The sequence below is a fragment of the Myotis brandtii genome, unplaced genomic scaffold, assembly GCF_000412655.1.
Source record: "Myotis brandtii unplaced genomic scaffold, ASM41265v1 scaffold49, whole genome shotgun sequence".
In the NCBI taxonomy this organism is placed as follows: domain Eukaryota; kingdom Metazoa; phylum Chordata; class Mammalia; order Chiroptera; family Vespertilionidae; genus Myotis; species Myotis brandtii.
Genome location: NW_005368707.1, coordinates 2,106,437 through 2,157,765, shown reverse-complemented (window position 1 = coordinate 2,157,765; position 51,329 = coordinate 2,106,437). Strand labels below are relative to the sequence as shown.

At 42.0% G+C, this 51,329-nt stretch overlaps 1 protein-coding gene and 1 pseudogene across 5 annotated transcripts; one reads left to right on the top strand and one right to left on the bottom strand.

Moving 5' to 3' along the window:
* Positions 1-910: 910 nt before the first annotated feature.
* Positions 911-42,950, top strand: KIAA1462 (KIAA1462 ortholog). Of its 5 annotated transcripts, none has more exons than XM_014548007.1 (4): positions 911-928; positions 16,862-17,188; positions 32,037-35,758; positions 42,433-42,950. In XM_014548007.1, exons 2-4 carry the CDS (start codon positions 16,920-16,922, stop codon positions 42,465-42,467), a joined length of 4,026 nt encoding a protein of 1,341 aa, XP_014403493.1. In that variant the 5' UTR covers positions 911-928; positions 16,862-16,919; the 3' UTR covers positions 42,468-42,950. The 5 variants fall into 5 exon arrangements, with proteins under 5 accessions (XP_014403493.1, XP_014403492.1, XP_014403491.1 ...); XM_014548006.1 differs by lacking the exon at positions 911-928 and adding an exon at positions 978-998; XM_014548005.1 differs by lacking the exon at positions 911-928 and adding an exon at positions 7,228-7,314.
* Positions 42,951-50,152: 7,202 nt separating this feature from the next.
* On the bottom strand, positions 50,153-50,646 carry LOC102247294 (annotated as a pseudogene).
* Between the last annotated feature and the right edge of the window lie 683 nt (positions 50,647-51,329).

The window sequence follows — 51,329 nt, the reverse complement described above, 5'->3', positions numbered from 1 at the left end:
CAAGATCACTGTCAAGTCACCCCGGAATGCCAGGGTTTCCCTAGGCGACTGGACTGCAGTGAGGCTGGGCACGTGCAGCTGAAAGCGCCGCTCCTGCTCCTTGTCACTGGCAATAGCAGCTGGGCGCCTCGGATTCTTCTGGGGGTTTGAAAAAGAAGCTGCTTTTACTACTGAAAAAAATAAATAAATAAAAACGGGAACTTTATGCTAGCGCAACCTGGACATGCCCTGGTCTTGCTCATCCAACCTCTCCAGGAGCAGAGGACTTTGGGGAATTAGCTTAGACAGATCGCCTCCCCGCTCCCCCCCCCCACACACACACACACACACACACACACACACAGCCACCCACGCTCCCACCCCTGCATCCCCTCCCCTTAACCCCCAGGCCCGCATTTCCTTCCTCTGGTCTTGGAGAGGAAGATGAAGGAGTGTGGACCACATAATTCGGACATTTCCCCCGCAGCTTCATGTTTTCCTTTTTCTTTTTGTCTTTTCAGATTTGCAGATATCCCAAGGGTTAGGGGTGAGGGTTGGAAGATGATTCTTGATAGGGAAAGGGAGTGGGAAATGGGAAAAGACAGCCAGAAATTTTCTTGACAGAAAGGGCAGACTCAATAGTCTAAACTTCTAAACTCAATGGTCACAGGCTGTGCAAGTAAAACAAGAAAATGATGCCTTATGCCAGAGAGTTTTTGAATTTAAGAGACTAGATTAAGAACACCCAACAACACAAGGTTGAGTAAAGGTTTTTATTTGTTTGTTTTGTTAATCCTCATCCAAGTATATTTTTTTTCATTGATTTTTAGAGAGAGTGGAAAGGGAGGGGGAAAGAGAAACATGGATGTGAGGATGCGAGAGAGACACATTGATTGATTGCCTCCCCCACGGGCCACAATCCTGCCCGGGGATCCAGCCTGCAACTGAGGTATGTGCCCTGGACTGTAATTGAACCCTGAGGGCCCATGTTCTAACCACTGAGCAAAGCTGGCTAGGACGTGAGTAAACTTGTTTTTGGTTTTTTTGTTTGTTTGGCAAATCACACTCAGATTCTATTTCATGGGACTTCTGCTGGTTTTCATGTGAAATTGGGAGTTCAGTAAATTCATTTAGTTTTCCATGATGTACAATGAGTTTGGACTTTCTATTTACCTTGATATTAGGTGTCTAATTCTTAGCCATCACTGAACAAGCTTCCCAGAGGTCCCTAAATGTTACTCTGGGCAGGCAGCATGTAGCAAACTGTTTCACTCTGGTTGGAGTGGGTGAGCAAATATTTGTTGAACAGAGGCCTTAATCTGCTGGGTCTTTCTCCCGCCAAACATCACCCTCTGTTGTGGAGACTGGAAGGTCAGGACCTTGGCAAGCCCAAGAGATTTAGGGGGATTCAGTGGGTGGAAGAAGCCTGTGCCAGAAAAGAAAGAATTTTGTCTTTCCACCTCCTTGGAACATAACTTAAAATGCCTGAGTGTTCACATGATTAGTTTGACAATCTAATCAGAGTAATCTAATAACCCAAGTGAGTGGTCACAGATTCCAGAGGAAGATGGTAGCTATAAAATGTAACTGGGCAGGGGTGATACCATAAAGAGAATAAGTAAAGACCAATTTTTCAGTAAAACAACAACAAAAGCAAATAGGAAAAGATCCTTGGAGTCTGATTTTTTAAATGCAATTTAAAATTTAAAAATAAGTCCGAGAAATACTACCAGTAAAGGAAGCCCAGGAGTGTGTGGTTCTGCCAAGTTCTCCTTGTCCTTGCTGGGAGAGCCCTCTAGTTTGGGAGGACAGCAAACACCAACCGTGTTGCCGGAGTCCCGAGTTTCTCTCTTCATGAGCTTGGTGGGACTCCACGCCAGTTAATCTGCAGACTGTAGAACAGTTCAGAACACATAGTGTAAAGTTGAAACAATTGTTCTGTTGTGATTTTTATTTTGATAAGCAAGGGGTGTATCTCTGAAATCCTCCAGGCCTATTGCTGAACCCACTCCTGTGGTTTATTTGCTTTTTTAAACAGATGTCTTTTACCTTTTGAATGGGGAAGGGTTAGATCACTCATTAAAACCTTGTTATTGTGCTTCATTTCAAGGGCCTGCTGACTTGAGGAATGCTAAGGGACACCCACTTGCCAAGGACAGCAGCCCAGGGAAGCTAGATCAGTCTCCAATGCTTTAAACACTAAGTGTCATTTAAAAAATATGGGAACTGCTCCGGTACTAAAACCTCCATTATCTTAGTTTGATTTTGTGGTATTTTATTTAAAATTTGAATTACTACCCTTACTTCCTTTAAATATATTTTCCAAAATTTTTATATAGATAACAGAGTTGGAAACAGCCTGTCCACACTGGCAAAGACGACCACTAAATATCTTTGTAGTTTGCTGCTTATTGGTTATCTCGCGATAGCTCACCTCTTAAGCTAGTTTCTTATCTATGTAAATGAAAGAATTTAGATACTATTATAAAGAGACACCAAGATGTATTTCAAAGAGGGGAAGAAAAAGAAAGACAGAGCCCTAGCTGGTTTGGCTTAGTGGATAGAGCATCCGCCTGTGGACTAAAGGGACCCATGTTCGATTTCGGTTAAGGGCACATGCCCGGGCTGTGTGCTTGATCCCTAGTAGGGGGGCATGTAGAAGGCAGCCGATCAATGATTCTCTATCATCATTGATGTTTCTCTCTCTCCCTCTTCTTTCCTCTCTGAAATCAATACAAATATACTTTAAAAAAGAAAAGAAAATAAGACAGAGACAGAGAGCATGCAAGAAACTGTATGTATAGGTAGAAGACTTGGAGAAGTAGAAACGAGTTATTGCTGGTTATCTCAGTGGGGTTATTGGAAACTTACTTTTGCTTAAACTCTAAATTATGTAGTGTTTACTTTTAGAATAACTTTAAATGACTCTTGTAATTACAAAATCAACAAAAATATAAGAGTTATATAAAATCATTTAAACTTTAAGATTTTTATAAAACCTTGGCTCTTTTATTCTAAAGATATTTGAAAACAAAACTAGTGTGTTATAAGTTTAATAGACTGTTTTAGGAATCTTTATATGTGGAGTGTGACATATTTGATGATAATGGAATTAAATTCTAACCTATTAAGTTTCACATTATTTTATCAAGTAGCCAAAAATTTTAGAAGATTTAAAAAATCTTATATAATTTCAATTCGGTTCTTAATGACTGCTAATCTTTCAGAAATGTTAATGGAGGTACTTGGGGTCTCAAGAAAATGTGATGAGGTCCTCAAAGCATAATAGTGTGACGGAATTTAAAGGTAAAAGAGAGGACAGGAGTGTGTGTGTGTGTGTGTGTGTGTGTGTGTGTGTGTGTGTTCACACAAGTTGTGGGGGAAAAGACAGAAAAGTCAGAGGAGATAATATTTGTGAAAAAAATGAAGTGAATAATAAGTGAATGATATTTTCTTCTCTTTATTTATCAATGCCTTAACACCGACCCAACCCAACAAGATTGGATTCCAGGGTATTTTTTTTTTATCTTAGACCAAAGATTTTTCTTTCTCTTGTTTTTTTGTCACCGTATAGAAACAGGTCAGTGATGGTTGCCTTATTATAATTATTACTTCACAGATTAAATATGCTTTTTTGTCTTAGGAGATTTTTAACAACTTGAGGGCCCTAGCAAAGCTGGCCATCACACTATGTGGTTTGGTAACGACATTGTGTGAGAACTTACTCTCCCAGAACTTAAACTGGAACTGTTGAATTTTTTATCTCTTAAGACTGAAAGGAGAAACGACAATCCTATTGCTCATTATAAAGTACATAGTTCTACCATTTTTTTAAAAAAAAGCTATAGAAAGCGTTAAAAATTCACCTATCAGTTAAGCAACATGCTCCATTCCAGTTCATTTTATATCTTGACTATTTACCTCTTGTTTAAAGAAAGTACTTTGTTATATATTAATCAGAACATAGACCAAAAAGTTGTCAGTTGAAGAAATATTTTCAGTGAACTGTCAACAATTTGAGTGACTAATTACATCTTAAGTATGGAATGTCAGTGAATACAGTAAAGTTTTAGGTTCTCTAGAGGAGCAACAATGTCTAATCAAGACCTTTAGAGTGCTATTTGTAATTTTGTATTAGATTTTATCAGCAAAATATGTAATTTTAGGCTTGCTGGAAACAGGTTAAGAATCTTTGTAGCAGATAAGACACATGCACCATATACTAGGCCCTTAGAACCTTATGTGATTTAACCATTTATTCTTTTCTTGTTTTATTCTCATTGAGTCATCCAAACATGTAATATACTTTCAAAGATAGTTTCTTAATCCTACCTAAGCAACACCTTGTTTTAATTTTCTGTTGATGACATAATATTAAGTTAAAGTATATGAAAGTGCCAACATTTGACCATTTTCTCCTGCAAAATGGTATTTCATAAGGTTCATTTCATGGCAGAACCTCATAAAGTACATTTTATGACAGAACATTATTAAAAAACTTATAAAATACAATAAAATATAAATAAGGACATTAAAAAAACACACCACAATCCAATACCACTGTTGGTATTTTTGGTATTTTTCATTTCAGTGTTTTTCTCCCCTTTACATATGTATATAAATGAAATTTGTATTACACTGAACCTAGGGGTTTGTATCCTGTCTTTATTATTTAACTTGATACCATAGACATTTCCCTGTGCCATTATATATCTGAAAACATAATTTTATATGTGTGTATACATATTATAGTCTATCATGTGGATATACCAGAATTTTGATCCATCCCTTAAATAGACATTTAATGTAATATTTTACTATCATAATTAACATTTGGATAAATATCCTTATAAAACTTTGTGTATATCTCTGATTATTTCATTAGGATGGATCCTAAGTAGTGAGATTCATCCGTAGTGTTTCAAATTTTTAAAGATTTTATAACATATTAATTACTTTTTAAAAAATTTAAATTCTTTATTGTTGAAAGTATTACATATGTCTCCTCCCCCCCCCCATTGACCTCTCCCTGGCAGCTCCCCAACCCAGCATGTGTCCCCACCTTGTACTGTCTGTGTCCTTTGGTTATGCTTATATGGATGCATACAAATCCTTTGGTTGATCTCTTAACCACCTCCCACTTCCACCCTCCCCTGCCTTTCCTCTGAGATTCAACAGTCTGTTCGATGCTTTTATGTCTCTGGATCTATTTTAGTTCATCAGTTTATGTTGTTCATTATATTCCACAAATGAGTGAGATCATGTGATATTTATCTTTCTCTGACTGGCTTATTTGGTTAGTATAATGCTCTCCAGGTTCATCCATGCTGTTGCAAATGGTAAGAGTTCTCTCTTTTTTATAGCGGAATAGTATTCCATTGTGAAGATGTACCACAGTTTTTTGCATATATCCTTTCTGATTGGTGTTTCTGGTTTCTTGGGATATATTCCTAGAAGTGGGATTACTGGGTCAAGTGGGAGTTCCATTCTCAACTTTTTGAGGAAACTCCATACTGTCTTCCACAGTGGCTACACCAGTCTGCATTCCCACCAGCAGTGCAGGAGGGTTCCTTTTCCTCCACATCCTCACCAGCACTTGTCTTTTGTTGATTTGTTGATGATAGCCCTTCTAACAGGTGTGAGATGGTATCTCATTGTTGTTTTGATTTGCATCTCTTGGATGATTAATGACTGAGCATGTTTTCATATGTCTCTGGGCCTTCTCTAAGTCCTCTTTCGAAAAGTGTCTATTTAGATCCTTTGCCCATTTTTTGAGTGGATCGTTTATCTTCCTTTTGTTAAGTTGTATGAGTTCTCTGTGAATTTTGGAGATTAAACCCTTACCTGAAATAGCATTGGCAAATATGTTCTCCCAGGCAGTGGACTTTCTTCTTGTTTTGTTGATGGTTTCTTTTGCTGTGCAGAAGCCTTTTATTTTAATGTGTCCCATTTGTTTATTTTCTCCTTAGTCTCCCTTACCCTAGGAGCTGTGTCTATAAAGACATTGCTATGACATATGTCGGCTATTTTGCTGCCTATGGAGTCTTATAGGATTTTTATGGTTTCCCGTCTTACCGTTTGAGTCCTTTATCCGTTTTGAGTTTATTTTTGTGTATGGTGTAAGTTGGTGATGTAGTTTCATTTTTTTTGCAGGTAGCTGTCCAGTTTTCCCAACACCATTTATTGAAGAGAGTGTATTGCCTCCATTCTATGCTCTTGCTTCCTTTGTCAAATATTAATTGAGCATTATGGCTTTGGTTAATTTCTGGGTTCTCTGTTCTGTTCCATTGGTCTATAAGTCTGTTCTTGTGCCAGTACCAGGCATTTTTGAGAACAGTGGCTTTGTGATACAGCTTGATCTCTGGTATTGTGATCCTTCACCTTTTTTTTCTTCTTTCTTAGGATTGCTGCAACTATTCAGGGTCTTTTTTTATTCCATATAAATTTTTGGAGAGTTTGTTCTAGGTCTGTGAAATATGCTGTTGGTCATATTAATCACTTTTAAGAAAGGAAATTCCCATTTACATATGACCCTCCACATTTATATACCCACAGAAGGAGAAACCTCATAGCTCACTATGCCCTCACCAACAACCAATACTGTTTTTAAAAAATAATAATTGGCCCTAACCAGTTTGGTGTAGTGGATAGAGCGTCGGCCTGTGGACTGAAGGGTCCCGGGTTCGATTCTGGTCAAGGGCATGTTCCTTGGTTGCGGGCACATCCCCAGGAGGGGGTGTGCAAGAGGCAGCTGATAGATGTTTCTCTCTCACTGATGTCTCTCTCTATCCTCTCCCTTCCTCTCTGTAAAAAATCAATAAAATATATTTTTAAAAAAATAATAATTGGTTAGTGAATAATGACATTCTTGTTTAATTTACATATCTTTGATTATAGGTGAGGGTGAACATTTGTTTCATATTTTTAATGGGGTATTTGTTTCTTTATTAATTTTCATTTCGTGATCTAGGCAAATTTTTAAAAGGAAGACAAATTCTGGTTGATTTAATAAGGTTATTCATATTTTGTTTCATTCCACTGTCCAGGGGAGACTTATAACGGTAAATATGAGAGTAAAATATTTTAACTTTTGCAAATGGAAAGGGAGGAAGAAATAGTACCATTTGCAAGTCTCAACCTCTAATGATTAGAATGCCCATAATCGAAATAACACAACCTAGACCATGACATCCACAAGGAAGGGTGTTGACGGGTCTTATGTATTTTTATGTTCTCCAGTACAGAGCCCAGTGACTGGCACTTCCAGTGTGGAACAAGAATAAGTGTGCAACAACTGCGCTCTGGAACTTCTGGGATGGAGAATTGCTAGATGGTGTGCGTACTCCCTGGCCTCCTTCCATCCCCCAGTACCCATCTCCTGTTCTCAGTGTGTGGCCATTTAGCTCTGCTCTCTTGGTTGGCCTCTGTATGGGAGCTAACGAGGCCAAGGTCAGAGGTTCTATCTTCATATGACCTATTTAGCTTTGTTTGTGTCATGGCCACAATCTGTATTCTTTTCACTGTGGCCAGCTGACATAGAAATGCATGCTGTTCATCACAAGGGAGAACAGGCTAGAAGGGGGCAGATTTCTAGAGTTAGAAGGACCCTGAAGAACCTTTCATTCAACCTTCTTATTTTTTTCCCCCCAGGGGAAGAGACTGAAGTTCAAACAGGTCCTTCCCTTTTCTCTTGTGAAGTGTCTCAGGGTCAATTCAAAATAACAGATATGTATTGAGCAACATGAAGACATAGAAATTTATCCCTACAGTGAGTGGGTGGGCAACTGAACTCTATGCTTAAATGCTGATGGATTGTTAACACTTTCCTAAATCCCTTCTATGTGAATATAAATGTTACGGCTAATATTTAAAGAACTTAGCAATCTATCACAATAAGATTACTTTAAATAGTCTCATTCAGGTCTTTGGAAGGGACAAGTAATCTGATGAAGATCCATTTGAAAATGATTTTGGGAAAGAAAATTTTGTGGGAATTGGTTGGTTAAATGAAAATCAAATTACTTGTCATCTTCTCCGGCCAATAATTATTTCTGACTTCTATATTTCTCCTAATGAAAAGACCATTATCTTACTCACCAAGACTCAAATTCATTTTACTTCTTCCCTTAATAATTACTCTTCTTATTTCTTTATTTCTTAACCATCTCCTGCCACTCCTACACATTACAATAGAAGGGATTTGTAACTTCTTGTCTACACATCTATTCTTGGTCTGGCCACTTCAGTCCACTTTCTTGCTACATTCTTTGTGGAGCAGCCTTACCCTTGCTTGCCCAAACCCTTTGTGGTTTTCCATTATCTGCTCAAATAAAGTCCAAATTCTATTAATGATGTAAATAAGAGTGGCTATTTCTATATAGATAATTTTTTTCTTTTAGAATTCATTTTTTTCTGAAAGTTACTCCTCTTTCATTTAGCAGAGATATCATTTGTCTGGTTTTTCAGATTCACATAATAGGTTTTATGATGGCTCCATGTTACTGACAAGGACCCTGAAAATTCAAATGATGGGAGAGGTCTGCTTAAGGTCCTGAAGCAATTGCATGGCATATTTGTGAATTACGTGTATTCAGAAATTAATACTAGTATTGCCATTAAGGCATTACAGTCAAGTGAGGCATCGACCCTGTGCATGTGTGTGCACGCACGTGTGTGTGTGTGTGTGTGTGTGTGTGTGTGTGTGTTTGGTGTGTATAAGGAAAGAAGTATCTAGAAGAGCCATTCTAATCCCAGAGAATAAAGGAGATTTTTTTCTTTTTAAATATACAGTTTTTCAATTTAATGTCACCATGCTTTCTATCTTTTCTTGTTTATGCATTATTTGGTAAAGTGGGAACTTTTGTTGCTATATAGAAAGATGAGCCTAAAATAGTAGCATGGGTTCTGAAGCTAGCTGACCCTTACTTGATCTTGTATCTGTACTTATAAGCGGTGTAACCTTGGACTCACATATGGGACTTTCATAGGTATATCCAGAAGTATGCTGGAGTATAAGATGAAATAAAGTGTTCCAAGCAACTAACAGAGCATCTAGCACATTGCAGATGTTCAATGAATGGTTGATGTTATTGTCTTCCATATGTGCTGCTATTTTGAGCTTATAGAGCAGTCACTTTCTGCTTTGTATGTAGAGAGTTTATTGGTACAGGGGAGGATAAATTAACCATGAATTGGAAGATATTCTTGATGAATTTGTTATGCATTGACCAGAGAGTATTTTGAGCATTTTACCACCTATCACAAGTATCTTCAGGGGGGCAAAAGTAATAGAATATAAACCTACTGATGTTATAAATCAATCAGAAAATCTACCAGAGGCAAACTTGGCTGTTTAGCACTGTTATTCCTCCACCTCATCTCCTTCAAACCACTAGAATTAGAGACTGCATGTAATAAGCATTTCTCTTTGGGTGTCATCTCATGAATTTAATTTAATTAAACCAGTCTCATAGAGTTAAAAAAGAGAATTGTGGGTTGAGCTCTGTCTTCCCACCCAGCTCAGTGTTACTTGTTTTTTGTTTCATTCACTATTTCTTCAATTATGCTATAAGTTTCCAAGCGTGTAAGTAGCATTTTAATAACAAAATAGAAAAAAAAGTTTGCATTTATCTTATCCTTTTGTGTGTGCATTGTATACTCAGCACAGAATCTTTCTTCCATAAAAAGAGAATTTTTATAAATCCAGTGTTTCTTCTTTATGTAGCAGTTGACCCTTGAAACTATGGAGGTTAGGAGTGTTAGGGGTGTTGAAAATCCAGGTATAAGCCCTAGCTGGTTTGGCTCAGTGGATAGAGCATCAGCCTGCGGACTGAAGGGTTCCAGGTTCAATTCCGGTCAAAGGCACATGCCCAGTTGCAGGCTCGATCCCCAGTAGGGGGCGTGCAGGAGGCAGCCTATCAATGATTCTCTGTCATCATTGATGTTTCTATCTCTCTCTCCCTCACCCTTTCTCTCTGAAATCAATAAAAATATATTTTGAAAAAAAGAAAGAAAGAAAAAAAAAGAAAATCCAGGTATAACTTTGTATCCCCCCAAAGATTTTACTAATAGCCTACTGTTTACTGGAAGCTTTACTGATAACATAAACAGTCAATTAAGACATAGTTGGTATGTTATCCTATATAATAAAGAGCTAATATGCTAATTAGGCCAGACAGCAGAACGACCTTCTGGAACGACCAGTGGGTGGGGGGCGGGGCTGCAAGGCAACCGGGGCCTCCACCCTTTGCAGGGCGATCAATGGGGCAGGGGGGAGGGGCTCTGCAATCGATCACCCCACAGAGGGTGGCGGCAGTTGGGGCTGTGAGGGCTGAGCCCCTTGCATGAATTTCATGCATTGGGCCTCTAGTATGTATTATATATTGTATTCTTACAATAAAGTAATCTAGAGAAAAGACAATGTTATTAAGAAAGTCATAAGGAAGATAAAAATATATTTACAGTACTTATTGGAAAAAAATACACATATAAGTGGGCCTGCAAAGTTCAAACCCATGTTGTTCAAGGGTCAACTGTACGGTCCTAAAAAGTTTGTTTCAACCAAATGTTTGTTTTGCTCAACCCAAGTTGTACAACCAAGCAAGACATTTTCTGAGTGGGTGGCTGGGCCTAGCTCTGATTTATTTCTAGTTAAATCAAGTAATACCACAAATTCCATTAGAGATTACTATCCTAATATCCTAAAACTTCTAGAAGCCCCATAGGTTTCCTTGGAATAAGTGGCAGCCCATCTATTTTACACATGAGAAAACTGAGGCTTGGAAGTTAAGTAAATTGACAAAGGCCACTTATGAAATGAAAGCCAGGATGGAAACCTAGGTCATTTTGACATCAAAGTGCTAGCTTTTTCTTCTTACTGTGCTCTGCCACCCTCTCTACATTTGTGTAGGACAGCAGTTTTTAACCGGTGCACCATGGCAAGCACACTGATGTGTCTGCCACAAGGAATTTTCAAACATGCAGTACCTGACTCTTTTCCCTTAGATTGTCAAATAAAAAAATGACAACAGCCAACACAACAATAGCCATCTGGTATGAATGAATCAAAATTATACCTACTTTTTTATTATCCGATCGGCAAAAAATAGAATTTATTTTTTGGTGTGCTGCAGAATTTTAGTAATTAGTTTATGTGTTTCATGACATAAAAAAGATTGAAAATCACTGATGTAGGAGAAAGTCTGCAATCACCTTCCACTGAGATGAGAAGAAACAGCTGAACACACGCTACCCAGAGAACTAGATCCATTAGCATAAGTGTCCCTTTGAGTAGGCTGTCAGCTCTTCTTGTGGTGCTAGAGTTTTTAAACGGCTTTATAAGTTTTGTCTTTGAAATGATGGAGTTTAGGGATATAAGCAAGATTATAGTAGGGAAACATGAAAAGAACAAAAGTGAAATCAAAAGAAACAAAAAACTGTGTCTTGACTTTTTTAAACCAAAGAAAGAAGAATAAAGGTGGCAGCATTGCATAACCATTTGCTTCCAGGGACCTGTGACTTCCCTCTGCTTCTGCAGTTCTGGTTGCTCTTCTGCCAGTGACGAGGTGTTCCCTGGCCTCAGGTGTCAAGCTGCTGGTAGGTCATAGGTGGAGTCAGCAGAGGACAGTACTTTCCCTTAGGGCAGCGGTTCTCAACCTGTGGGTCGCAACCCCTTTGGGCGTCAAACAACCCTTTCATAGGGGTCGCGTACGACCAGCCGTGGGCAAACTACGGCCCGCGGGCCAGATCCGGCCCGTTTGAAATGAATAAAACTAAAAAAAAAAAAAAGACCATACCCTTTTATGTAATGATGTTTACTTTGAATTTATATTAGTTCACACAAACACTCCATCCATGCTTTTGTTCCGGCCCTCCGGTCCAGTTTAAGAACCCATTGTGGCCCTCGAGTCAAAAAGTTTGCCCACCCCTGCCTAAGACCATCGGAAATCACATATATAATTACATATTGTTTTTGTGATTAATCACTATGCTTTAATTATGTTCAATTTGTAACAATGAAATTGGGGGTCACCACAACATGAGGTACTGTATTAAAGAGTCGCGGCATTAGGAAGGTTGAGAACCTCTGCCTTAGGGAGATTCATTTCTTTTTCTGTTCTTAAGGATAGGAAAGTATTTACAATTAGTAGCTATGCTTTTTCTTGGGAAGAACATTTCTGATGTGATAGAACAGCTGTATTTGCTGTTGAGAACAGAGCAATGAACTTATTAGATCAAGGAATTTCTCATAGGTTGATAAGGTCTTTGAACTTGCTGAAATTTCAGAGGTCATCTAGTCTAGCCCCCAACCGGCGTAGGAATGATTTTCATAATAGTGTTTTTCACACTGTAGGTTATGACAGACTAGAGCACCATGAAATTTTGTGGGCGGTGACCATAATTTTTAAAAGTGTAATAGAATAGAAAGTGTTATAGAACATGTTAAGATGTGAGGGTGCATACTTCTTTAATGTTTTGATTGATGTGCAGCCACATGCTTTCAATGGGTGGTTGTTGAAAGAAAACAGGTTCCAAATCCATTCCCTCCACCTCTGCTTAAGAACCTCCCAGCTGGGAACTCCCCACTTTGAGAGGCAGCGGTGCCTTCATGCTTGTTCTTGTGGTAAATGTTTCTCTTGCATCAAATGTCTCTAGATATTCACAGCATGAACATGACATTTACAGTGTGCTCATTGTCTCCTGTCATTGTGTCCGGGCCCTGCCAAGGCTAGAAGTCCCTTCCTTACTTGAGACTGTAACTAGGTGCATTCACTGCCCTAACCACGCTTACTAGATGTTCCACAATGAGTATTTGGTACAAGGCAACAACAAAAAAGTAGCAAAGGAAAAATGTCTTAAATTAAGTGGCTGGAAAATCACCCTTACAGGTGATCTTACTGTGCAGATCTACCCTGAGGTGGAGGATTTTTTTGGGCCTAGAAGCAATCTTCCAGAAGCCTTCCTGACCCCTTGAGACTGGGTAAGGGTCCCTTCTACATCATCCTGTTCTTATCTCTGTCACAGTGCTATGACACTGGAGAGGTGGCTAGCTTCTGCCACTAATAAATGCATATGCCATGTTTTGTTTGCCTATTTTTCAACAGTCTCTACAGCAAAACAATAAGATTCTCAAGGGCAAAAAGCATGTCTTATTCATTATTATACTTTTAGTGCTTGGTGCATTGTAGGCACTCAGGAATTATGTGCTAATGTTTTGGACTATATGGAATAGCTTTTACTGTTTTAAGTGACTTGGATGGAAATTGAAGTCTGTTCATAAAAGACAAGGGATGGGTGCTAGAAAGCAGTCATGACTTTGCAAATCAAGAGTGACATCCAAAGGATACCAAAGGAATTAGGAGACGGTCCAAACTACATGATTAAAGTTAATAGCTAATGTATAAGATTTCCATAAGGCAAGTAATCCTTGAGAGACAAACTAGAGCTATTGTAACATAATAAACCCACAATCTTATATTTGTGTGCTGATTTCCACTTTTACATATTCTTATTTGGCCCCCAAAACAATCTGGTGAGACAGGAAGATAGTGGCATCACCATTTTGCAGACCAGAAAACTGAGGTTTGGTGTGGTTAATGACTTGCTTGCTAAGGGATCATAGCTGGTGCTGGCATCAAAAGGATCACACCTAAAACAGCACTGTTTGAGCTGTACATATTCCTGCCAAGTTGTGAAATCTGCTGTTATAATAACTGATATTTATCCTTTTTAGTGTGTCTTTCCAGCAACCCTTTGAGGTGGTGGATGGGTGATCAAATTAAATGCTGTTGATGTAGAGTGCGGGTATTTCAGGATTGGAAAAAAACTTTAGAAGGGGCCAACTTTTAGTCCAGCAACTCATTGGATACCTGGCTTCTCCTTAGCCACCCAATGTCCCCTCCTGGTGGCCGCTATAATTGACGTGTTAGTGAGGTGGCTCATTTCATCTTAAGTAGATAAGGATGCTGAAGAAAGTAAGCTGAATATGACAGAGATTAGAGGAGTGGATCCCAGCCTTCCTAATGCCGTGACCCTTTAATACAGTTCCTCATGTTGTGGTGACCCCCAACCATAAAATTATTTTCGTTGCTACTTCATAACTGTAATTTTGCTACTGTTATGAATCTTAATGTAAATATCTGATATGCAGGATGTATTTTCATTGTTACAAATTGAACATAATTAAAGCATAGTGATTAATCACAAAAACAATATGTAATTATATATGTGTTTTCCGATGGTCTTAGGCGACCCCTGTGAAAAGGTCGTTCAACCCCCAAAGGGGTTGCGACCCACAGGTTGAGAACCGCTGGATTAGAGGAACAGGGTGACTGTTCAGCAGTCTGTGTCTGCTGTTTAGGGTAGGCATGAAGATGAGATAGAAGCCCAGGCTCTGAGTTGGGATTGAGAAAGTAAAGAATGTGAGGCAAAGGGTTCGATGGTGACTGGGAGCACTTATTTGGGTTATGGGGCCTATGGGTCATCCCCTCCTCTCTTTTCCTCTCCCGGGGGCTCCAAGTCCTGCATGCTGAAGCTGACACACTTTGTACTCCTGCTCCCCACAAACTCTGGCCTCTGTGAGATGAAAAAGTTAGGACTTTCCAGTAATCAATATGCTTTTGTTATCAGACCTATTGGTCAAGTTATGGCTCTTAGGGGTTTGAATCTTTAAAAAATGTTTATGGCTTGACCTGGGTTGTCTTGCCATTTAAGGGTTTGCTAAATATAATTGTCATACAGACATAGCCATAATGGCCCAACTTACCTAACCCCAGAAGGAAAATAAGTCACATACATGTTTGTGAGACTCACTTCTTACCACTCCAACAATGGACTTAACAACCAACTCTGTGGTGGACACTGGCCTGTCCCTCAATCTATGTGATGGTTAGTTGAAGTGCAGTGCACTTTGCTTTTAAAGAGCCTGACATAGCAAGAGAGAGAAACGGTGAGTGTCACAAGACCTACTAGTAAACTCTAACTTTAACTGTGGTGCTGATTTGATCGTGACATTGAGCCAATGAGTCTGGGGACCTTGGTCTAGGCTACCGGGATTCTGTTATGTTAGTTCTTTACTACTGAAATAATTGTACCCCAAATCTAGTTTAAATGTCAGTTCACCCTCTTGTACACATGCACACGCCGTTTATCTAGTGAACTCCTAATCATTCTTCAAAACTTACCTCAAATGTCCCTATCTCTCATTTGGGAATTCACTCAACAATTATTTATTGAGAGCATATTATGTGCCAGATTCTGAGGGTGTAGCATCAAACAAAACAAAGACCCTACCTTCCTAACCTTGCCTCTATGTCCCCATAGTCCTGTCTGTAATGGAATCTCTTTCCTTTGCAGCCTGTAGTCCAGTGACTTATTTGATTGAATGAAAGGACAAGTGCTTGCCTCTCCGGTTCTTCCATTTCTGTCTAAGTGAATGACCCAAGTAGTACAACTCCCTAAAATACATGCAGCAGTAGTGTCAGGGATGGCAGAATTGCTATGGAGATTTTTCTACTGGTGCAGCAACTGCCAGAGCTTGTCAACCTCACATAACATATAGGAATCTCATAGGAAAGTATAGCTTTCCAAAGTCTCATACGCTCCATGCTGATAACCGAGCCTTTGCTGCTGCTGGAATCCAGCATGTGGTGAGGAGGAAGGACATGCGCAGTCAGAAGAATCATATGCCTCACTAAGAATCCCCACCGACAGGAAGCACACGCGTCTCCTTTCACCTGCACACGGGCAGCAGGCATTTCCTGGCCATTGTTCGAGGGGCCGCTGCGATGCTATTTCCGTCCACCAGTGAAGTGGGGCTGGAGCTGGCCAGCTCTTAAAGGCCTGGCCTTGGTATGCTTCTTGCCCAGGCCAGCATCACAACATCTGGGGAGCCAGATTCAGATTCATGTGATCAAACTACCTTCCACCCTATTAACAACAAGAAGACTTAGGAAAGAAGATTCTTTTGTATAAAAAGAAACATGGCAGCCCCATCTGCTTTCAAAAAACACATGCTTTCAAGAAGGTTCCTGCCCATTCTTTTTTTTTTTTTTTGTACTGTGGCCTGAGGACAGTTTATTCTGGGAAGTAGCTGCCGTGAATTCGTGTACCATGGCAGAACTCAGATGTGGACACCACTGGCCCAGAGATGTAGAATGTTTCCCCATGATTTATTGGGGAGAAATTTGATTCTTAAAAGTTTAATGTGGGGAGAAGTTTGGGATGGTACAGTGGGTTGGGTGTGTATGCTTGATAAGGGTGTCATGTGTTTTCTTATTATGAGCCTCAAAACTTAAGATCTGTTTTCAGCAGCTGGTTGACCTCCCCGGGGCAGCTGCGCTTGCTCAGTGTATCATGCTCGAGTATGTCATGGCTCCATGTTGATTAAAGGTCCCATTCTGCCCTTTTAGAGTGAAAGGTATGTCTAAAGAATGAAAGCAGAGAAGTATAATAAGATTGAGCTGGACACTAGTAGTTTCTGTTTTTAGAAATACCAAGTAGTAATTGCAGCTTCTGAGTCTGTATTTATTTTGTCCTCTCTCGTTATGCCTGTTGTTTTCAGATGACTGGGGCAAGGGATGGTGGACACTGTTAATCATTTCATTGCTCAAACACCATTCTGGACTCCTCTACAAGAGGCAGTCATCCGACGGGTCCCCAGAATAAGCACCACACCCTACAGAGCCCCTGCTCATCCACGTTCTCCACTTGAATAAGACAGAGAATCATTTCAGGCAGCAATCCCCATCCCTACACCTTCTGTGCAGGAACTGTGCTGCGTTCATAACCAGGGTCTAGTTCAGGATGAAGGAGGAGGTGGTATCAGATGCGGCTGCAGGGAGAATTAGCGAGTCCTCACGAACACTTTCTATTGTCCCCTCAGTGTGGGTTCTGCCATGATGACCGTTCCAGTCGCTGATCTTGGATGAGGCCAGTACATTATGTACAGTGTAGAAGACCTCCTGATTTCTCATGGATACAAGCTGTCAAGAGATCTTCCGGCACCACATGAGGGTCGCCAGCCAGCAAGGGCAAGAGAGAGAGTGGGTCATGGCTTGCTGAACGGATGTGAGGATGCCCCTACTGCCTTCCCACACAGTAAGGCGTCCCAGGGGACAAGACATGTGAGTGATTCTGAAAATGAGCACCATGCACTGAGAGCCCGAGGAGAGCCCCAGAGCGCCTCTGCTGCCAGGATGTCTGAGGAGGGGTAAGTGTGCACCCACCATGTTCTTCCGACTTGGGGTTTGGCAGTAGGTATGTAATAAAATCCTCCACTCCTTATAATTGGCTGGGGTCAAGGGGCATGGGCTGAGGGACAAGAACACTGCTGTCCGTTGAGGTACTGGGATGTTCCAGTAGCACTGAGCACACGGCTGGTCCATAGTAAGCCTTCAATAGGCAGTGGTGAGGAAACAAATTCTGTCCTACTAAATACTGCATTTCAGTACTCAGCTTCTCTGTTCTCTTGTAATTTCCTGATATTGCCTCAGCTAGGAATCATTTAAAAACTCTGTAAAAGCTAGTTTATGTCAGGCACACATTCCTAGTACTTTAGGCTTTCTTACTAATATGTTTCGGTATTTGGTATACAGAGTTGAAAGAGGTTTGTGTTCCCCTCCGTTTGTGAAGAAGAACACCTTTCTCCTTATGTGTCCATATAATTCCACTGGCTCCCGACCCATGTTTCCCTTGCACACATACTGGCCCCAGTGTGGGTCCCATCTGAATATAGCTGCATCTATGGGTGTTTGCTTACACCAACAGAAAGGCCGGGTTGGCTGGGGGAATAGGAGGGTTAAAAAAGAGGGAATTTCGGCAGCTTGCCACAGAGCCAGCATGGGAGAGGAGCCCTGCAATCTCATCCAAGCCATTTGGACCTAGAGGAAACCTTTGTCATCACTTCATAAAACTGTTTGTCTTTAACGCTGTGTTGAGACCAGGCTCAGACCAGGGAAGGAGGGCTCTGCCTGTATTGAGCATCTTATGAAATTGTATGCAACTGGCAAGAAATGGACCTGTCTTTAAGGGAAACAAACAAGTACCCAGAAAGGGGAGTGAAGTAGCCTTTAATGATTAGAAGCCACCTTTTTACAGAAAGGATCTTTTTTGTTTGTTGATAGCTTTCAGGCAAAAAGTGGGAGGAATTTTGTTCTTATAATTCAGAGCATCTGACACCTTGGTCATTAAGTAAAAGTGAAGGTGATCACACTCTTCATGCCCATGGTAGTAAAAGTAGGTTTGTGTGGACAAGTCAGGCCATTTCTCTGGTTGAAGGGAAGAGTTATCATTGATGGAACCAGGTCAGGGGGGGACCCAGAATGGAAAAGAACTTGAAACTATTTTCATATAACCTTCCCCTTCACAAATCACACTTGTGTCCATTGCTCTCTTGAGCTTAAGTCTCTTTTGATCCATGTTCCCTGAACTTTGGAAGAGGGTGCTTATGGATGAGTTGTCTGAGAATTAGGCCAGCTTAGCTACTATGACACAGATTTGCATATCTGTATGTTCTACCTTGTATTTCAGGGTCCAAAGAGCTTGTTACAGTGTTGGGCATACAAGGCATTTATTGTATGCTCATGGATTCAGTTCATTCTTCCCACCATTGTAACAACCGTTGAGAAGCAGACAGCTCAGTTTCTAATGAGGTACTGACAGTGGCTGTGGAATCCGTGGAATGCATGGCTGTGAAATGCACGTGCCATGTAGGCTGTGTGCGGTCTCCCCCAGTCTTGAAGGTCTAGATCAGAGATGAGAGTTGGGTCCCTGAGTGGGAGGTAATAGAATCCCCTTTAGACTTCTGTGTGGGCAGTGTGGCTCCCAACCTTGTCCCCAGATTTCTCAGGACTTTCTAGCCCCTATGTGATAGCAGGCTCCTGGGGATCTCTAGGTGTCTGGGCATCACCTGATCTGCCAGAAGTCTTTCCTTCTGACATGAGTGAAGTGCCCAGATGAGTGGCTCATGTTACTCTGGGATGTCTTCATACAGATGACAGATCTTGACAGTTCTAGCCTCTTCCCCCTATTCTGAGGTTGACTGATTAACTTCGGAGGTGTATACTAGCTTTGGGATTGAAGGTTGCCTGATAGGGTTGAAAGAGAAAATGCATAGGGAGAGATTAACTGGGGAAGTTATATGCATATATATGCATAGTCCATGGACACAGACAATAGTGTGGTGAAGGCCTGGGAGGAGGGGGTGCAGGGTGGAGGGGGTCAATGGGAAAAAAGCAAAGGAGACATCTGTAATACTTTCAACAATAAAGATAAATTTTAAAAAGAGAGAGAGAGAGAGAGAGAGAAAATGCATAATACATGCTTACAGATATCTGTGCCAGTGCCTAAAGCCTCAGAGACCAGCTGAGTTGGGTTGTAATGAAATGATGTCTTTTGTTTGTTGGCTTGTTTTTAAGTAGTCAATAGAGAACTGAAAACAGGAGATAAACAGGAAGGTGGGCAGAAGGTTTTCTCATCAGAAAAAAATGTGCTTTGGGAGAAAATAAATAGGTGCTAATAGTTAACAGCTTAAAAATTAAAAACAAGGAAAAGGAAAATTAAACCAATAATACTTTGGCTTCCATAAATTCTGTATCTGGGTAAATAAATGATAGCAGGCCAGGTCCCAGCCTTGAGTCACTGGATGAATACAGCAGTGGCCCTGCAGCCTGGCCTGTCCCATAGGACCCTGCTGGGCTGGCCTCTGGGTCTGTGGGGGGACGGTGAGGTCCAGAATGGCCCTGTGCAACTCCAAGCCATCAAGGTGACTGGGAAGTGTCACAAGGGCTCTCCTTCCTGTAGGTTCTCTAGTGGGTTGAGGTCCACCTTAGAGTGTGTTCCCACACTGCGGCTGTCCTTAGCACTCCACTGACTTCCCAGGGAAGATGGCCATCATAGTCATTTGGAAGACCCAGGGCCTGGACAGAGTCGGTTTGTTTTATTCTCGCAGGATGGTGATGTAGGCATGCTGACAGTGTTGTTATTTTATAGCCAAAGAACGTGAAGCCCAGAGAATGTTGGTGACTTGGCACAGGCCACTGGAAGCAGTGGAGGGGAGCTGTCAGGCCGGCTGCTTGCTGCCGCTCTGCAGCAGCATGGGGCCGTGTGAGGCCTGCCCTGTTTGGAAGGGGTACTCAGTCCTCTGCGTGCCTTTCACAGTTGCTCAGTGCTGGACTGTCCTTTCACACTTCCTTGTCCTCTGCCCTCCCAACAGCTCGAATGGATGTGAAACTGCTCTCAGAGCCCAGCTACGTCCCTTTCCTGTGTGGAGCTGTGTAAGGAATACGTCCTGTCACCCCTCAATTAGAAACATGTACATCACTCTGCTTCTCTGTGTACGGTGCTCAGGGCTACACAAATGAGGTTGGGATTGCCCATAATCTGGGGTGCGGTGAGAATGGTCAGGATTTAGTTCTCCCCTCTGATATTTAACATCATCTTAGAACAGAAGTATGTAAGGGCTGGTTATATCGAGTAAAACTTAAAAAAAAAAAAAAAAGAGGACAGACATGGAGCCTTCCCCAGATTTCCAAACATTCAGGATATGTATTTCCTAACTTGCTGAAGAGGCTTCCACAATCATTAGATCAAGTGATACCGAACACCCAACGTGGGCCGAGAATGACAGTTCTGTTGTGAGGAGAGGTGAAGGACTGACTGAACTTGCTAAAAAGCTCTTATGCTCAAGCAGTGGAGCCAGGACCAAGAGTCCATTCTTATTTTACACAGTTGTTTATCCAAACTGAAGTCTAGAGAACTATTGTTTTCCAAAGCTACATTCAGTGTGTTGCACTGGCCGTCTCAGGGCTGGTAACTTTACAAGCATGTAAAGCACAAATGATGGACTCTGACCCTGATTGTGCGACTCCCTGCCCAGGCGCCTTCCTGGCCCCATTGCCTGCGTTGCCAACCCCCAGCTCTTCCATAGACCTTGCGGGCCTCCTCCTCTGAGCCACATGTGTCTTTCCTATGTCCTCTTCCATTTCCAGGGTGTCAGCCACACGGGCACCATGTGCTCCCCACTCTCTAAGCCCTGCCCAGAAGCCCCCAGAACCCTCTCCTCCCCATCTTCCCCAGAAACCCACCTTACCAGTTTGACTTTTTCAGCTTCCTCCAGTTGAAGTTACCCTCCCCTGTGTTTTTCCAACATTTTCTCCTAGTCCACAGGATTGTCAGCTTCCTGAGGGCTGACACCATTCTCATTCATCTCTGATTTTGCTAATTCCTGTTAAAGACTTTTGCATTTATTAAACACTCAAACATCTTTCAGAAATACATTGGATGAAACCTAGTCCTTTTATGGCAAAGCAGTTGTGTAAGTGCGGAGTGTTTCAGGCCATTGGCTATGTGAGATGGGAGGTGGAGAAGGTTTTGCCAGGGAGAGGAGCTGTGTGAGGCTAGTTTGGGGAGGTTCCATTGTGAAAGGAGGCATGCCAGCTTCCTGTGCTGGACAGTTGAGGTAGCAGTGCTGATGGCTTCGTTTGGACCCACTAACTCTTGGGAGATGAGCAGGGAAGTAGGGATGAGGAAATAACAGACTCAGAAAAACTCCCGCAGGCCCAGTAGTCCTGGTGGTAAAGTTCCCCTTGTTGGTGACGTGTGCAGGTACAGGAAGCTGAGCCCACCTGAGTGGACAGGGGGCAGTTGTGAGAATGTAATAGGGGCTCTCATGGACCATCCACAGGGAGGAAACAGACTCACAGGCCTCATGCCATGTGGGGATGAGGAAGCTGGGAGCCACGGTTGGTCCATTGATGTCTCTCTGGGTTGGAGTTGTCCCCTGGGGGACTCTTTGGGTCTCTGTCCCACAATGTTGCTGTGTCTGCATCTCCCTGCATTCTCCCTCCTCTGCTGATCAGCCACTTCCCTTCACAGACAGTTACTCTTCCCAGGAATTTGGGCTCACAGTCAGTGACTTTTGTTCTCCTCTTGCTTCTACATCATGGTTTAACTCCAGAAGGGAGGTTGGACAAGGGAGTCTGAGCTTTATCCATTGTGGGTGAAGGGGCTATAGATGAGGGCAGTTTTCAGGCTGGGTGGGGGTGCTAACTATGTACCCTCAACCCTGTCCTCTTCACAGACAATCCTTTTAGGAGCTCTAAAGACTTGGCATTTCCCCTTTGCATCATTGACTCCACAGAGCTCATCTAAAGGCTAAACCACTCCTAAGTTTTCTCAATGAACAGGTTGTGATGCTGAAACTGCCTGAAGGCTTTGCAAGAAAGTCCCTCACATGCTACAGAAAACCCTCACAGGCCATGTCAGAGGTCACTAGGTAATCCTACATGCATAGCTGGAAAACCAGGAGTGTCTGTAAAACAGCACCCAGTCAGCATTCTATAGATCAAATCATTTAATGCCAGAGTTTTATTATGTCCTATTTTTGCCATACAATCAACAACAGATACTTATTGAGTGCATCTTATAAGTGGCATCTCTGTCCTCTCTCCAGCAATACAAAAAGGATGCTCCTGAAAGCTTCTATTTACATCTGTGTTCAAAGATTATAATAAGTATTCTTTTAGTCCATCAGTTTGCACTAAGTTTAACTATTTATGCACATGCTATCTTGTTCCAAAGCTTGCTTGCCAACACACACACACCCACACACACACAGATTAAGGAGGAAAAGAGGGGACAAAGGAGAAAAGCTAGCTGTTATCTATATGTGGAGGAAACTGCTGCTTAAAACCCAAGTAGCTGTAACTACCATTAAACTATATAAAAGACTGTTATCAGGCATTCACGGTTTCCTTCATGTTTCCTTTGAAATATTATAATTAGAGGAAACTGTAAAATAAAGTAACAAAGCAGAGATTTGAATCTAAAAGTGACACCATAATAGGTTCTTCTCTGCTTAGCCCCAGGAATTCTGGTAAAAAATTTTGTTAGTTAACCATGAGAATGACTTGTAATTATCTCTTCCATCAGCAGCAGTTGTAACTAATTAGAGACAGAGCAATCTAGGAGAGTCTCTGATGTGGTGGTGACCTGGGGTCTCCTCTTTGGAGGTTTATATTTGATCAGTAAACATCCATTCTAGCCAGTGCTACTGGATATAGTAAACAGTTAACTTTCAGAGGCTTTTTAAGCTGCTCTCAAATCATATCCTGCTTATAATGGTTTTCCAAAAAAGGAATGCTGCAAGTTTAACATCTGTTTCTATGTAGCTCTTTCTCTTTATAAAACCATACTTCCACAAGCATTACTTGTCTTTTAGCTGCTTGCTTCATATCCTAAGTGTTAGGTGTTGTTATTTTGACCTCTTCACAGAGAAAAGTCAGAATTGTTTGAGCTGTTGTGCTCATGAGCACACATGAAGGTTCGGATCGCCTGTTTTTCCCATTGTCTCTTTGTAGGCCCTCTTCTGAGGTGCTTTGTTTTGGTTCATAAGCAGTGTAAACCCCCGCAAGTGTCGGGACCCTCGTTCTCTCTCCTGCACACACTCTTATGTTGCTTTGCAGTCATCAGTTTTTCCCAGCAGGAAGCAGGTCGGGCCCTTGGAACATGAGACTCCTGGGAGATCCGTGATGAGGAAGCACTTCTAGAAGGGGAAGACTTCAGCAGTGCAGCCTAGAGCTTCATTTGTATTGTTGGTAGCCGTGGCCTCACCAAGAGGAGAATTATTAGTGTGGAGTTTATTCTTTAGCTGGGGCATTGGATTAGTTAGCCAGCTGGGAAATACCCAAATGAGAGACACTGAATAGTAAAAATATGAAACATGGGTCTAAAAACGAACCGAGTGGGTCTTCAGTTCCAGTCACTTTGTTTCAAAGATGACTGCAGCTGACCATTGAACAACATGGATGTGAATGCGGGCTCAACCAACTGTGGATGGAAAACAGTATTTTTCATTAGCAGTTGGGGATCTGTGGATGCAGAGGTTTGAATGTATGCCTTGTTCTACTCCATTGTATAGAAGGGATTTGACCACCTTTGGTATGCACATGGGTCCTGGAAGTGATTCCCAGCAGATACCAAGGGATGACTGGAGGTCAAAAATATACTCAGACTTTTGAGCACTGAGGGATTGACACCCCCAGCCTCTGGGTTGTTCAAGGGTCAACTGCATCCCTCTGAGTTCTTAACAAAGTACAAAGAGCCTAGACGCGAGTCTAGCTGACACACTGACATGTACCAGCTGTGGGACCTCAGGGCTTTAGTTAGCGCCCCTGGGGTGCAGTGTCCTTGTCTGTCTAGGGAGAGAATGTGGACTGGTTCTTTACAGACCCTCAAGCTTTCTGGTTTACTCATCTCTGGTGGCTGCCTCCCCTGCTCTTCACTGCTCTAAGCTTACCTTCCAAAGAATAGAGGGTCAGAGGCACAGAGAACACTCCATAAATGTTCATTGAGTAAATGAATGAATATGTAAAGGGGAGGGGTGGTGATAGAAACATGAAAGGGAAGTGAGAAACTAGGATGTGATTTTTTTTCATTGTCTATGGTGACAGTGTATGGACTATACTAGTGAAGATATTTTAACTTCGTAAAATATAATATATCCTTATTAAAGAGAAAATAGGAAAATACTGAAATAATCTGCCTTACCTATTGGATATATGTGAGAGACAGTGAATCGTATGTAGTTTGCTCTTCCTGCTTTGTTTTCATAAACTAAATATTGGTTTGTTCTACATCATCATTATGGAAACGGGTGTAGCTCTTCCTTAGAGACCAGGCAGCACCGGAGGGACAGAGTCTGTTATGACAGTCAGCTATATCATTGTTTCCTGTGATTGTGAAGGCCTATAGATTACGACTTAGTGAAAGACAATACAGATCTAAAATAATCACCACGTTGAGACAAACAGTTCTCTTCTCTCCTCTGTGCCCCTCACCCTCTTCCTTGGATGATGTGAGAAAAAGAGTTTCAGAATTATGTACTCCACTGAGAATTTATTTTCATTGGATTAACAATAGTAATAATAACTAAAAACAAGGATTTATTATATTAGACACTTTATTAAACAGTTTAAATGTATTATTTCATTAATCTCAACAAACTTCAAAAGAAAGGAATTATTAACATCTCTTTAATATAAATGAAGAATCAGAGGCAGAGAGAGGTGGAGTATGTTGCAGAAGGCATACAGTTAGAACGTGATGTGTTGGCATTTGAGCCCACGACATCTGGCCAGCGCCCAGGGCAGATGCCCACTCTTTCCCGGCAATATTGCCACACTGCTCCCTGCTGGTGCATTGAAAGCTTGAGGTCACCTATTGTCTCATAGCCTTGTGCAAGTGCCACAAGCTTTGACTGGCTTTGAGGGTTGGCTACATGCTCACTGGGTTTCCCCCTCCCACCTCCCAGGCCTGACCGCAGGCACCATCTTTTCATTCCACTCTTATCTACAAGCCCTTTCTCCCTAAAGCTTGGAGATTTGTCAGAAGATGATTAGTAGCCTGTGGTAAATGCAGGTGCAGCCACCAAGCACTCAAATGAGGAGGCCCACATCTTGAAGGAGGGAATAAAGGCATTTGCCCCAACTTTCACCTGGGTTTTACGTGCAGTGAACTGCAAGTCCAGTAGTCTCCACTGATCGGTGCCCTTGGTCTGACATGACCCTCAGCTTGTCCACAGGCTCGAGGAGGCCTTTACATCATGATGGTACACAGATGATGTTTTATATAGAGGGTTATTTACACAGTATAGTATATTGAATATACCAAGGCGTGCTGAAAAATCAAATAGCAGGCTTCCGGCACAAAGAGCATTAAGAGCAAGTTCTGTAGCAATAGGTAGCTGACCCTATCACAGAAACATGTCAGACATCTAACACTGGGGCTGGTGAATATGAGTCACTCTAAAGAGATGCCTCAACACCTCTGCCTGTCTAGAGGGAGAGAGCTTCTTTGAGTGTGAGGTTCTTTAGGTGGCACGTGCTACCTTTCTGCTCAGATTGTGCATCTGAGTAATACTGACTGACCCATTGGAGGGGAGCGCCTTCTGAAGGAACGACTGCAGTGAAGTGCTGCAGCCCACCCTGGTCCAGAACATGATGCCAGGGTTTGAAGGCGATGGCGGTGCCAGCATCTGCTAGGTGGCAGACCTGCAGCTGGAAGAAGTCACTGGGCCTGGGACCATTTTAGTGGGGCCTCCCATCCTCCACCCAGACCGCACAGGGAAGCACAGCTGATTAGACTCTGGGGGCTGCCCAAGGGGACTGGATTCAGGATTTTGTTCATGGAGGAGGGAGGGCATCTATCACGTGCCCACCGGCAATTGGGCATAGAACTAGATGTAGCAAGTTGGTACAGCAACTACGGATCTTGGAGTCCACTGAGAAGGTAATCCTGGAGTGTGTGAAACCATGGTTAAAGCCATTCAAATATTGCCATTCTAAGTAGGCTTTTACTTTTAAAAGAAAGGCAATATTGTGGTTGGAAATGAGTCACGTAAACCAACGGAAATGTTTCCTAATTTTTTCATCATTAGCTTTTATATGTTCAGTGACTAAGTTTACCTTTTTTCCTTTAGACATGTTGTTTTTCACATGTTTATATTTCACATATTTTTCCAAACCGTTTTTATCTGTTGTTTTGTTGGTATCGTGCCTCTTTTCTGTGATAAAGCACGGAGTTGTTCGCAAGTGTAACTTCTGTCTCTCTCTGTCCTGTTCTCCCAGGAATTCTGTATAAAGACCTTGTTTGTCTCATTGAACTTGTCAACACAATTTATTTGGGCTATCGCATTCCACTCTGCTTTCCTTATCTTTTTCCCACCCTGTATTACTGTGTTTTTGTAAAATGTGCCATTGTTAATATTTTTAAATGTAAATTATTAGTCTCATTTTTTAAAAAGAAGAATTTTATTTGATCATATTTCCTCAAAGATATTAGAAAAAAATATTCTTGGTTTTGAAGCCATCTGAGGTAGCACACATTTTCGCTGGTAATAGACATTATATATCAAAGCCAATAAATATCTACCCTTGGTAACTTGTCTGAAGGAGAAATTTATCAGAACTGTCACCATGTGGGATTCTCTTGTGCCTGTCCAAGCCAGGGTCATATTAGGTACAAAATAGATATTTATTAAATAAATGCTTTATAGTTTTCTATGTCATGTGAACTATTTTTTAAATAGATTATTTAAAACTTCCCAGATAACCTATGTTTTCCTTAAATTGGGATTTAGGTGCATTGTGCAAATAGAAAAAGTTTAATCCAGATGCTTAGCCATTTTGATGAGTTGTATATGGTAGTTTTGACAAAGTTAAGGTGACAATGTAAGATTGGGGGAGGGGAAGAAAACTGCCACATTACTTGTGTTGGTAGTTGCAGTCTGTTTATATTCTTGTCCTATTTATGTCTCTTTGTCTTCTGATTATGCTCATGGCACATAGATAGACAAGTACCACCTTGGGATTTCAGCCACCTCTTGGCATTTAGGTCCACCACGTGTTTACCGAGAAACCAGAATACCCACTGAGAAAATGAGCAGAAGCCACGCAATGTGGTTTTTTCTATAAAGTCGTGTAACCCAGCAAAATGTTTGTGAGAGCGTAAGGAGCACGAATGGTGCTCATTAAAGCTGTGTGGTGTACAGAGCCCACTCACCGCCAGCTGAAGGACAGAGGCAAGAAAGGAGACTCTGATGGAGGGGGTCAACCACATACTCCCTAATGATTTATTTCACTCTCTCTTATTTGGATCTGTGACAATTGAACTTACTAAGTTCTAGTTTTTGTCTTGCCTTTGGACTTGCATGGAGTCTAAGACCCTATAGCCAGTAGGTGTTGAGGACTTTTAAATAGTTCATCTTCTACAGTGTTTCTCAGGCTATGGTGAGAGTCACAGAGGATTTCCTAAGGGAAGGGACCGTGGCTTCCAGAGCTTTGGACTGTGATTGCTGGCTCACCTGAGTGGGGAGGGGTGTGTGTGGGGGGAGAAATGTGCAAGCCCCTCTCCCTGCTGCGATGCAATGACTAATCCTTATAGAACCCGACCCATGAAGTGTTCTGCTAAGTACCCAAAAACCTAAATGTTCAAAACCTGATTTTGATGACAACAAAAGCAACAAAGAAATTGACCTTTAGCCAGGCCCAGTGTTAAGACAGCTTGCACTGTGTATGCCAGTAAATGCAGAAGCATTTAGGTTGCTCAGTGGCAAATGCTTTCTTTCAAGTTGATTTTAAATATTTTCTACTTTTTCAACCCATAATTCAGCCTTGCTTTAAGTGGATGCTTAACAAATTATTGGGGGTGGGAATGGAGATAGGATTTGAAGAACTCCCTCACTTTTTAAGGCAAAGAAGTAATTACAAAATAATAATAATAATAATAATAATAATAATGGATTTTTACTAGTCATTTACCATTTAGGCTCCTGCAGAACAGCAGCCTTCTGCTTATATGCTGGGAATAGACCTACTCCAGCCCACTCCCCTCAGCTGCACCATTCCTGGGCCTTTATGTGCTGCGGTTGCACAGAACTCGTGGCCTAGTAGCCTCTCCCTATTCCCTGTCAGCTTCACTCTACCGTGCTATCAGCTGAAAAGTGGACTGTGTTGTAGAAATTTTTTGAAACTACAAATTACATGTAGACACATGACAAAAAAATGAGCCTTACTAATGATCAAAGAAATGCAAATTAACACCAATGAGAAGTTATTTTCACTTACTTAATAATAAAAAAGAAAAGATTGTAATAACCAGAGATGGGAAAGGTTCAGCAAGGCCAGCGGTCCTCCGCACCACCTGAGGGAAGATAAAGGGGAGTGGCTAATCTAAGGTCAGATTTGACAATGGGAATAACATAATGCCCCTGCTCTGCTACTCATTCCTTTTCTAAGGATTCATTCTAAGTAATAATCTGACACATACTTAGTGTTTGTGAACAATAATTTTCCCAAAGTGCTTTAGAATGTAATCTACATAGATGTCCAACAGTGGTTAAGTAAATCATGGACATATGATAGAATACAAACCCATTAAAATTATGCACTTGAGGAATTTTTCATTATCTTGGAAGAAGTAAAACAGAGTGGCTAACTGAATGGGCTTTATGATCACACTTCTTGGGTCTGAATTCTTTCCCCCCCTCTACTTACAAGCTGTGTGATTTGGGAGAGTTGTTTAATCTCTCTGTGCCTCAGTTTCCTTATATATATAAAAGGGAGAAATAATGGTGGTTATAGAGTTAATGAAAGAATTCATTTGGCATGTTTTGCAGAGTGCTTGACACAGCATAAATGCCCAATCGATGTTAGACAAATTAACTTTTGTGCCTCAGTTTCCTCCTTTGTAAAATAGGAATGAAGGTAGTCCTACCTCAAAGGAGTGCTGGTGAAGCTTAAGTGAGTTTATGTCTACGACACACTTAGTATGAACCTAGCACATAGTAGCAGCTATGTTTAGTTGTTTGTACTACAAGTGGTAAGAAATGTTCACATAAAACAGATGCCTAGACAGTGGTCGGCAAACTGTAGCTCGCGAGCCACATGCGGCTCTTTGGCCCCTCGAGTGTGGCTCTTCCACAAAATACCGACTTCTGCGCATGGGCCACGGAGTTTCAATCGTAGTGTACGTGCATGCCCGCACGTGGTATTTTGTGGAAGAGCCACACTCAAGGGGCCAAAGAGCCGCATGTGGCTCGCGAGCCGCAGTTTGCCGACCACTGGCCTAGTAGAATGCTAAGGCTATTTGAAAATCCACATCCTTGCACACACACAGACTAGAAGATATCAAAATAACTGTCTCTTGGTAGAAAGGTTGTAAGTAGTGTTTGGTAATTTACTTTCCCATATTTTTCCAAAATTTCAACAATGAATACATATTACTTTCATAATTTAAAAAGCAAACAACAGTTTTAGAGTTGAAACTTTTTCTGCTTGACCTATGGTTAATCAAAATAATTGAGTGCCCCAAACTTCCTTTCAGTTAATGGTTTTTCTGTATAAAAGTCCTAATTTCTGGTGGTTTGTAGGCAGTCACTTAATATTTCTGTACAGTATAATTGTGTTCAGATTTTTTCTTCAGCTGCATTTGAACAGTGATCTTACTTTATTTTATTTTTTTTTAATCCTCACCCAAGGATATTTTCCCATTGATTTTTAGGGAGAATGAAAGAGAGAGGGAAAGACAGAGAGAAATATCGATGTGAGAGAAACACATTGATTGGTTGCCTCCTGAATGAGCCCCGACCAGGGCCAGGGCTAGAGAGGAGCCTACAACCTAGGTATGTGCCCTTGACTGGAATCCAACCCAGGACCTTTTGGTCTGCAGGCCAACACTCTATTCACTGAGCCAAACCGGCTAGGGCTGAACAGTGATTTTAAACTTTGGATGCATGGTAGACTCATTTGAGGAGATATTAAAATATACTGGTCTTGGACTCTTCACTAAACTGATTCGATCCAAATATAAGGGGGTGGGCCCTGGGCATTGACAGTTTTCAAAGGCTCACAAGGAAATTCTAAAGTACAGCCAGGTGGTGAACGGCAACCTGGAGTTAGGCTGGCATTTATGCCAGACTGTGCTACCATTTCCTGCCTGGTAGATAGTTCTGCCCATGAACAGAGTCAGCCCTGGAAGTATTTCTCACATGTCTGAAGGAAAGACTCCCCTGGAGTACTTTCCAGGGGAGTTTGGTTGAAGCATCATCCTGTACACCAGAAGGTTGCGGGTTCAATTCCAGTTCAGGGCACATGCCTAGGTTGCAGATTTAATCCCTGGTCAGAGCGCATATGGGAGGCAACTGATAGATATTTCTTTTTCATATGGATGCTTTGCTCTCCTTTGTTTTCTCTCTAAAAATCAATGAAAACATATCCTCCAATAAGGATTTTAAAATACACACTGCCGCCTGAATCTTAAGCCATTGACTTCCAGGGGGAGAGATTTGGTAATGTGTGTCTTTACTGAGCCCACATGAGGGAAGTGTGGGAACCGATCTAGAGCCGTGCTTCTGTCTTAGCCACACACTGGGAATACCTGGGGGACCTAGAAAAACGCTGATGCCTAGTTCCCCTCAGGCCTCCACCATTCTAACGTGGTGGAGCTGGGATACTGCCTGAGCATCAGAAGCTATGAAGTCCCTCCAGATTCTAATACGCAGTCATGGTTGACAACCACAGGCAGTGATGATTCTCAAAGTGGGGTGCTGGGACCAACAGTGCCAGCATCACCTGGGGCCCATTAGAAATGATCACTATGGTCCACATATGAGGGAGAGCATGTGGTGTCTGCCTTTTTCTAACTAATTTCACTTAGCGTTATACCCTCAAGATTCATTCATGTTGTCCCAAATAAAATATTTTATTTTTCTTTCATGGCTCAGTAGTATTCCAATGTTTCTATATACAAACAAGAGAAAACAAAAACCAACTGATAGATACAGAGAACAGGTCGGTGGTTACCAGAAGAGAAGAGGGTTGGGGGTGAGCCAAAGGTGTGAAGGGGATCAATCAATTATATGGCGATGGATAATGATTAAACTTTTGGAAGTGATAGTTTGTAGTGTATATAGATGTCAAATTATAATGTCATACACCTGAAACTTAAATAATAATTAAAAATGTACCTTGTGGCACCTCATCAGACCTGCTAAATCAGAAACTGGGGATGGGACCCAGAAGCCTGTGTCTTAGTAACCCTCTTGGATTCCTGTTACACATTGAAGTTTAAGAACCACTGCGACAGGGTGGGGCTGTGAAAAGCAGGTTCTCAGACTTGTTCACCCAGAACTCAGTGGTCTGGACTGAGCTGGGAATGGACTCCCAGTGGCCCAAGACCACACTTGAGAATCAATGCCCTCAGGTTTATCCTTGTTCCCTTGGGCATTCAAAGTTATAAGGGCCTTGACATCTTTCAAGTATAACCAGTGTCCTGATGTCTGTGGGCAGCCTGTTGCTGTCATTCCTAGGCCCTTGGATGGCAAAACATGTGACTGCCTTCCAGCCATAATTAGTGGGATGTGTTTTCTTTAAAATTGACAAGTACTCTAGCAGGGAATCTATTTTTCAAAAGTACTGTTCCACATTTGACTTGGATCACCAGTCACAGAAGCAGTGTGTGCTTCCTCCCTTGATGTAACTTCTGTGCCTCTTATTTTATAGGTTTTATCATCAACCCAGGCTGGCGTGGTCCTCTCAGCACCAAAGTGGTCACAACCATGCCTATTGGAGAAGAGGACAGGAGGTCGGTGGCTTGCTGGCTCCGAGAGACCGAGAAGACCTGGAGGTCAGAGAAGTGGCCCAAGCCCACAGTCTGCCCATCCACATGAGAGAGGGTTCATGGGAAGTTGGAGGAAGGACAGAGAATGTGATGAAGAAGGTGGTTTGGGAAGAAGAGCTGAGAATGGGGGGCCCTGACAAGTGGCAGAATGTAAGCCTGGAAAGCTGGAACCATACAAGGAAATTAGGAAGACAGATGTCTGATGGTGATGGGGAGAAACTGTTTCAAGATCTGTACCCATTCATGCGAGGAGAACAGGTGTTGAATTCTCAAAGCAAAGGGAAATCCCAGTCATTGCCTAGAGTTCTCTCCCCTAAGAGCCTGAGTTGCATGGAAATTCCGTTAAGTGATGGGTATTTACCAGATGTTTCTAGAATGCCATTTTTTCCTCCAGATTGTGCACCGAATTTGGAATCCACAAGGAACCCTGAGAAGGGTGGCTCCTCTATCCCCTTACCATGGCCCAAATTTGGGAGACCCCTCAAGCCTCCCTCCTATGACTCCCACCAACACTCCAGGGCGGGAGTGGAAAACAGCGACCATCTGGACAGCCAACAGGCAGACCTGAGTGTTTCCTACAGGCAGGAGGTCTGCCTGCCCGACTCTGGTTTGGAGCCTCCAGTGTACGTGCCTCCGCCATCGTATAGGTCACCACCCCAGCACATCACAAACCCCTATTCGGAGGATGTGGCCCCCAGGCATGTGTATGATGGTCGCCGTCATCCAACTGAGGAGGCTGCTGCCAGCTTTCAGCTTCCTTCTGGTTCCCTTGGGACTGGAAATGAGTTCCTGAAACAGCCCCATCCCATCACTGCTTACGATGGCTCTGTTCAGTATATTCCCTTTGACGATCCACGGATCCGACATATTAAACTGGCCCAACCCCAGGGTTTCTGTGACAAAACAAAGGTAGATGAGAAATTGTATAGCTCTGGTCCAGTCTCTGCCCCAGAGCCAGCTCATGGAAGCATGCATCATGATGGTGCCGTTTTAAACCCACAGAGCATCATGCCCGCATCAGAGAGAGAGAGAGGCCCTGTCCTTGCCAATCCCAGTCCCCCATGGCTGTGGGGCCAACTCCCCAGGGATGGAGAAAATGGTGGCTTTCCTGACCAGAGAGACCACTGTGTTATGAGAGGACAGTGGCCTGACGTGAGAGGCAGCCAACATGGACAAGCAGAAAGCCAAGTCTCCTCCCCAAACCCACAGGGCGAGAGTACCTGTGAAACCCAAACCAAGCTCAAAAAGTTTGAAACTGGGATTAAGACCAAGAAAAGTTCAAAGAAAAAAATGAACGAGACGATATTTTGTTTGGTTTCTATCCCAGTGAAATCAGAATCACATCTGCCAGATATAGATAGGAACAACAATGACTTAAAACAGAGTGCTGATAAGAAGCATGGGCTTGATAAGAGCCCAGCTCTGCAAGAACAAAGTCTGCTGAGCATGTCTTCCACCGACCTGGAGCTGCAAGCTCTCACAGGAAGCATGGCTGGGAGAACAGAGTTTCAAAAACAAGATCTGGGGGAACCAGAAGAAGACAAACAAACAGATGACCTCAGATTCATTCACCCCATGAAACACAGAGTACTCCAGTATTCTGGCTCGTGGCCAGGGCACCAGTACAAAGATCAGCAAACACAAACCACTTTCACGGAAGAATCCAAAAGCCCGCAGCCCCTCCCTGCTAAGTCAGGAGGGTCACCTAATGCAGTGCTGACTCCAAATTTTCTGGACCCTCCTGCCTCCGAAGCTCAGATGCACACAACGTTAGCTTCCAGTGACCAGAACCAGAAGCCAAATGTTCATCATCTAAAAGGTCAAGTGTCCCTCAACCCTTCTAGCGACAGTGCTTTTTCAAGGACTTCCTTACTCAGAAACCAGGCACCTATGCCAACAGTGGGCCAGAGTCAGCCCTGCATGGATGACCGTGGACGTGGACCCAGTCCTGTGCCCAGAGGCGAGGTGGTGAAGGGGGCAACCACAGGTCCATGCAATAGTCAACAGCTGTTTGGTCAATTTCTTTTAAAGCCAGTTAGCCGTCGTCCATGGGATTTGATAAGTCAGTTAGAAAGTTTTAATAAGGAGCTTCAGGAAGAGGAAGAGAGCAGTCAGAGCAGCAGTAGCAATGAGAGCAGTGAGACAGGATGGCAGCCAGAAGGCCATGCTGGCTGCACACTCAGGAATCTGGGCTTCACTGGGGAGAGCCAGGAAAGGAGAGGGAAGGAACCGCCAAGGGGGGTGGTGCCGGAGGAGCCTGTGTTTAGGTCGGGAAGAGGTAAGAGTAAGTCTGAGAGTTGGAGTGAGGAGCAGAAGCCTGCCACCTGCCACCAGCGTGCTCGTCCTCAGTACCTGGGCCCCTTGCAGGTGGAGGACAGCAGAGGTGAAGCGTTGCTGTCAACACGGGGAAGCCTGATTACAGAGAGGAGAAACCAAGATGTCGGGACAAGAATAAAAGAGCTAGCAGTCAGCCCAAGACCTGTGAAAAGAATAACATCTTCTAGGTCACGTGACACTGTGTCCTCATCTGCTTCAGCTGAACTGAGAGAGCCCCAGGAAGGGCAGGAGCTCCCCAGTGCTGTAAAGTCTGTGGAGCCCAGCCAAGCAGCCCCTCCCACACCTGGTGGTGGGGAGGAGAGGAGCACGGTGGGCCCCCTCTCTCTTGCCAGCAAACCTTTCGGACTCTCGGTACCAGACTTGAGGTCCGTGGGGCTGACTCCAGCACAAGAGTGGAGTGCCAGTAAGTTAGATGGGTCTTCAGGTGACAAGAGTGCAGTAGAAATCCCCCCAAATGAGTCCCTTCAAATGAGGGCTGCGAGGATACTGGGCATCGAGGTGGCCGTGGAGTCCCTGTTGCCGGGCGCCAGGAGAACAGGACATAACCAGCCCTCTGAGCCTGATGGCAGTGCCCGAAGGTTGGTGTCCCCTAGGGAGGAACCAGTGTCCAGTCCAGCACAGCCAGATGAGCCCACAGTTTCCAATGATGCCTTTTATGGCAGGAGAAAGTGTGGCTGGACCAAAAGCCCTCTGTTCGTAGGGGAAAGGGACAGTGCCCCGCAGGCTCCAAGGACTTCTGAACTCTCTGGTGTGGACAGGGTCGTCCCCAGCAAGGCCACTGACCCAGAGTCTCAGCCCAGTGACTTGGAGTCCTTCAATCACAAGGGCATGGGGACAGAACCACCCTTCAGGTCCACTTTGTTCCATTTTATAGAAAGGGCTCCAAATGTGGCAGGATCAGAAAAGAGGCTCAGAAGTACTTCCAAAGTGATTGAAAGTTTACAAGAGAAACTGGCTTCCCCCCCCAGGCGAGCCGACACTGACCGCTTGATGAGGATGAAAGAGGTGAGCTCCATGTCTCGGATGAGGCTCCTGAACTCCCGGAGCACTGACTCCGTGGAGGATGCTGAGGAACTGAAGGCTGAGAAGGGCCCAGGAGCTCAGCCAAGAGGCCTGGTGTCTCTGACCACTGGGGACCTGGCCCGGAAGGTGGGAAATACATTCTCTGTCTCCAAGAGCGCCCTCTCACTGGAAGAAAATGGGCATCTGGAACCAGGAAGGGAGAAGAACTTGGATCGGGACTTCTGGTGCCCAGGTGAGGAGTCAGGCAAGTGGCAGGTGTTTGTTTGTTTATTTTTTAATTCTCACAGGAGGATATGTTTAGAGAGAGGAAGGGAAAGAGAAACATTGATGTGGGAGAGAAACACAGATGGAAGTGTCACTTGGTTGCCTCCTACACATGCCCTGACCAGAGATGGAACCCGCAACCCTTTTGGTGTACGGGCTGATGCTCCACTCAACTGAGCCACCCGGGCAGGGCAGGCATTCAGTATTAATTTGGAATCCTCGGAGCATGAAAAAATACTAGGTTGATGGATAATGAAAATTTGCATATTCAGAAAAGATCAAATTGACCCTGCAAATTATTATACCAGAAGATTTTACAAAATATTATCTAGAAGTTTCCTGAAAAATCAAGATCTTGTAGTATATTTTAAATGACTGTCTTTATAGAAATTACATAAACTACTATATCAAATTATCCATATAAACAACATACTGGGCCCCTTACTGTGATGAGGTGAGTCAATGAATTATTCTAAAGTTGGTGCAGACACCTTGAAAAATCTTGTAAGAGACCATAGCATTTGTGCTCTGTACTCTCTCCTAAAATAATAGGCATTCACCCACATAATCCTCATTGCTCTTTATTAACCTTGAAAGAAAAGATATGCAAGTTGATTAAATAAACTACTGCCCACATTTCACCTTCCAAATTCCTTGCCCTTCTTCCCATTTTTATCTGTTTTCACTACCACACCATTTATGAAACTTTAGTACACATAAATTAACAGTTTTCACTTTCTCAACACCCACCCCTAAAAGTCCACTCATTAACTCTGTTTCTTTAAAGGCCCCTAAGTTCTGATTTTGAAATCCCAGGCGACTCAGTTTGGGCAACAGCATTCTGCAGGCGTTTGGGCCTCTCCATCCTTTCACCTTAAGGTATCTTGAGAGCCTTCTCTGTTTCATAAAGCCAGGGCAGGTCCCCAGTGACAGCAACAGTGATTTTCCTCGAACACAATTTCATCATCTCAACTATGACACAAACAGGCCAGGAGAACCCTTGGCATCTCTGTTTCAGACACTTTCTTCAGGGGCTGGGGATTATCAATTATGTATTTAAAAATGATCAGATGAGTTGAGGTAGTTATCCAAATGTCTGTATCATAAACCACAGACTGGGGGAACCTTAACTCATTAATTCAGACCTTTTCACAGTAAGCTGAAACTGTGCCCCCTGAGATGAGTGTTACCCCACTACCCTAGGACCCCAATCTGACCTCCTGAGCCAGGCCCCTCCTCCTTCCAGTTTGCCCCAGCGGGATGGTTCCCCACCCTGCTTCTCTGTTTTTTATTTTGAAATCCAAGGGTGTATTTATTTATTTACTTTTCCATAAGGAGAGATGTCATCTAAACATCTCCCTTTTCAGAGTTCAAAATGTCAATATTTCTTTCAGCTTCTTTTTACTTGTTTTGAAATAGGTTTGAACCTTGTGGTGATTCTTATTTATTTTACCCATTTTCCCAATCTCCCATCCCCTTTGTTAACCATCAGCTTGTTTTCTATATCTGTAGGACTGTCTCTGTTTTGTTTTCGGTATTCATTTGTTTTTGTTATTTTTAGATTTCACATGTAAATGAAATAATATGGTATTTGTCTTTCTCTATCTGACTTATTTCATTTAGCATAATACCATCTAGGTCCATGCATGCTGTCACAGTGGCAATATTTTATTCTTTTCTATTGCTGAGTAATATTCCATTGTATATATGTACCACAACTTTTTTATCCATTTATCTATCAATTGGTTGCTTCCACATCTTGGCTACTATAAATAATACTGCAGTAAACATAGGGTTACACATATCTTTTTGAATTAGTGTTTTTGTTTTCTTCAGATAAATACTCAGAAGTGGAATTGTTGGGTCATATGGCAGCTCTAATTTTAATTTTTTTAAGAACCTCCATACTGTTTTCCACAGTGGCTGAAATATATTTTATTGATTTTTTACAGAGAGGAAGGGAGAGGGATAGAGAGTTAGAAACATCGATGAGAGAGAAACATCGATCAGCTGCCTCCTGCACATCCCCCACTGGGGATATGCCCGCAACCAAGGTACATGCCCTTGACCGGAATCGAACCCAGGACCCTTCAGTCCGCAGGCCGACGCTCTATCCACTGAGCCAAACTGGTTTCGGCTGATCTTTTTTTTTTTAATGGCAACCATTCTAACAGGTGTGAAATGATATCTTGTTGTGATTTTATTTTGCATTTCCTTAATGATTAGTGATGTTGAGCATCTTTTCATATGTCTGTTGGCTATCTGTATGTCCTCATTGGAAAAGTGGCTAGTTAGGTCCTCTACACATTATTTCATTAGATTTTTTATTTTTTTTGGAGTTAAGTTGTCTGAGTTCCTCATATATTTTGGATACTAACCCCCTGTCAAATGTATCATTTGTGAATATGTTCTCCCATTCAGTAGGTTGCCTTTTCCTCTTGGTGATGGTTTCCTTTGCTGTGCAAAAACTTTTTAGTTTAATATAGTTTAATGTGTTTACTCTTTCTTTTGTTATCCTTGCCCAAGGAGATATATCAGAAAATAATATTACTAAGAGAAATGTCACATAGTTTACTGCCAGTTTTCTTTGAAGAGTTTTATGACTTCAAATCTTATATTTAAGTATTTAAATCATTTTTACTTTTTTATATGGTGTAAGAAAATGATACAGCCTTATTTTTGCATGTCTCTGTCCAGTTTTCTCAACATAACTTGTTGAAAAGACTATCCTTACCCCCTTGTATATCCTTGCCTTCTTTGTCATAATTAACCATATAAGCAAGGATGAAATCCAAGAATTTAAAAGTAGATGGAAAAGATCACTTGTTTCAGTTAGAAGAATCCAAATATTTTTGTCAAACAAAAACATCTACTTGGCGCTTTTTAAATTTTCCCAGAAATGCAGTATGATTCTTAGGAGTGTTAGCCAATGTTGCTCTGTGCCTTATGCAAAATGCTACATGATTGAAATAACTGATTTGTCATGGCCTTCTTTGACCATCTCATTTGACAAATTTGGTCTTTGCTGAGGACAAGAACCTTTGCCATTATGGTGGAAAAATGTTACATGACCCATTTTTGGGGCTGTGGGCATTTATTAGGCTTCAGCATAATTCCTCCTCTCCTTTGCCCCCCAAAATATGCCCACTCATGTGTAAGTGCTAGTTAAGAAGACATTGTAGCTTTTAAGATGAGTTTCTTTATCTATAAAATTAGGATGATTTTATCAGTCCTACCTCATCCTGAGAATTATAAGGACTTTAAAATAAGACAAATCCTATTAAAATAAAACACCTGTTTGTAAAGATTTCTATGTCCCAGTCTATGGCCACATATTACAGGTAGTATTTTATAACATAAAATTTCTAGTTCAATAAAGCACTCCCTTAATTTTAGCTTACCATCTGACATGTGAATGGGATGGGATAGGTATCTGAAAACACTTAGATAATGCCAATTTTAATTTTATTCAGTCATTAAAAACACCTCCCCTGTGGCCTTTTTTTTTTTTAACCATAGTTACTAACAAGTAGAAGTATTTTTTTCTTCTCTTCTGATGTATTTGTTAATGTATAATAAAATGACCAAAAATCTGAAGGCAGAGAGCAACTTATGATGACAGACAGCTACCCCAGGCATTCTTAAGTAATTGCATAGCAGGACACTACTAGGGAAGTTTTCTTACATGTGCAGTGGCCCAGATGAAACTCCATCGGCCTTTCATGTGATGGCCATCAGGCCTCAGTATTCAAATTAGTTCTTTGGAGAGATCATATGACTGAGGTAGTAAAATTTTTCACAAATTTTAAATTTTCTCTTCAGTGTTGCTTTACAAATTAGAATAAAGCTTTGTTGCTGGTAAACTTGGACTTTGTTTTACTTTTGCTAAATTTTATTTTATTATTCATTTATTTTAATCCTCAGTGGAGGACATGCTCATTAATTGATTCTAGAGAAAGGGAAAGGGAGAGAGAGACCAAGAGAGAAACATCATTGTGAGAGAGAAACATCAATTGGCTGCCTCTGGTATACACCCTGCCTGGGACTGAACCTAAAACCTAGGTATGTGCCCTGACTGGGAATTGAACCCAAAACCTTTCAGTCCATGGGTCAGCGCTCCAACCAACTGAACCACATTGGCCAGGGCTTGCTAAGTTTTATTTTGAATACAAGACTCCTCATCTCTATCCCCACCCCACCCCTGCCTCCATCACCCCAATGTATCAGAACTACTTCACTGCTCCTAAATGCACAGCCCACTCAAATTTAGATTTTGTTATGGAATTTCAAAATGAGAATATACCATGTTTATCTATAAGTGCTTCCCCCCCCACACACGACCTTCCAGAATTTTATTATCTATTTATCTATGTGGCATTATAGTACCTATCATCATGAAGTGTCTTTATCTCAGTTTAAAGATGGGCATTTCAGCTAACATCTTTTCAGTGGGCTTTTGGGGCACTGGCTAAGAAATCAGCAGCTCAAAACTAAGTCAGGGAACAGAATGCTATCTCCACTAGATGGATTATGTTCCAATTCACAATGTAATCCCAGGCACAGATAGTGTTCCATTCACTTCCATATATCCTCTTAATGTGCGTGTGGAGGAGAGACTGCCTCAGGGCTGCAGTGAGGAAAATCTGGGAAGGTTTGGTGAGGCCACATAATGGTATTAGAAGGCTAGACATTAGCACATCTTTAAGGGGGTGGTCACATGTGAAATATCCCCTGGGGCAGGCTTAGTGACTTCTCTTCACCTAAACATTGCCCACAGGAGCCAGGATTCCAGCTCCTCAGAGAACCTCTCTGTTCTCTAGACCTGGCTGGCAGTGTGGTAGCCCTGTCGCATGTGGTCCTGAGCACTTGAATGTGGCTCATCCCAACTGAGATGGGCCATACGTGCAAAACACACACCAGAGCTCAAGGCGTAGTACAAAAACAACCTAAAATTTCTCAATTTTTATATCAATTACCTGTTTAAATGATATTTTGGGTCTATTTGGTGAAATAAAATATAGCATTAAAATTAATTTCCCCTGTTTCTTTTTATTTGGTTTAACGTGGCTACTGGAAAATGTAAAATAATATTATGTGGCTCCTTTTTAATGGACCCAGATGCTCCATGACCTGAGGAAGGAGCCCATGTTCTTCAGAATTCTCTTCCACTCTGTCTTTTGGCCCCTAACTTCAGCAGTGGGGCTCTGGAGTGCAGGCACGTTCTGTGGAGGTGTCCCCAAGTACCTGGCCCTGAGGGCTGGTCAGTGCCCAGGCCTATGTGATTTGAGGCCTCCCAGATGCTCAGCCTCTTCCCCACCTCTCACCAGCTGCAGTGCACCCCTTCCAGAGCCGCCATACGTGACCGCCCACCTCATTCTCAGTGGGGAAGGAGACCTCTTTGCTCACAGGCGGTCCCTATCAGAGTCAGCTCCCGGTGAGGCTGGTGCAGCGCAATAGTGGCGCTCAGCTGTTAACATCCTCTCGTCCCACTAGATGGTGTTCTGGGTAAGAAATCAGAAGGCACTGGCTCTTGGGACTCCGCTGGCTTTAGTCTGATGGGCAGTTAGTGCAGTGAATCACGTTTGAGGAACAGCAAACTCCTCTTCCCAAATGCAAAGACTGCCCTATTGGTTCAGTGTCAGAGTCGGAGTGCTCTAGATGCTGTCTCGGTTGTCACAGTTGTGGCTTCGTGCAGTAAATATGTTGTAGTTGAGCAGGTGTGAGGAAGAGGTGCTGCTGGAGACACTGGGATCTGTGTGGGCTCATAATACAGTTCTCCAGATGACTTGAGAAGTGATTGTTTGTAATACTTCTTATAACTATCAAATTGTACCATCCTTCCAGATTTCTTATGTATCCTCTCCTAAAAAGTTAGAAAACCTTTGAGCTGCTGTGGCAGGAATTTCTGACCATAGGAGGCAGATGTGTGAGCTTCAGGTTTGCCTGGACCCAGAGATCTGTGACTCGCAGGTGGTCACAGTCAGCATCACCGGCTGCAGCACTAAGGACAGGTTAGGGCTGCTGCTTGCTGTTTTGTTTTGTTTTTGTGGTGTCCCGTCTGGGAAATCTAGGACATCTGGGCCCAGTTTGGGATTTTCCAGTGTGGGCTACAGAATGGGTCCGTGGGCAGTCCAGACTCATACCTATGTGTGGAAAGGCCCAGAAGATTTGTGCTAACAGGCCTGTGTCCAGCCCTGGGCTGGCTGGTGGCAGTCAGAGGCAGGAGGCCAAACAGTCAGGATTTCTGGGTCCTCAAGCTTTCCGGTGACAGCATTCGGTCATGAAGATGCACACAGCAAAGCAAACTTTCATTAGAATTGTAATTTACCAAAAAATTTAAATAATCCTTGGTATCAGCCAAGCACACCACTGCTGGTTAACAGACATCACATTTAAGGTTGGTTATATTTCATTATGAATAGCAGGAAGAGACCATCAAAATATTAAGCAACTCACATTTTTCCATTGGTGATCATACATGTCCCTTTAAAACAGCTTTATGATGACAGTTTTTCACTCAGTGAAAACAAGATTGTTGAAATAGATTTTGCTCCCTAAACATATTTATCTGTGGTCTGAGGATCAGACAGGAAACAGACCAGTTGAATATTCCACTAATTTTCTTTTCTATCTTTTTTTTTTCTTTTTTTACAGATTCGTATGACCCTAGCAGAGTGGAGCGGGTGTGATGAGATGCCAGTGAAGTGCATCCACCATAGTTGCAAATTGAGTGTTCTGTATCAGCTGGAAACTGCTGGCTGTTAGTGCTCTGTGGTATCACTACCCCTGCTACCAGGAGACTCGTCATGCCTTCAGAATCGCTTTGTGGAAGTAAAGAAGTAGTCCATTGAAACTATCTGTTTTTACAAATGAAGAGTTAATACCTGTGTTTAGAAGAGTCACATGGACTCTCCTGCATGATGGATTTAGCCAAACTGGTAAAATGTTTGGTGTTAATCTGCTTCTGTGACAATTTGAACATGGACAATAGAGTGAATGATTTTTGAAATGACTGTGAATGTCATAAATTCCCTTTCACATCTCCAGGGCCTATGGTCCATGCTCATGTAAAGGAATTTGGGACAGCGTTTCTGCACTTTGAGTTTAGGGGAAATGTGAATGACTATATCTGATCCATTCTAATCAATTTGGCCTTCTGCTGCTGGAAGTAACTTCACTTATAAGTAACTTGCCATCAGAGACTAAAAGCAATATCTTTTTAAGTTCCTAAAAGATTAAAACTTACTATAATGTACTAAGAATATTATTTATCTTGTAATGAAATATTTTGCTCGTTTGCAAACATGCCATGTCTGCTTTGCACTCAGTATTATCTATTTTTATTTTCTGTATGGACGTTTAGAAATTCTTTATATGAAAAATAATTGCTGGTTTAAAATAGACCATTTTAACAAAGTAACTATATTTCTTTTTACAAAAATGCTATTTTTCTATGATGTAAACAGTTGTTAGGTGGCAGATTTTTAAGGGAGTTTTATTTTATTTAAGAATCTGTATCCCTTTGTGTGAGAGAGACCCACAGAGGGTTCACATCTGCTTTAAAGCACATATCCCTTACCCACTCACAACTTGGCTATTTTTATTTTATCTTAGAAAGAGATCTCAATACAGGATTAAATAAACTTTTCACAAAAGTTTTTTTTTTTACAAATATAACTATAAGGTTATATGTGAAAATAATCCTCTCAAAACCAGCCAATGTCCACAATTTTTGCTGCCATATCCACTAGAATTACCAAAAAGTGTAGTTTCATTTTTGTATATCTATGGGGGTCTGCCCTGAGACCATGCTTTTCTCCCCCAACTCTTTAAAAATATGTATTTTTATCTAGAATGATCCTTACTTAATCTCTGCATATTTTAAAAATGTGCTAGAGACATATATATGCCATTACAAAAGTATTATGAGGCCTATGTATTCTACTGTGTTTACTATTGCATTATCCTGCACAAAGTTTATGCATTTTTATGCATTTGTTCCTTCTTTCTAAGTAAGGTATTCTTGTTAGCTAACATTTCCTGAATGGGTTCTTGTCTCCTCCCTTCTTCCCTTTCTCCCTCCCTCCCTTTTCTTCAGTTCCTTCTTTTTCTTTTTCTTTTTTAAATCTCTCTCTCTCTCTCTCTCTCTCTCTCTCTCTCTCTCTCTCTCGGCTTTTTTTCCTTCTTTCCTTTTCTCTCCCCCCCCCTTTTTTTTTTTTTTTTTTTGAGAAACCACCTGATCTATTTTTAGACATTTCAGATTCCTAAAATGTGAATTGTTGGGTGGTCTGCAATTTGGCCCTAAAACAATTCTGACTGGGCTTTCCTGGCCTGCTTTTATCTGTAACATATGATTTTATTTCATAAGAACTTCATGTATTTGGACTGTAATAAACAATACAGGATCTAAATAATTCTGAAAAATCATTTCGAATACACTTATCTGTAGTCTTGGTTCCTACCTATTACTCATAGCCACTTCTTTCCTGATTTTTGGCTTTTGTGAAAAGTTGTAGTAGGCTCTTGTTTTCACAACACAAAGAGAAGGGCCAAGTGTCTGCTAGGCATAGCTTAGATTGTTTTTCCCAGGAAAAATTTAGTGCGTAAGAGGTTTATTACTCTGTCATGGTCAGTGAATCACTTAAGTAATCTGGTAGAACTAAATGAGGGCGGTTACATGTTTCCCTCTTTAAATGCAAGTGAAATGCATATATCTGCATATGTTTATATATATACATATATATAAACATATATATATACACATATATACATATATATAAACATATGCAGATATATATGTACATATACATATAGACACATACATATATACATACATATATTTGAACTGTGTTCTGACTTCCTTCTAAATTTTGTTGATCCCATATAAAGACTTCTTTTAATGAAAAGAATTAAATTTTCGTTTATTCCTCACGAGAAAGAGAAGAATCCTAAAGAGAAAAAAAATTAATGTACCTTATGTTTGATACTTTTATTTTGTTTTATTCTAAATTATTATAGTTTTCTGAAACCATTCTGAATTTAGTTGAAATTATCAATATTTATACTTCTAACTTTCATTTCTGGATTCCAGCTTGAATATAGGAACTTTGAAAATTTGACTTTTAAACTTGTGTATTCTAAGATAAATAATACAGTCTAATCAGAAATAGCTTTCCCAGAGGTTTTGAATTTAATGATAGTTATTCTTTTATTACTTCTATTGCTCATACATACATACCTCTTTGTTATTAGTTGTGGCTGAAATTTTTTTTGTATTTTGTATTTGTCATTGTTTTTCTCATATGTTTGACTAACTTTTGGTGTTTAATAATTTAGGGCTTATAAAATTAAATTAAAAGTTCTAATTTTGACCATTTGAACTAAAAATTATATGAGGAATTATGTATGAAATGTATTTGTATTTCTTAATTGTAAAAGTAGGGGAAAATATTGGTATATAGCTCTAATTACTTCTTTAAAGAAAATTTCTGAATGATTGAAAACCAAATATCTTTATTAACATTTTCAATCTTTCGTTTCTGCAAACCACAGAAAACTTCTTAGAAGTACAGCCCCTGACTGCAGGTTCAGAATCTTTTCCATGTAGTTTCTAACTATTTGGGTTTCTTTTTTAAAAGTCACTTAAAAATGTGTCTACTCTGAGATCCTGGTGTCCATACTAGAAATGTAGGTTGAGGTTTTGATTCATTTGGAAAATCTAAGTAGAACTTTTGCTACTCAAAAGTTCTGACTGTTGGTGAAGGGTTGGTGTTAATGCAAGTTCAAGTGCATAAACTCCAATGATTGTAAAACTACACCCTGACCATTTTTTGTGACAGTAAAAGGACTTACTCTGATAGAAGTTTGGTTTAAGGGCTTCTGAGGGGAAATGCTGAGCCCTATCCACGACTGACACAACTACTTCCCAGCTCTGAGCAGAAGAGACCAATGGAAGATAAGATTAACCCACATTTCATCTGGTCCCCAAGGATTATGTTTATGTGTTTTGGCTATTTTGTTGTTTTGTTCTGTTTAAAATGGTTAAATAATACACAGTTAAGTATCAGGTTAGCATCCTGCAAAGTGACCAGTGCAGCAGAATTCTCTCTAAATATCTGAGCTTAGAGAAACACTTCCAGTTTTCTAAGTTTTTGTAGGCAGTTACTTTTGTGTTTGGGCCATTGTTCTGCTAGATCATCTGCAGGAGGCATGAAGTGTAAGGGATGGAGTGAGGGATGGGAGTGTGTTTCTTGAACTGAAGCTGTTAGAGTAGGCTTATGGGGGGAGATGCATTTTCTGTTATGCTTTTCATTGCAGATTCTGTACATCTGTTTGTGGGAGGAGAGCTGCTACTCAGGACAGGATTTAAGAGACACATTCCAAGTGACCTTTAAGAATCTGCATGGTGGGAGGTCCTTTTCCCAAACTCTGGGTTGGTCCACTGTGGGACTCACCCAGGGAAGATGATAAAATAACATTAAAGAAAGAATGGTCCCCAGCCTGCATGTTAAGGAGTGATTAAGACTGCAACTCAGATTAAAGTCCTTTGGAAAGATCTGTATGTTCTAGCAAACTGCCCGTGGAAACAATCCTTAAGTTCATCAGCAGGGCCACGAGATGGGCAGTGCAGCGAGGTGGGCAGAGTGCGCCTGTGCGCACATTCCTGGCTTTGACTTTTGAGAGCCCCTGTCAAAGCTGTGTTTAGTACAGGGGACAAGAAGGACCTTGTGCTGTGGCCTCTGACTGAAACTTTAACCCAAAGGCAAGTCTGGCTATTTGTCCCAATGCCTTCATTTGGGGTGAGGAGGAGCGCTCCCCCAACCAGTAGTCCCTTTCCCCTGTGGAAGCCAGAGGGGCAGCTGAATGTCTTCAAGGAGCTCTTGTATTTCTCTGCGTAATGTAAAGACTTCTTATTTCAGGATGACTGACCTGCTCAATGACACACATGTTCCAAATAAAGATTTTGCATGAAAGTACCTATGTTCATTGTCTTTGGCTGTGGGTGCCAGAGCTGCCCTGTAAGCCTTAAAGGCTGGTCCCCAGAGGGCAGCAAGTTGCACAGAGCACGGCTCAGATGGTGTAGGTAACAAAGGGACAGGTGGCCCAAGATGTCCCAGCACCTTTAGTCTCCACCAAATACTAGTATTTCCTGGGTGTTGAAGCTCCTCTTCACGTTTTTCACAAAGGCTTGCTGACGTGGGGACTTGGTTTTCATTTCGAGTCCATCACTAGCCATGTAGCCTTGCACCCTTCTCTACCCCAAATTCTGTTTTCCAATCTAACCTCTCTTACTCCTTGACTATAAGAATCAAATACATAGAAAAGTGCCGGGGTCTTTTCCGCATCTACAAGGGTTCAGGAATCTGGAGAAGGGCTGTGCATAAATGAATGACAAGACTAGAGAAGAAATATGAATTTGAAAGGCATTTTGGGGTGCCAGAGGGAAACTTAGTTCTAGTGACTAAGCTCTCCAAATCTCCAGACCCTTGGCTTTTTATTCCCACATTTTGCCCTATAGCAAAGCAGATATACATATCAAAAATAAGGTTTGGTAAACAATAAAGTATTATCAAGTTGGGGGAACTGCCCTCAGCTGTCTGGCAGCAGGCAATAATATATGCAGATCTTCAGCCCTGCTGAAGCCCCAAGGTTCATCAGCCTTCTGATGAACTTCTTGCATAATTATCACCTGCTGGAGTTTGCTTCCAGCAGAAAAGCCCCTGGCACACTGTGGCATTCCATGCATGGAAAGTGAATGTAGACCTGTACTTTATGGGGAACAGAGTAAATAAATGTGTGTCTGGCAGCTTGTAGGTTTTAAATCCAGGCCGGCCTTGGTCTTCATTCAAAGATCCATCTCATTTCTAGTATTGGGATTCTAGAAGCAGAAGCACATGCTTTAGATTGGTTTCTAGTAGCTCAATAAACATATAAGCTGTTGTTTCTGAGTTTGGTCCTTCTTTCGGATTTAAGCACCTTGTCTGTCCCATTAGCTTTTGTAGACTGTTGTCCTTGTTCCTTCCTTGGCTCTGAGTGTATGGGTCTCAACACTTGAGTGTACCAGGGCCCTCGTAGTAGTCTGAAATTTCAGATCATGTTGAGATGTGGGTTTTGAAATAAGAGCTATTCCCAGTTGGTTGATAATTGAATCCATATATTAAAATTTAACTGAAAAAGAACTTGACCAGACCTACGAATCAGAGAACCCAATCCTGGGCCTGGCTCTGTGTTAACTAGCTGTGACCCACCACCTCTCCTACTCTTTGGAAGTGGAGAAGAGGGATTGAGCTAACTGGTTTTTTCCAACTTTGAGATTGTATAACTGCCCTGGCTGGCATGGCTCAGTGGTTGAGTGTCAACCTATGAACCAGGAGGTCACAGTTCGATTCCTGGTCAGGGCACCAGGAATTTTATGGTTGGGGTCACAACTTAGGTTGCTGTCTTGATCCCCAGTGTGGGGCATGCAAAAGGCAGCTGATCAATTATTCTCTCATCATTGATTTCTCTATCTTTCCCTCTTCCTTACTATCTGAAATCAATAAATATGTATTTTTAAAAAGATTATATAACTATTTCTTGGAAAAATTGCAAGTCCCATGGGGTCTTTTGCCCTGCCTGAAAACTCCAGAAGTAAAATGATTTCAAAACTACAGCTGCACATGACTGCAGACCGGGTCATGGCCAGGGCAGGAAGCCCTGCCATTACTTTTTTTTTACCAGGATGGTCTACTTCCCCATTCCACTAATTTATCATGCTCTCTCCTCCACGCCACAGCTATGGAGCAGCCAAGAGGCTGACAATCTTGAATTCTCCCAATATATTATTCTTAGGTTAGAGCAGGGCACTGAGGTGATTATGAGCCTGGACATCAGCCCAAGGCTCACAATTTGGCTGCTTGGGGTCCTTTTTAAAAAATTCTTACCATTTATTCAACACCTGTCATTTGCCAGGTACTGTTAGATACTTTACAATCATGATTCCTAATTCTAAAAACTGTTCTTAAATAGATGGTTAAAGCTGTTTTTTAAAACAGAAGAAAATGCAGCTCATTAAAGTTTAATGATTCATCTAAAGCAGCGGTTCTCAACCTGTGGGTCGAGACCCCTTTGGCGGTCGAAGGACCCTTTCACAGGGGTCACCTAAGACCATCCTGCATATCAGATATTTACATTACGATTCATAACAGCAAAATTACAGTTATGAAGTAGTAACAAAAATAATTTTATGGTTGGGGTCACAACATGAGGAACTGTATTAAAGGGCCAGAAGGTTGAGAACCACTGATCTAAAGCATCACAGAGATGGTAGGTATTAGAACTAGGTTTAGAATCCAGGTTTTCTTCCACACCACACAACACCTACTATAAGGAAAAGTAGCAGAATAAATTGCTCTTAGTATTTTATCCAACTTTCATTTCATGGCCTAGTATTCTCATATAGCAATAGCTATCTTTCATAATATCCTATATAATAAAAGCCTAATATGCAAATTGCCCCCTCGGGCAGTCGTTTGACTGGGAGTTCGACCAAGAGACTGGGAGTTCGACCGCTCGTTATGACGTGCGCTGACCACCAGGGGGTGGTGTGGAACATGGTGGGCGTTGGCCACGTGGGGCTGGCAGGGGGAAGGAGTGGAGGCACTGCCAGCCCCCATGGGCATCAATGAGAGTGGGACCACGGCAGGATGGTGGAGCAGGTGAGTGGGTGGCTCCAGGCCAAGGCGGGTGCGAGCAGGGGCCCAATCGCCCTGACGATTGCCCTGCAGATGGTGACCAGGGGCAGCCGCGGGGGCAGGGCTGCTGCTCAGATCCCAGGCACTGAGAGAGCTGGGCAGGGGGCCCTGTGGGCGGGATGGTGGAACAGGTGAAGGGGCGGCACCAGACCAAGGCAGGGTGCCAGGCAGTGCTGCGGGGCTATGAGGCTGGGGGCATGAGCTGGGGCTGTGAGGGTGGGGATGCAAGTGGGGGCCCAATCTCCACAAGCCAGCCTGAGGGACCCCACCCATGCACGAATTCGTGCACTAGACCTCCAGTTAATAAATAAATAAGAAAACCGGTTGTGTTCTTACCATGAGTTTGGAAAGCAGTGTTATCACAGATAACAATAATAAGCTATTCTTGTCCTCAATTAGTACCTTTTACTGAAAATAAGAAGCCCTCTGATTGAAATATAAAACAATATTCTATTTAGTAACAAACACCCAAAACACCATTTTTGACCCATTTTTTCCATAATAGAGAGAATATTAAACTAACAAGTTCCTGGAGAGATCACAGTGTTGACAAAATTCAACATGATGGTGGAGTCTTCACAGACACAGGAAACAAAGCTTGGCCCTTCCACACAGCTATAAGTCCTTGGGATGATTTCATTTTAAGTTAATGTTTCTTCAAGTCACACATATTCCCCAATGTCTGCTTTATGAAATACCACAATCGCCATGGGGTCTACTTTTCTGCAGTCTTTTGTAGACTTTGCTGCCACCCCAAAACCCAAAGGGCGGTCTGCAATGGAGTACACCACCACTCCCCATACTGAGAAGTATTTTCAGTGTTTCGATCTAGATTTTAACACATGGTTTGCATACCGGAAGGACTGCTCTACTCCAGCTTTATCCACACTTTGTACTTGGCATAGGGTGTGAGGTAATCCAGAGCTGTGATGTGCAACTGGAATTTGTGAGTCTTTCCCAAGCAGGTCCCCAGCAACATCAGCTTGTCACCAGAGATGTTGGCAGCCAACTTCAAGATCTTTTCACTCACACAGTACACCCAGTAAGAGTGCAGCATGAAACAGTAGGTGCCATCAGGCCTATTGTCCAGCAGCTCAAGATTCTCCCTGATGTATTTTGCTATCTTCCCAAACATGACATGGGCCCCATTTTCCCACTGTTGGAACAACGGATCCTGCTTAAGATCCTTTTAAATGCACTTAGTTTCAGAGATTTTTGAGTCTCATCAGGTAAGCTTCTACCTCACACATAAATCTTCCCCCAGGCTGTCAACTTATATTTATTTCACAGGCTGGAAATGCTGTCAGTCACTCCATTGCTTAGAATTTTGGGGACAACAGTTCCATGGAAAGCTAAGTGCCAGCCCTTTCAGTCCCAACTGGCCACTGGTGTGGATTCAGCTGGAGAACCCAGCTCTTCTCTGAGCTATGGGAGGAATGTAGCTGATCACAGAGGCTCCATTTACTGTTTCTTCTCCTGGCTGCCTTTCTCTCTTCTGTGCTTCCTGCTGCATTAACTGGATGTTTTTACCTTCCTCAACCACACTGCTGTATTGCCAAGATTATGATAGCAGGGTCAGCTTCTGGAGAAATAAACCCAAATGTGCATTTATCTAGAGTTTCTTTGGGGTATTTAAAACCAGTTATCAACATAGGGATGAGGGGAAAACAAGGACATTAATATTGTTGGGTCCCTCCTATGTGCCAGGTATGTTATATGCATTGATTTATTTAATACACATCATTTCACAAAAGACAACGGGTACAGAGAAGAATAATTCCTTACAGAGGCAACAAGCAGCAAAGCAGGGATTCAAAC

What these genes read in the sequence shown, in the direction of transcription:
- KIAA1462 (XM_014548007.1), top strand. Translation starts at nt 16,920, where the DNA reads ATGTACAGTGTAGAAGACCTCCTGATTTCTCATGGATACAAGCTGTCA. An exon ending in GCCAGGATGTCTGAGGAGGG is followed by an intron (nt 17,189 to 32,036) that starts GTAAGTGTGCAC and finishes CTTATTTTATAG; the next exon opens with GTTTTATCATCAACCCAGGC. An exon ending in GTGCCCAGGTGAGGAGTCAG is followed by an intron (nt 35,759 to 42,432) that starts GCAAGTGGCAGG and finishes CTTTTTTTACAG; the next exon opens with ATTCGTATGACCCTAGCAGA.